This window comes from Labeo rohita, chromosome 12, assembly GCF_022985175.1.
Source record: "Labeo rohita strain BAU-BD-2019 chromosome 12, IGBB_LRoh.1.0, whole genome shotgun sequence".
Taxonomy (NCBI): Eukaryota; Metazoa; Chordata; class Actinopteri; order Cypriniformes; family Cyprinidae; genus Labeo; species Labeo rohita.
In genome coordinates, this window is record NC_066880.1 from 20,850,385 (window position 1) to 20,922,473 (window position 72,089).

General features: G+C 38.3%; 2 protein-coding genes across 5 annotated transcripts in view; one reads left to right on the forward strand and one right to left on the reverse strand.

Annotated features, from left to right (window-relative positions):
* Nucleotides 1-20,329: 20,329 nt before the first annotated feature.
* LOC127173935 (ADP-ribosylhydrolase ARH1) lies at nucleotides 20,330-59,125 on the reverse strand. 2 transcript variants are annotated; one of them, XM_051124038.1, is made up of 8 exons: nucleotides 59,030-59,125; nucleotides 40,477-40,585; nucleotides 33,189-33,297; nucleotides 32,976-33,074; nucleotides 30,249-30,354; nucleotides 29,899-30,165; nucleotides 28,746-28,960; nucleotides 20,330-23,978 (listed from the first exon to the last, which is right to left on the reverse strand). In XM_051124038.1, the coding sequence occupies exons 1-8, from the start codon at nucleotides 59,035-59,037 to the stop codon at nucleotides 23,830-23,832; spliced, it is 1,062 nt and encodes a 353-aa protein (XP_050979995.1). In that variant the 5' UTR covers nucleotides 59,038-59,125; the 3' UTR covers nucleotides 20,330-23,829. The 2 variants fall into 2 exon arrangements, with proteins under 2 accessions (XP_050979995.1, XP_050979996.1); XM_051124039.1 differs by lacking the exon at nucleotides 20,330-23,978 and having other exon boundaries at nucleotides 28,863-29,358.
* Nucleotides 59,126-71,921: 12,796 nt separating this feature from the next.
* becn1 (beclin 1, autophagy related) overlaps nucleotides 71,922-72,089 on the forward strand; it is a 62,770-nt gene continuing 62,602 nt past the window's right edge. Inside the window, exon 1 of one of the 3 annotated variants that reach the window (XM_051124030.1) lies at nucleotides 71,922-72,004. The gene's annotated coding sequence lies outside the window, so the exon portion shown is untranslated. The remainder of the gene's footprint in view (nucleotides 72,005-72,089) is intronic. The other 2 variants (XM_051124031.1, XM_051124032.1) reach the window with 2 other exon arrangements.

The following is a 72,089-nucleotide window of genomic DNA, read 5'->3' on the forward strand; positions in this document are numbered from 1 at the left end:
AGTTCCTCAATTGTCCTCAGTGTGAAAAGATGGATCTTAAAATCACAGTCACTGTTGGAAAGAGTTTGCAGAAGATGCAATGTGAAAGAATGTGAAGGACCTGAAGGATTTTTCTGAAGAACAGCAGGCAGTTGAACTGCTCAGGACAAACAAGGGACTCATGAACAAAACATAAAAACAGTCATGGATCACCAAGGAAACAACGTACAGTATTAAGATTCAAGGGCATGAAAACCTTTGAATGGGGTCATTTTTATGAATTCAATTATTGTTTTGTGGAGTATATATAAACATCTGTTATGTGAAATAGCTTATTCCGGACAGTACTAAATACAAAATAACATGATCTCTCGTTTTTTTGTTAAAATTCTTTACATTTTGCATATTTTGCAAGTGGTATGTAAACTTATGAGCACAACTGTATATATTGGTCCTCTATACTTATACACCTAAGTGTGATTAAAAGCAATTGAAAAGTAACTGAAGTGATTGCTAAATATTGTTATTTATGCTTTTTTTCAGGCAGCGGAAGAACAACTTGGGGCACCTCCTGAAAACGGAGACAGTGACTCACACATACGTAGACACACACTGAATATATAACTAGAAATCTATTCTGTATTGTGTATTCTTTCAATCTTTTTGATCTGCGATGCTGCCGCCACATTGCTTCCATAATCAATTGTAGATCTTATTAAAGAATGTATATTCTTCTTAATGTAATCCAGCTGGCTCCCCAATCTGTCCCAGCCAAGCATCGGAGTATATTAATTTCCTTCTTACATTTATTTACTATATTTTGAATATGCAATCCAAATGTTATCTTAGAACCCATTATTATTCCTAAGAACTTGATTTCTGTAACTTGTTCTAAGGGCTGTTTATACATTCTTAGATTTATTTTTGGTTTCTTTTTCTTTCTTGAGAAACATACTACATGAGTTTTACTAATCTAAATCCCCAACAATTTGCCCATTTCTCAACATCATTAATAGCCTTCTGTATTTTTTCTTCAACTTTCTTAACATTTCTTCCTCTTTTCTATAACGCCCCATCATCTGTGTACAAAGATTTACCTATTCCAATTTCGACATCAGAGAAAATATCATTAATAATAATATTAAACAGAATAGGGCTACAAACACTGCCTTGAGGAGTTCCGTTATTATTTGTATATACTCTGGAATATGTTGATCCCACCCTAACGTGAATAGTCCGATCCTTCAAAAAAGTCCATAATACAGTTAAACATCCTTTCTTTAATTCCCATTTTCTCCATTTTTATTAATAGACTCTCCTTCCACAACATATCATACGCCTACTCTATACACCAATTGAAACCTTATTTACTATTGCTTTTCTGATATCGCTTTCTAGACCATTGTATTGTATTTCTCCCTTTCTGGAATCCACTCTGATGAGGGCACATCGAGTTTTTACTTTCAATCTCATGCATTAGTCGTGAAACAACCATTTTTTCCATCATCTTGCAGAGATTAGACGTTAAGGCTATCGTTATTAGAGTTGGTCTGATCCTTACCAGGCTGTGCTACTGGTACAATAACTCCATGTTTTCAAGTGGATGGTAGCTTTCCTTCTGTCCATATCCTGTTAAAAAGTCTTAAAATAATTTTCAATGATATATCTGATAAATTTCTAATCATTTCATAGCATACGTCATCCTTACCTGGGGAAGTATGATTTAATCCCACTAACACTTGCCTCAATTCAAATAAAGTAAATACTGCATCCATATTAGATTCAAAATGGTAAATCATTACATCTGTGAATTCCACATATTTTCTTAATCATTTCCCATAAATCACTTATATCCACTTTTCTCCTATATTACCACAAAATTCTCTCCAATTTTTTAAGTGTCTTTTATCACTTTCCTTACCTTTGCCTGTGCTCTCTTATATTTAATAAAATCATTAAATACAAATGTTTTCCTTACTTTTTTAAATGCACGGTTTCTGTCCCTTATTGCTTTACCACATTCTTTTGTCCACCATGGGACTGCTTTCATCTTGTACTTTCCTGTATTTTTCCCAGTAATCTTTTCTGCAGTATTAATAATGACTCTACATATTTTTTCATTTAGTTCCTCAATACCTTTATTTACTTCCCTTAACTCAAGTAATTTTTCTTCACTTCTTTCCTTAAAAACATTCCAATCTGTTCTTTTGAAAGAACAGGTAAAAGGTAAAAAATACCCTATTTGCTATCGCTACTTCAACTCCTAATTTGTATATAATAATTCGAAACATACTGTAATAGTTAAGTCTAACACTGAATTATTCCCTGTTGCCAAGTCTGTTCCTGTAATTCCTGTATTAAGTTCTCTAAATCTAGAAATTTTTCCACAACTTTACCGTTTGGATCTGTATTCTACTTCCCCATAAAGTGCTATGAGCATTAAAGTCTCCACTCCATATAACCCTACTTACCGTACCTCCAATATTACTTAGTATTTCATTACTTAACTTTTTACATGGAATATAAAAGTTAATTACTCTTATTTTCTGTTCCCCAATCCACACCTCTACCACTATTGCTTCATGATGAGAATTTATTTCCACTATTCTGAAACCTACTCCTAATTTTATAAAAGTAATTACCCCTCCACCGTTTCCATTTATCCTATCCCTACGAATAGCTGTATAACCCTGAACTAAAAAACTCAAATGAGGTTTTAACCAAGACTGTGGTTTATATTCTAATTCATCTATATATTTTTTAAACTCTTGTCCATTAGCTATTACGCTTCTCACATTTCATTGTATTAGAGTCCTGTTTCCCGTGCTGCAGAGTGGTGTGCGTTTGTAGCTCCCTGGAGCTTCCTTTTTCTGTAGAAATCTATATCTTACTATTACTCTCTGTTGTTTAAAGTGATAAAATATAGCTTTATTCCCACAAGATTTCTCACCAGATGACACTCTCTTTTCTAGCACTCTAGATACGGTCGCTCCTCTGCGCCTAAGGAAGATTAAGGAAAACAGTCCGACCCCGTGGTATAATGAGCACACTCGTGCCCTAAAGAGAGCAGCCCGGAAAATGGAGTGCAGCTGGGGGAAAACAAAACTACAGGTTTTTCGTACCGCCTGGCGTGAATGTACCCTATCCTATAGAAAAGTGTTAAAAACTGCAAGATCTGATTACTTTTTGACTCTTTTAGAAGAGAACAAACATAACCCTAGGTATTTATTCAATACAGTGACTAAGTTAACAAAAAATAAAGAACCAACAGGCGTTGACTGTGCCCCTGTAATGGTGTGAGTGAGACGAGAAGTGGTACCCGCAGCCCCTTGGGAGACTCTGCAGCCAGCACTATCATCTCAGGGGGCACTGGCTCACGATCAGTCGAGGTCTCTGGAGCAGACTTGAGATCAGATGGGGCCTCTGGAGCAGACTTGTGATCAGACGGGGCCTCTGGAGCAGACTTGTGAACAGACGTGACCTCGGGCGATCAGGCAGGACATGACTTGACTTGTGGAGATCAGCTGTGGCCTGACTTGGTTCGCGGAGACCAGCCGTGACTTGACTTGGTTCGTGGAGACCAGCTAAGGCTTGACTTGGCTCATGGAGACCAACTGTGGCTTGACCTGGCTTGTGAAGATCTGTAGTGACTTGACTTGGCTCATGAAGATCAGCTGTGACTTGACCTGGCTTGTGAAGATCTGTAGTGACTTGACCTGACACATGAAGACCAGCGGTAACTTGACTTGGCTTGTGAAGATCAGCAGTGACTTTACTTGGTTTATGAGGATCAGCGATGACTTGACTTGGTTCGTAGAGACCAGCTGTGACTTTACTTTACTCAGGAACGACAGCTCTGACTTGGCTTGACTCAGGAACCACGGCTGTGACTTTGCTTGACTCAGGAACCACGGCTGTGACTTTGCTTGACTCAGGAACAACAGCAGTATCCTGACTGGACTTAGGAAGAGCGGCTCTGACTGGACTTGACACAGGAAACACAGCTTTAGCTTGACTTGGCGCTGGAACCACAGCTGTAACTTGACTTGACTCAGGAAACGCAGCTGCAACTTGGCTTAATTCGGGAAACACAGCTACAACTTGACTTGACTCAGGAAACACAGCTGCAACTTGGCTTAATTCGGGAAACACAGCTACAACTTGACTTGACTCAGGAAACGCAGCTGCAACTTTGCTTGGCTCTGTGGTAGCAGCTGTGACGTGACAGAGCTCCGTTTTCGCCGCCATTTTATGAACGGGCTCCTCCGTCGCCGCCATTTTGTGCACGGGCTCTGCTGTTGCCGCCATGGTATGAACGCGCTCCGGCGCGGTCGCCATTTTGCGAGCGGGATGCACGGCCGCCATTACCGCATTGTCGCGTTCCTCCTCCGCGACACCCACAGTAAACGGCGAGCCCACACACAACAGAGCAAAGTCCAGAAATGCAATCTTTGATAATTGTTGCATATGATCACATCACAACATGAAACAGACATCTGAGTGATGAATGTGTGCTGTTATAGTAAAATTCATTGTTCATATATGCATGTAATGTTAATAAACAAATCAACATAAAGTAACTAAACATGAGTTATCTATTTCATTTGTCCATTAGTACTGTTAATAAATTGAGGAGCATTTGTGTTGGATAAAGGTGAGTTAACACATCATGTAAATGCAGTATTAAGCATGTAAATCACAGGTAACTTGAATCTTGTCTGGATGTTACAGGGACAGACGAGACACGTGTGCAGAGTGACTGATGAAGGAATGCTGCCATCAAAGGCATTTAGTGAGTATGCATTGCATAAATGATGCATGAAGTTGTAGTTTATATTATTTTTTGTAATTTCAAACAGAGATAGATATTACAGCACTTTTTTGATTTGTAATTTCTGTGCATTTGCTGCAGAGCTTTTGTGGTGGAGCAGGTGATGGCAGCATCTGTGGAAAAAAAGGAAGACCTGAAACAAAAATATAAAGTAAGATCATTTTGTTACTTCTAATACAGAAACCAAAAATTATTACAATTATTGTTAAAAAAAAAAGTTCAAATTATTGCTTTTGTATTATATTTGTGCATCTTTGTGTGATCTGAAATGTCTGCAGACTGGTGTGAGCAGTGATGATGGAGAAATCCACAGAAGCATCCTGGAAATGGTCTGGTGCCATGGATAAGATCCTCCATCACTCCACCTGCCCTTGTTGCCTCATCTGGGCCGAATGTTGCAGGGGTCTCTTGATCCTCAGTGAGCCCAGACTCAGCGAGAGCATCTGGAAAAAGACCAAAAGACATTGAGGATGTGATTTTGTTGTGCCAGTTTCTGTTAATACAGTATCAGTCAATTGAGCTAGACCTTCAGAAGTTTCAAAAGCATAATTAAAAAATGTCATGAACCTTCTCTTATTATAGGGACCCTCAATTCCCTAGAGAAAAGGGCCTTGCTCAAGGACACACTGGTAGTTGCAAACCAGCAAGCCAGCGCATCCGCAACCCTGGTGCCATCAGAAAAACGGTGCCCGGCGGGCACATGCATTGACAGTAACCCCATGGCAATTTGGATTGAAGGGTTACAGCAATGAAAGGGTTAATGCTTTTAAATCATTCTAATAGACTGAGAATGACCTCAAAAAGATTCCTTATCCTATGAGGTCATCTTGTGTTCATCCTTGGTATTACAGTCTCCATCTGCCAATTTACATGTGTGATATTTTAAATGTTTTTGCTGTCTCTGAAAACGTGATAAAATATTTCCTAAGAATGACCTATGTTTTCCTATGTAAAAAGTTGTGAAGACTTAGAATAAGGCACTTTAAATGCACTCTGTCTCTCTGTCTCTCTCTCACACACAGACAGCCACCCTCCCCCACTCTCAACACTCACACTCACACTTACTCACACACTTAACACACAGAGAGAGAGAGTTAGAGTGAGAGAGTTAGAGTGAGATCAGATGTTTAATAGTTTTTTAATTTTCTATTTTTAGTAGACTATTTTATATCATTGGAACTAAGCATTTATTTCTCAGAATGACTATTTCTATGTATTTAAAAAGTTTTGAAGTGTTTGGATGCTGCATTTTAAAATTACGGTTATGTTTTTTACTGCTACTTTAATAAATCACCATAAATCAACCGTTCAAGATATCCCAAATCTGCTCGCAATTTAACATCTTCAGTATGTTGGCATCATGTTTACAAAGTTTGGTGTGAACTGCTTATTCCTGCTTGGAGGAGTATGAATTTGTTTATAGCCTGATTTTTCCAAAAATCCACATTCAAATCAAAATAGCAGACTTCCTGTTGGTCGCAGCTAATGGATGTAAATTAGAAAGTTGTCCGGCTTGATGAGAACAATATACATACCGAGTTTGGTGTCTGTAGCTCAAACTAACCCCCCAACTTTTGACAAAAGGTGGCGCTATAGAGCGCCTCCTCCACGCCCATTTATGAGCCTTTGCCAGTGTCTAACTATCATTAATACTGATGTGTGTGTTGAGTTTCATGAAAATCTAAGCTTATTAAGTGCCCCAAAACCACAGGAAACAAATGTTTGACATGTTGCCATGGCAACAGCATTTGCAACAAACCGTTCGAGATATCATAAATCACCTGGAAATTTTGCATCCCCAATGTCTTGAGATGATGTTGACCGAGTTTGGTGGCAATCTGAAAAAAACCCTAGTAGGAGTATCGCAAATTCCAGAGCATGCATTTTTCACAAAACCTTGAATAGCTGACTTCCTGTTAGGCGAAGCAGGTACTGTGAGCACGAAAATTGTTTGGCCTGATAAGGTCTATATGTGTATGAATTTTGGTAACTGTAGGTCAAACGGTGTGTGCTACAGAGCCACTCAAAAGTCGCGTTTTTTAACGTTAAGCCACGCCCCCCCCAGGTGACCCCCCCATATCAAACTCTGTCCAGCCCTGATGGCCGCAGATTCCAACATGTGTGCAAAATTTCAAGAGTTTTCGTGTATATTAAGAGCCTCAAAACCGCCCAAAACATTGAAAAAAAAAATAAATAAAATAAAATAATAATAAATATAGCTGCAAGCAGCGATGGGCGGGCCCTCGCCGCCAGCGCATCCGCAACCCTGGTGCCATCAGAAAAACGGTGCCCGGCGGGCACATGCATTGACAGTAACCCCATGGCAATTTGGATTGAAGGGTTACAGCAATGAAAGGGTTAATGCTTTTAAATCATTCTAATAGACTGAGAATGACCTCAAAAAGATTCCTTATCCTATGAGGTCATCTTGTGTTCATCCTTGGTATTACAGTCTCCATCTGCCAATTTACATGTGTGATATTTTAAATGTTTTTGCTGTCTCTGAAAACGTGATAAAATATTTCCTAAGAATGACCTATGTTTTCCTATGTAAAAAGTTGTGAAGACTTAGAATAAGGCACTTTAAATGCACTCTGTCTCTCTGTCTCTCTCTCACACACAGACAGCCACCCTCCCCCACTCTCAACACTCACACTCACACTTACTCACACACTTAACACACAGAGAGAGAGAGTTAGAGTGAGAGAGTTAGAGTGAGATCAGATGTTTAATAGTTTTTTAATTTTCTATTTTTTGTAGACTATTTTATATCAGATGGAAGTAAGCATTTATTTCTCAGAATGACTAGTTCTATGTATGTAAAAATTTTTGAAGTGTTTGGATGCTGCATTTTAAAATTATGGTTATGTTTTTTACTGCTACTTTAATAAATCACCATAAATCAACCATTCAAGATATCCCAAATCCGCTCACAATTTAACATCTTCAGTATGTTGGCATCATGTTGACAAAGTTTGGTGTAAATTCATTGTTTTTTGTAGGAGTAGTATTCATTCATTCACAGCTATATTTTTCCAAAAATCCACATTCAAATCAAAATAGCAGACTTCCTGTTGGTCGCAGCTAATGGATGTAAATTAGAAAGTTGTCCGGCTTGATGAGAACAATATACATACCGAGTTTGGTGTCTGTAGCTCAAACTAACCCCCCAACTTTTGACAAAAGGTGGCGCTATAGAGCGCCTCCTCCACGCCCATTTATGAGCCTTTGCCAGTGTCTAACTATCATTAATACTGATGTGTGTGTTGAGTTTCATGAAAATCTAAGCTTATTAAGTGCCCCAAAAACACAGGAAACAAATGTTAAAGTTTGACACGTTGCCATGGCAACAGCATTTAATGTATCAACGACCCCTTTACAGATTCTCATCGGCCGTGTTTTGACATTATTCTGATGAAGTTTGAAGCAAATCGGGTAAAAATAACCATGTGATATCAAAGCATTTTTAAAAGAGACACACTTCCTGTTGCCAGTTGGTGGCGCTATAACTTTGACTCCTAATAGTCACATCTATGTGATCGGCATCATACAACGAACAAACCTCTGAAGTTTCATCCGAATCAGACAATGTGTGCAATAGTTATTAGCCATTTCCTGTTTCTCATTTCTCGCCATAATTTCAACGCCTCGCCACGGCCAAACCGTTCGAGATATCAAAAATCCCCTCACAATTTTTCATCCCCAATGTCTTGAGATCAGGTTGACCGAGTTTGGTGGCAATTGGGTAAAAAACCTAGGACTAGTATATCAAATTCCAGAGCATGCGTTTTTGACAAAACCCAGAATAACCAACTTCCTGTTGGGATTAGCTAATGACATAGAGTGCGAAAGTTGTTCAGATTGATGAGTTCTATATGTGTACCGAGTTTCATATGTGTAAGTGCAAGTATGTGTGCTATATGACCCTCCAAATTCCAGGGGGCGCTGTAGAGTCCCCTTGCCACGCCCATGTACCAGTCTCTGCCCGGCCCTAATGGCCGCAGATTCCAAGGTGTGTGCCAATTTTCAAGAGTTTTTGAGCATGTTAAGGGCCCCAAAACCTTGACAAAAAATAAGAAGAAGAAATAAGAAGAAATATAGCTGCAAGCAGCGATGACGGGCCCTCACCGCCAGTGCATCCACAACCCTGGTGCCATCAGAAAAACGGTGCCCAGCGGGCACATGCATTAACAGTATCCCTGTACCAGTTTGGATTGAAGTGTCACAGCAATGAAAGGGTTAAAATGCTTTTAAGTCATTCTGACACAATGAGAATGAGATAGGATTAGAGTTGAAAAGATCCTTTATCCTATGAGGTCATCTTGTGTTCATCCTTGGTATTACAGTCTTCATCAGCTAGTTTACAAGTGTGATAACAAGCTAGTTTTTCAAATGTTTTTGCAGCCTCTGAAAACATGATAAACACATTTCCTTAGAATGACTTGTTTTTCATATGTAAAAAGTTGTGAAGAGTTAGGATAATGCACTTTAAATGCACTCTGTCTCTCTCAGTCTCTCTCTCTCTCTCACACACACACACACACACACACACACAGCCACTCAACTACCCCCAGTCACACTTACACACACACATACACAGACTTTAGCCCATCCCCCGACACAGAGTTAGAGTGAGAGAGTTAGAGCAGATGTTTAATAGTTTTTTAATTTTCTATTTTTTGTTGATTATTTTATATCGATGGAACTAAGCATTTATTTCTCAGAATGACTAGTTCTATGTATGAAATTTTTTTTAAAGTGTTTGGATGCTGCATTTTAATATTACGGTTATGTTTTTTCTGCTAATTTCAAAAAATCACTATAAATCAACCGTTCAAGATATCCCAAATCCGCTCAAAATTTAACATCTTCAGTATGTTGGCATCATGTTTACAAAGTTTGGTGTGAACTACTTATTCCTGCTTGGAGGAGTATGAATTTGTTTATAGCCTGATTTTTCCAAAAATCCACATTCAAATCAAAATAGCAGACTTCCTGTTGGTCGCAGCTAATGGGTGTAAATTAGAAAGTTGTCCGGCTTGATGAGACCAATATACATACCAATTTTGGTGTCTGTAGCTAAAACTAACCCCCCAACTTTTGACAAAAGGTGGCGCTATAGAGCGCCTCCTCCACGCCCATTTATGAGCCTTTGCCAGTGTCTAACTATCATTAATACTGATGTGTGTGTTGAGTTTCATGAAAATCTAAGCTTATTAAGTGCCCCAAAAACACAGGAAACAAATGTTAAAGTTTGACACGTTGCCATGACAACAGCATTTAATGTATCAACGACCCCTTTACAGATTCTCATCGGCCGTGTTTTGACATTATTCTGATGAAGTTTGAAGCAAATCGGGTAAAATTAACCATGTGATATCAAAGCATTTTTAAAAGAGACACACTTCCTGTTGCCAGTTGGTGGCGCTATGACTTTGACTACTAATAGTCACATCTATCTGATCGGCATCATACAACAAACAAACCGCTGAAGATTCATCAGAATCAGACAATGTGTGCAATAGTTATTAGCCATTTCCTGTTTCTCATTTCTCGCCATAAATTCAACGCCTCGCCACGGCCAAACCGTTCGAGATATCAAAAATCCCCTCACAATTTTTCATCCCCAATGTCTTGAGATCAGGTTGACCAAGTTTGGTGGCAATTGGGTAAAAAACCTAGGACTAGTATATCAAATTCCAGAGCATGCGTTTTTGACAAAACCCAGAATAACCAACTTCCTGTTGGGATTAGCTAATGACATAGAGTGCGAAAGTTGTTCAACTTGATGAGTTCTATATGTGTACCGAGTTTCATATGTGTAAGTGCAAGTATGTGTGATATATGACCCTCCAAATTCCAGGGGGCGCTGTAGAGTCCCCTTTGCCACGCCCGTGTACCAGTCTCTGCCCGGCCCTAATGGCCGCAGATTCCAAGGTGTGTGCCAATTTTCAAGAGTTTTTGAGCATATTAAGGGCCCCAAAACCCCCAAAACCTTGACAAAAAAATAAGAAGAATAAATATAGCTGCAAGCAGCGATGACGGGCCCTCGCCGCCAGCGCATCCGCAACCCTGGTGCCATCAGAAAAACGGTGCCCAGCGGGCACATGCATTAACAGTATCCCTGTACCAGTTTGGATTGAAGGGTTACAGCAATGAAAGGGTTAAAAGCAAAGTGCTTGTCAGTCATTCTGATACACTGAGAATGAGCTGAAAAAGATTCCTTATCCTATGAGGTCATCTTGTGTTCATCCTTGGTATTACAGTCTTCATCTGCTAGTTTACAAGTGTGATATTTTAAATGTTTCTGCAGTCTCTGAAAACATGATAAACATATTTCCTAAGAATGACTTGTTTTTCATATGTAAAAAGTTGTGAAGAGTTAGGATAATGCATTTTAAATGCACTCTCTCTCTCTCTCACACACACACACAGCCACTCAACTACCCCCAGTCACACTTACACACACACATACACAGACTTAAGCCCATCCCCCAACACAGAGTTAGAGTGAGAGAGTTAGAGTGAGAGCAGATGTTTAATAGTTTTTTAATTTTCTATTTTTTGTAGACTATTTTATATCGATGGAAGTAAGCATTTATTTCTCAGAATGACTAGTTCTATGTATGTAAAAATTTTTGAAGTGTTTGGATGCTGCATTTTAAAATTACGGTCATGTTTTTTTACTGCTACTTTAATAAATCACCATAAATCAACCGTTCAAGATATCCCAAATCCACTCACAATTTAACATCTTCAGTATGTTGACTTCATGTTGACAAAGTTTGGTGTAAATTCATTGGTTTTTGTAGGAGTAGTATTCATTCATTCACAGCTATATTTTTCCAAAAATCCACATTCAAATCAAAATAGCAGACTTCCTGTTGGTCGCAGCTAATGGATGTAAATTAGAAAGTTGTCCGGCTTGATGAGAACAATATACATACAGAGTTTGGTGTCTGTAGCTCAAACTAACCCTCCAACTTTTGACAAAAGGTGGCGCTATAGAGCGCCTCCTCCACGCCCATTTATGAGCCTTTGCCAGTGTCTAACTATCATTAATACTGATGTGTGTGTGGAGTTTCATGACAATCTAAGCTTATTAAGTGCCCCAAAAACACAGGAAACAAATGTTAAAGTTTGACACGTTGCCATGGCAACAGCATTTAATGTATCCACGATCCCTTCACAGATTCTCATCGGCCGTGTTTTGACATTATTCTGATGAAGTTTGAAGCAATCCAAAATGACACTAATGACAGCTAATGACATAGAATGTGAAAGTTGTTCAACTTGATGAGTTCTATATGTGTACTGAGTTTCATATGTGTACGTGCAAGTATGTGTGCTATATGACCCTCCAAATTCCAGGGGGCGCTGTAGAGTCCCCTTGCCACGCCCACGTACCAGTCTCTGCCCGGCCCTAATGGCCGCAGATTCCAAGGTGTGTGCCAATTTTCAAGAGTTTTTGAGCATATTAAGGGCCCCAAAACCCCCCAAAACCTTGATAAAAAATAATAATAAAGAAGAAGAATAATCCTAAGGAAAACAATAGGGCCTTCGCCCTTTTAGGGCTCGGGCCCTAAGAAGAAGAATAATCCTAAGGAAAACAATAGGGCTCTCGCCCTTTCAGGGCTCGGGCCCTAAAAATCCTAAGAAAAACAATAGGGCTCTTGCCCTTTCAGGGCTCATGCCCTAATAATCCTTCGAAAAACAATAGGGCCTTCGCCCTTTTAGGGCTCGGGCCCTAATAATCCTTAGAAAAACAATAGGGCCTTCGCCCTTTTAGGGCTCGGGCCCTAAATAGCATGTAAGTGTAAACATGAAATCAAATTTGGCAAGAAATTGAATGCTGACAACATGAATTGTAAAATGTTCTACTCTGTTTAAATGTTTACAGGTACTCACGCTCATGGAGAGCAGCCGCACTAATGTTTTGAGCAGACACAGCGATAGCCAGATTGTCCCACACATGTTCTCTTGCTCTTGCCTCAAGTTTGTGGGGTTCAGTGATGCACCTTCATGGTCTTTCTCATCCTCTGGCTCAACAACATCCCCATTGAGAAGAGGGAGATTGAAGCACAGCGCAGCAGCACAATTGGCACAGCTGTGTTGAGATGGCAGTAGGATGTGGGGTTCACCATCTGTAAATACATGATTGTTGGAACAATACGTTTGAATGCAGCAATGCAGTTCATTAGGTGTTATCTTAAGTTTTAAGTAGTAATACTTACATTTTTCAGATGTAAATTCAACAGTCTTCTCCAAATGCAAGGTCTTCGAGAACCTGCCTGATGTCTCCTTTGTGCAGACATGGAGGAAAACAGTACTTGGTAGGGTTGTTGAGTTACTGATGCTATCAGTGTGTTAGTGCACCTGTCACTCCTTTTATTATTATTATTATTATTGCTGAACTTATAATTACATATCCACCTTATTTTTCCCATAAGAGTGGGTGCAGCCATTTGTAAATTTTTTGTGTCTGGCTTCCGTTCTCATCGACTTCAAGCTATTTTTAGCTGCACAAAAAGCTCGTTTTGCTGCTTGATATTGCAAACTGGTGTGTCTTACCATATTATTTTAATGTATTATCTTAATTATGAACACACTGGTTTGTAGTGCAAACTGTTTTACCGTTTACTCCACTTTGATATTCTTCTCGTTATTTCCCTATGGCGGATTATGAACCTGACGTCTAACACATTACCAGAAAACAGCTTACTTCCTCATCGAAAAATAAGGTGGATAAGATCAGGACAATATAATTGTACCTAACAATGGACAACTGTAATGACAAAAAAACAGAAAACAAATATCATGCGTTCATCAATATGAGATTATATACACAGAAAAAAAGCATAATAACAAGGTTAAATATCTTTGAATAATTCACCACCGCGCTTTTTTTTTTAGAAGCCTGATGGATGAAACAAAAGTTAAATTGAACAAGAAACAAAAAAAAAAGAAAACATAAAGGAGATTTAAGGCATTTTTTTTTGTGGATGAAAAAATTGACACATAAAATGAAGAAAATTAACATAATAAAGAGATAACGATTGCATCTTTAGGTATAAAACTGTGGATCATGTTATTAAAAATATAAGAATTTGTTTATACTACAATCACAATAAAATGTTAAATGTTAAACTGTTTCCTTAACAAGACCACAAAATAAGCAAATTTCATCAGCATCAAAATATTTACGGTTAGATGAACCTGCCGCTCGTATCTTTTAAATTGTTGGACTTATTACAAGTTCGTACATCACTTGATAATGCAAACATGGCGGATGACGTCCGGATTACATTCATATTCAACGAGATTTGGCTGTAGAGTACGTATTCTTTTCTCCATATAAGAGCTTTTATTTATGGGACGAGACAAATACATGGTCAGACAGGCAGGGTCAGAACAATAGCAAACAGGTATAGCGGAGGGAGGCACAAGAGAAGTCCGTGAGGCTGGCGTGGGTCGATCAACGGCGAACATAATCCATAACGAGAGCCAGAAGAATAATCCTTAAAACGAGCGAGAGTCCAGAAAGGCAGGCGGCTAGACAGACGAAACGAGAAGGCCAGGCGAGAATACTAAACTCAGGAAACCAGGAACTCAGGATACAAGGAAACACAGGAAACTAGGAACTCGGGACTAGGAAACTTAGAAAACTAGGGAACACAGGAAATACAGATACTAGGAAACTAAGGAAACAGTGCTAGCACTAGGAGAGTACTAAACGCTACTGTCACAGTTCTCCACATTAACACTCCACAATACTCGGTGCTTGCAGAGTGAAAGTTCAGGGCTTTTATAGGGCTGCTGATTGGCCACAGGTGTCTGGCGCAATCAGCGTGGTGGATAGTGGGAGATGTAGTCCGGGGTGTAATGCAACAGTCTGTATGATTTGAAAGAGTGAGAGCGACATCTGGTGGTGAGCGGGCCGCAAGTCACCGACCAGATTCATAACACTCATTGAGTATGCGGTTTCAGACGCAGCCTTGATCTGCGTCCCAATGTCCATCCTAAATTCTTTGTGACAGTAGTAATTTTCAATACTATTTAGGGCAGATAGGGTGGATAGTATGCACATTGGGACGCAAGGATGGTCTCGTGCTGCTGTCTGTGTGTTGAGCTGTATTGGCTGTGACGCATAGCTTAGTTCTACCTACAGCGTTTGGTTTTCCTCTACTGGACAACCCTTGGATTACACTTTTCTTTGCAGGTTAATCAACAAGATTCAAAACAAAAGCTCAACTGTACCAATCACGTCAAATATATCATATTAAGTTTAACTCCTCTTTCTATTTATATTCCCGTTGAATCAAATTGATTCTGCAATATTGTTTTAATTATCGTATTGATCTTTTTAACCGCTACATACTCCTCAACAAAACTGTTATTTTCACAAGGAAATGACTTATCTTACGGTTACAAGTGGACAAAGATATGATTGTTTAAAAAAATGTATTAAATCAAGTGCTATTTGTAATACTGGCTTCAAACACATACTGATGTGATTTAATGTATTAATCTGTTCATTTATTCATGATTCTGTTCTGTTCTGTATTGTATAGCGTTTATCACTCTCCTAGTGGTAGCAATATTACAGAGCCATTTTGAGTTTTCTGATTCTAGTTTAGTCTCGTTCTTAGTCTGGTAACCCGAGTCTCCTATCCTCCCCTGGTTTATCTCGTCTTGTCTGTCTGCAGCCTGCCTTGTATTTATCACTTGTCTTAGATTAACCTTTTGTCTAGCCGTTTCGACTCTGTTCGCCCCTCGTTTGGACTATCATCTGTCAGTTTGGGTTACGTTTGCCATTGATTGACCCACTCCTGTCCCTGGATTACTCTTGTGTCTTGCCTGTACTGTATGTGTTTGCCGGTGTTCGACCCATGCCTGTGTTTCTGACCATGTCTTTAAATAAAGCTTTACACTTGGATCCACCCGCTTCACGGCTCTATCGCTTCGTAACACATTTATACATTTATATTCAATTAATTATTTTATTATTTTATTGGTAGGGTTGTTGAGTTACTGATGCTATCAATGTGTTAGTGCACCTGTCACTCCTTTTTTTTTATTATTATTATTGCTGAACTTATAATTACATATCCACCTTATTTTTCCCATAAGAGTGGGTGCAGCCATTTGTAAAAAATTTTGTGTCTGGCTTCCGGTCTCATCCACTTCCAGCTATTTTTAGCTGCACAAAAAGCTGCACAAAAAGACCCACTCCTGTCCATGGATTTCTCTTGTGTCTTGCCTGTACTGTATGTGTTTGCCGGTGTTCGACCCATGCCTGTGTTTCTGACCATGTCTTTAAATAAAGCTTTGCACTTGGATCCACCCGCTTCACGGCTCTGTCGCTCCGTAACACATTTATACATTTATAATCAATTAATTATTTTATTATTCCATTTAATCATATAATCATTTATAATAATCCTTATAGTCATTTATATATACATTTCACTGATTAATTAATTGATTAGTGATTTCTATTATATTATATTATATTATATTATATTATATTATTGTTGGTTTTATATTCTTTCCATTGTTATTTAATCTTATGACTGTGTGGTTTCGAGGGCTGTTTGTCTTTATGAAAAAGAGATACAAGGGAATGTTTATAGAAACTTAAGGTTTATGGGATGTTGTTGTGAAGCAGTTTGGTATAACAATACTTGTTGGGTTTGTGTTCTTCAGACAAAGTCTGGGCATTGAGACATACACAACTAGACTATTCAATAAACTCTGCTCCTTTTTACCATCATCACTCCGTCTCCTGCTTCTGCTATTCATTTTCACTGGCTTTTTCCTCAGTCAACTTCTTGGCTGACAGAAGACTGTTAGTAGTGTTTATTGGGTATTTTGTGTACCAGATAAAACCTCCTGTTAACAGGGTTTGGGTGTTAGACTATGCTGATGAGTTGTTCTGTTACCGGACAAACTGATATTTTCTGACAGAATCTGGCGTCCGGTGCTGGATCTTAATTGTCTAGACATGGAGACAGCGATCTAACAGGAGAAACTTACATTATTTTTTATTAACCTACATTAGGATCATGTTAAATGCAGTTTCCGTCGTATAAAAAAGAAAAAAAAAGTCATGACATGACACCCATTATCAGATATTTGTCTAAAAAGGGGGGTTTATGATATAAAGTTTTCATGATATAAAGTTTTCATATATATATATATATATATATATATATATATATATATATATATATATATATATATGGGTGTGCGAGAGAGGAGGGGCGCTGAAATAACCAGGTCTGGCAGCGTGTGATGAGGCACACCTGATGTGAATGAAGCCTCATCACCGCCGCTGTTAAAATGCCGAGCGCGCCTCTCCTCGGGAGACCGGTCTCTTCCCCGTGCATGCACGCTGGTGTCCTCGTGGGTCCAGGAAGGGAGCGTAGAGGGACGAGCGCCACCGAAAATGATGGACGAGCTGCCGGACCCGCGGTCCGGACGTGAAGCCGCACCCAGACGGCTGTGGGCTAGGATGCCGGGCCGATTTACCCGCCTCAGGAAGTGCCGTGATGAAAGGTGGATGAAGCCCCTATAGGAAGCCGTTACCCCTCGTGCAGCGGACCTCGGCGGGGAGCGAGTGCGGCCGCCGGACTCCGCCCCTTACCTGGGCTCTTCCCTTCTGAACACTGCCCCTCCTTCACGGAACCCCTGCACGTCGAGGACACCAGATCCCCCCTTTTGGACACTTTTGTTTATATTGTTTAATAAAAGCCTCTCCGAGGCCTGACGTCACACCCACGGTGTCTGTCGTTTTGCTCCTCCCGCCACTATATATGTATGTGTGTGTGTGTGTGTGTGTGTGTGTGTGTGTGTACTACCGCTTAAAAGTTTGGGGGATCAGTAAGACTTTAAGTCAGTAAGATAATACAGCAAAATGTTATTACAATATAAAATAATGGTTTACTTTAAAATACAATTTATTACTGTGATGGCAAGTGGAATTAAGTGACATCATGATCCTTCAGAAATCACTTTAATATGTTGAGTTATTATTGGAATTACCAATGTTGGAAATAGTTGCTGGCAATTTGTTTTTTTTTTTTGTTTTTGTTTTTTTTTTTGGAACCTGTGATTCTTTTTTTTTTTCCCGGGATTCTTTGATGAATAACATGTTTAAAAGAACAGCATTTATTCAAAATATAGATCTTTTCTAACAATGCAAATCTAGGCTATCACGTTTTATTAATTTAACACATCCTTGGTGAACAAAAGTATTAATTCCTTTAAAAAAAAAAAAAAAAAAAAAAAAAAGAAAGAAAGAAAAAAAGTAAAGAAAAGAAAAGAAAAAAGAAGAATTTACTGACCCCAAACTTTTGAACATTAGTATATATTGTTATAAAACCTTTCTTTTTTTAAATAAATGCTGTTTGTTTTAACTTTTTTTTTTTTTTTTTTTTTTTTTGTTATATAAATCCTGAAAAAAGTATTTAAGGTTCCAAAAAAATATTAATTAAGCACAACTGTTTCCAGCACTGATAATAAATCAGCATATTAGAATGATTTTTGAAGGATAATGTAACACTTAAGATGGGAGTAATGATTCTGAACATTAAATTTTAATTACAGATCTAAATTAAATGTTAATGTATATTAAAATAGAAAAAAAAAAACCATTCTTTTACATCATAATAATATTTCACAATATTATTTTTTTCTGTATTTTTGATCAAATGAGAACAGCCTTGATTAGTATAAGAAACGTCTTTAAAAATCATAAATCTTACTGTTCAAACTTTTGAGCGGCATTTAGGCCCGGCCCTATAGCACTTACAATAAGGTATCATTTGTCAACATTAGTGCATGTATTAACTAACTTGAACTAACAATAAACAATACATTTGTAACAGTATTTATTATTTTTGTTAATGTTAGTTATTGAAAATTAACTTTATTTTCAATTGTTTCCAGTGAAACTATAAAATATTGGTGCTGCCGAAGTCACATTACAATTTAAACACAAACAGCTATTACATCTGATATTTCAGCACAAAACTGTATTAATTTGAACACTTCTCTAGCATTCAGTAACGTTACTGTTTAATCTTCCAAATAAATTTGAAAAGTGTTCGACGTCCAGTAGATGGCAGCAATGTTTTACTAAACTAGCCCTTTCTAACGGTATCACCTCGAATAAAACTGAGAAAGGTACACCTTTAAAGTGAATTTTACATAAAATGTTGCTACTTTAATGAGCCCAGTTATATACAAACATTACTAAATTAGCCAATTCCATTAGCCAAATACCATAAATCCCCAAATACTACATACTAGCGTAAAAATATTATTAAAACGTGTTATCATGTGACACGAAAAATCACACGATTATGTTACAAAGTCTCGGATCTCTGGAACTTCATTGTTATTACCCTATTTTAAACTAGGCCAACATGAAATTTGTTCACAAACTTTTACCTCATGTAGTTTATTTATATGATCATCATTCATTGCATCATATTATCTCTGTCTGTTTCTTCTTCTTTCAGGCAGTGTATATTACATGTGTGTGTGTGTGTGTGTGTGAAGAGAGAGAGAGAGAGAGAGAGAGACCCATGCTGGCAAAAAATGACTGAGATACAGCCGTTTGAAGGCAATAGAGTCAGCAGTGTAAGATTCCAAAGCAAATCACTTAAAAAAAAAACCAAACAAACAAACAAACAAAAAAAAAACAAATGTATTATTATTTTTTTTATATATTTGTTATTAAAAATAAGAACAAAGATGCAAATGAACAGTTGTGTAATCAAGAGCGTGATTCTGTCTTTTCTTTTAAGATTTCTTTTAAGTTTGATTAACACTGAGACAGATCTATATTAAGATACTGTAATGCATGGATCTAGTTCTAGTATAATGTTACACATCAGATTTTTCCCCAACAGTTAACTAAACGTTCATGTAAGACATAACAGATTATGTTTGTATGAATCTCACCAAGACATATTTTGCAATAATGTACTTTCAGTGTTGGGAAGGTTACTTTGGAAATGTAATAGGTTACGGATTACAAGTTACTCTATTTAAAATGTAATAATAGTGTAACTTTTTAATTACTTTATTAAAGTAATGTAACTGATTAAATATGATTACTTTTTGATTACTTTTCTAAATTTCTAATATTTTCAACTGTTAATCATTTTGAAACATTTAAACCAGGCAGAGTTAACCTTACAGTAGCACTCAACACTGATCACTGTCAGACTTTCAGAATCCTTTATCACTTGAATTAAGATTATAATAAGTAAGGGATAATATACATCTTTATTTTGCAATAACAACTGGCTGGATGTACATTATCCCACTTATTATACAGCTGCTTGTCACAAAAGTAAATAATTAGACACGAAACACTGATCTGAGTTGAAATATTTGAATGCAAAGCTTCCATGAAGAAATCAGTTTGTAGCAAACGGCAAGCTGACAGAATTAAGAAATTGTACACATATGTCATGACTGACCAATCATAATAAAGCATTCCACAGAGACGTGTAATAATTTAATTTAAAGCACAGCCACCACAATTCAGACTTAACACCTCTTATTTACTTTCAGATCATTTTGAGGTTAAATACAGATTTAAAATCATAACAAGAAATAGTTTAATACCTATGATACTGGTTTTGAAATAAAATGTTCGCATAGTTATGACAGGAAACACTGGCATCTAACAATGCCTTGAAAAATAAAAAAACAATCTTAACAAATAAAGGATATGCATAAACCTAAATAGGAAATAAAACAGTTGTCCAATTCTTTGTCCTAAACTCCAGAAACATTGGTGTCTAATTTTAGAAAAGTCAATGCAATTTATGAAAGAAGTTAATTAAATCTGTATGTGGGTGTGTGAAAAAATTCAGATGTAACCCCCTCTGTAATCATTAACATTTTCGAAAGTAACTGTAATTTAATTACACATTTTTTTCTCAGTAATTGTAACTAATTACAATTAAATGTATTTTGTAATTAAATTACGTAATTCCGTTAAATGTAACTAGTTACTCCCTAACACTGTGTACTATAGGGAGATCGCGTGGGTCTAATGCACGCGCTTTGCAAATGTCAGTCAGCCTGATCGTTTTGTTTTCATCAGCATGGGTTTGAATCATATTTCACTTTTTTTAACTAATGTCATAGAGACAGCGTGTGTTGGAGAAATGTAATAGAATTCAGTGGTAAGAAACAAATGTACGGATATCCTAATTGAAAGTTTTTTTATTATTTTTTTTAGCCTGTGAATTTTAATTTATTTCATGTTAAAGACGTTATTTGGTGCTGAAAAAAAAAGTTACATCTGCATTACCCATGAAATCTAGTAAATTTTACATATTAAATCTTACAAATTAAATGTTATTTAATCTTCCATATGATGGATGATATACTCTGATTATTTGTATTAATTAAACAATAAATAAAACAAGGTATGGTTTGTGTAATACTGATTATAGGCATCCATCTAATCATTTAATGCTTCATAATCAAGACAGACCCTTTAAAAAAAAAAAGTTCATTTTATTTAGGATGTTAATAATGACTTTAATTAATGTATTACATTGCGTATGAATTGTGCCTCCTGTGTCAGCCTATTTGGCTTTTGTTCAGTAATGAGAGCCTGTGCATCATATAATTCTTTTAAAAATACTGAATCTGACATAAAACCTGTACAAGTCAAGATTAAATTTCATAAATGTAACTTTCTTAATCCTTACTGATACGTTTTGTTCAGGAATTAAGTCTAAATCAATGTAATCTACAGCACGCACATCTCAACATTATCCTGCTTTACATAACAGAATAATGTAGCCTCAGCTACATATTCATATTTTAAAACTACTTCTGCATAAACTTATGCACTCTGTATTTATTTTTAATTAATTTATTAAAAGTTTTAATGTCAAAAAAAAAAAAAAAAAAAAAAAAGTCAGTCAAAACAACTGCAAACACTCTTTGCCAGCTTTAACTGCTGAATTTCAGTAGCATGTGTTGTGTTACAGTTCCAGAGCCAATCCTCCCTATATGCAAAATACGCAAGCTGCATAGGGCCCCCAAAACACCAGGGGGCTCTTGCTCTCTACCATGACTTACTTTTAGTTTCGTTTTTAAAATTGGTAAGCAGTTATGAAAACATTAATTCCTTTCTTTTAACGCGGTGCGCTGTAGCCCTTTCTACGTAAAATCAGTAAAATCGTAAAACGTGAATGTCGTACAGTCTCTTGCTCCAGACTAAAAAACGAGTCACACCAAGCCACAGAAGAGGCACTGTTTCTCAAGTGCTTTCCATGACAGCAGTTCGAGACGGAGTGAAACAGGGACAAATATGTTGCACTCTTTCATTCACGTTTTGCGAGTAGGTTATGTAGGTAAATGTTGTAAGGCAACACAGTAAATGCTGTTCCACAAACTGTTATTATTTACACCCGTGGAGCATCTCAAACTCTATCTCTGGATATTGTTGTAAGTTTGACTTTATTGTAACGTTCATCTGGGAATGCAACATGCTCTATTTCATAAGGTAAATCGTTTATAAACCTACGCAGACACAGGAGAATACACCATTAATGTTCTAAATATGCTAACTGTTCATCGCGATGTCAAAATAAAAGTTTAAATCCTCACTCTGAGTTTACACGTTTTGATGTCCATATATTCAAGAAATGACAGTGGCTGTAGCTTTTCTATCATAAAGAAATGGCCCAATATTAAAGATTAGGTGGACACTTGAATTAAATGTTGTTGAGTCAATATTAAATATTGATTAGATCGTGCAGTAAAGTGTAAAAACAATATACAGGCTGTTGGCGCCCTCTGCAGGCATTTGTTAAAATGCGTAATGCACATTAGCTCTATTGTTTATAATACATTATGTATTTTAAGTTTTGTTCAATAGAACCATATGATTACTTGCTTTTGATACTTTATTTGAACTAATTATTATTGCCTAATTGCTATTATATATGTATTTTAAGTCATTTTAAAGGCTATTGTTCACTTAAATCTATTTTTATCACTGCCAAAAAAAAAAAAAAAAAAGATTATCCAATTGGATTACTCCATTACCAAAATAATCGTTAGTGACAGCCGTAATTATTAGTCAGGTAAATAAGTATTGTGCCAGTTACATAGCCCATTCAAAGTTATCAAATCAATACAAGACATTAAATTCTCAAAGATTAATCTAAGAGTAAAAGATGCTGTCACGACTCCTGTCCAGTCTGCCCGCCACCAGAGGTTGCCTTGCCATCATAGTGACACTCACACTACACAGACTGTTGCACTACACCCTGGACTACACTTCCCATGTTCAATTGCACGGATTGCACTTTTTTGTAATTTCAGAATAGGTGCCCTTTAGTTATAAGATACTTACAGTATAAATGCTTTAGAATTTTGCAGGTTATTACCCCCTTATTCCCCAAACGTTGCATATTGTTCCCTTTTATGTACGAGTAGGTACTGTGGAGGTACTCCATAGTTACAAATAAATTCTGTAAATGTAAATTCTGTTTAATTACGCGGTACATTTACAAGATTTATTTAAACATTTAGACTTATGGATTCAAAAATCAAGCTTGAATGAATTGTGGAAGTAAACAATAGGCTTTTTAACAGTAATAAAAATAACTTTAATAAATGATTATTATTAACCTTCCAGCTTCACCTTAAGGGGAAAAAAAACTAAAAAATAAAGTTTTAAATTTCAAGTTGCATGTTTCTTTGATTTCTGATTTTTTTTTTTTTTTTTTTTTACAAAGCTCAAAAGTGGGAAGTCAAACAAATGCATCCAAAATGTTCTTATTTATTTATTCTTATCATTTTAATATAGAATGTGCAGAGAACACCTACAAAGGACATTGGCAACCTCACGTCATATTAAAAAATATATATATAATTTCCACTGATCTATTTGCTAATTTATGGCATGCCATCTTTTTTCCTATGTGATTTATTTCTCTTTTTGTATTTCCTCTGTTCAGAGTTCTGCTTCATCAGTGAGAAAGAGCATACAGCTTTTGTGCAACACTCTCCAGTCGGTCCCTATACTCCAGGTTTATATAATTACACTGGGGGACTCCATCCATTCCATACAGCAGACCCCAGCAGCAGCAGGCAATCACTGCAGTGCTGTCACTGTCTCCTGTAAAGAGAGAAGTATGCACAGGCCTTTAGTCCAACAGACCTTAACAGAACTTTAACATGACTTTCTGATAACTGAATAGATACACTCATGCAACCTCTGTGTCATACAGAGTCAGTTTTGTTGTTATTTTAAGACAAAAACATAACAATTAGAATTAGAGTTAATATTAGGAATTTCACAGGTGTAGCTTTTGAGAGAAGCTTCTTATTTTACTATTTTTTATTATATAGAAAGTGTGTTTCTACATATGATACGCTAGATATAATAAATAGGAAACTAAATGAGTTAAAGGACACCTATTATGCCCCTTTTTATTAGATGCAGGATCAAAGTCATTCTAGATGCTGGCAGTGTGCAAAGCTACATCTATCTGCAGGATTTTTAAAATCAAATGTAATAATTTTTAAGACCTTTTTTTTAAAGGGGTCATCAGATGCAAAATTCATTTTACATGTTGTTTGAACTGAAATATGTCTTGGCAGTGACAGCCACCCTATAATGATAAAAATCCAAACAGTGTGTTTTTTTTTTTTTCTTTAATCCCAGTAAATCGTAAGTAGTGTCTCGGATCAAGCCTTTCTCAGTTTTTTGGCAGAGTGACGTCACACAGGCCAAGGCCCCTCCCACGACTGTTGGCTAACACTGGCATTAACCAAAGACCCACCCTGAGTGAGCTGTAAACAGTCCGCCATTGTTTGGATGCAGGAGCAGAATGTCGCCTAAGCGATTGAGGTGTTTTGTTGTTGGATGTAATAATGAACATGGTAGTCATTATTTACTCTCGACATCTGAGCTGCTGCAGATACAGTGGATTGCTTTTGTTTTTGAAGGGAATGCACCCTCCAATCTACATAAATGCGTTTACACAATTCATTTCATCAGATCGCTTTGTAAACGAGGGTCAGTACAAAGCAGGTTTTGCTAAAAAAAAAGTTGTTCTGGAAAGATGGATCGATACCAACTGTTCATGATCCAGCTTCAGTACAGAAGAAGTCAGTGTACGTTTTTTTTTTTTTTAATGATTCTTTGCAAATTGCCTTTCCTAATAATGTGCTAGTTAGCAAGTTCTACGCTGAATACGGCTAAAGTGAACAGTCTCACACACCGTGTCTACACCTGATGTGAGTGGCGCAGCATGACAATACTGTAGAACTCATTATAATCAGTGATGTTGTCTACAATGGACACAAGCAGTGCGGCACAACAATATACTGTAGAACTCATTATAATCAGTGATGTTGTCTACACTGGACGGCAACATCACGGCGCAACAAAATACAGTACAGCTCATTAAATTTAAGTGATGCTATCTACACTGGATGCGGCACGACATGACAAATCCCAGACAGTAAAAACTGCTGCCTCCTTCTATTCATGACATAATGACACAAGAGTTCAAATGATTTGCAATGGTTGCTTTGTCGCATCCACTACACTACATTAAGGTTGTCTTTGTAGATGGTTAATAAAGGCGTTTTTTTTTCTCTTTATTTTTATTTTCTCGTTTTTATTTTAAAAGGGACAATGCACAATAATTAACATAAGTAAACAAGTCTAATGTAAATATGACAGATTTAGCCACGAAATGACTAATAAGTCATTTACACATGCATTTTAAATAGTTTTTGAGCCGTTATAACTGCATGAATGAAAATGGTGACTTTAACCCAAGAATAGAAGAGAGGGGCGGGGGTGTAGCTCATTAGCATTTACAAGGACATGCACCAAAACAGGCTGCTGTGAACAGAGCTGTTTTTGATAAGGTAAAAAGGGTGTTGTTTTACACTACCAGAATTTTAACCAAAGTATGTTACAGACTTTAATGTAGACCCTAAAGAATCCTATCAACTTGTGGAAAATGAGCTTCCAATGACACCTTTAAGACCTGCAAAAATGTATTAAAAATAAACATTAATACCATATGACTGTAAAAACATGATTTACAGTTGAGATACAGATTTTCACAAAAACAAAAATCTAAAATGATAAACCTCACATTTCAGCCATTAAACCATTTTTTTTAAAGAAAAAAGATGAGTCAGAAGTATAAATTATTATATTAATTTAAAACAAGGTTATATGGTGGAGGGGCAGAAAATAGCAGACAGGCTTACTGAAAATCCAATTTGATTGTCTGCCAGTAGGAGGCGCTTTTGGAACGTCAGAAATACAGTAGTTTCCCCAGTAACTTCTGTAAACAAAGCAGCGCTGCACTTATGAAGGCTACTATTTTAGATAAAGTTTAAATGCAGTGAAAACTTTTCTGAAGACACCTGGTTCCTTTCAGAGATACATAAAAACACTTGCGTTGCATCATTGCTTGAATTAGTAAGAATGAGTAAAGTGTTTAAAACTATAGCCTATAATGTTGAAAATGTACGAGGAAAGTCTTCTGATGAGTTACCAGGAGCCTATGTGCCGGGGCTCAGCCCAATTTAACCCCTGATTGGATGTAATATAAGTCTCATGTGTCTTCAGAATGTGTCTGTGAAGTTTCAGCTTAAAATACCCCAAAGATAATTTATTATATAATTTTGAAAATGCCTATTTTGAGAGGAAAATGAAAGGAGCTGTTTTTGTGCTTATAGCTTTAAATGCAAATGAGTTGCAGCTCCCTTCCCCCTTTTCCAGAATAGGGCTGTACCTTTACAGCTCACACCTCAGATACCCTGCCAAAAACATCTGTTTGGAAAGTGACATCTGATTATCATGTCTATCACACTGAAATCATGTGTTTTACAGCCATATCAGTTTAAACTCCTGATATGCAGTTTTCGCACACATCAGGAGCATGTGCACAGAAAGCGGCTGTTACACAGCATAAGACTACTAACAATGTTCTCTTATATGTCTTATTTAAACTGTCAAATACACACAGGGTTATGTTAAAAATATGTCACAAAAACACAGTTTGTTATGTCTGTGAAGGTAAACAGCAGGGAAAGTAATCACATTTTTTTACATCTGTGTATTAAGTGACAGCAGTTAACATGACCCCAGCAATAAAATAAAAACAGGAAATCACTCACTGCTCTTGACCGAATAACTTCTATAGCTTTAATATGAAGACATTTCTTACTTGAATGCTGCTTTTAAATGCTCTAGAGCAGTGGTTCTCAATTCCAGTCATGGGGTACCACTGCTCTAAACATTTTGTATGTCTCTCTTTTTCATATTGTACTGTATGTCTCTCTGTCAGACACCCTTGGTTCAGTTCATAGATCTCCCTCCTAACAAGCTGATGATCTGATTCGGGTGTGCTAAATAAGGGGACATACAAAATGTGCAGAGTAGTGGTACTCCAGCACTGGAATTGAGAACCACTGCTCTAGAGTGAAGATAAACATGGTGGATTGTGTGCAGTTCACTCAGGTGCTAATAGGTCAGTGTCCATCAACAGTTGTGGGTGGAGCCTGTAAAATGTGTTCACGGATTCTGTGAATGGCTCGTTTTAAGACACTGCTTATGATTTATGGGGATTAAAAAAAGGAGCAGGTGGATTTTTATCCTTATAAGGTGGTTGTGTACACACACTGCCAACACACATTTATGTTCAAACAACATATAAAAGTGAATTTTGCATAATAGGTGGCCTTTAAATTAAACCATGCATTTGAATTGACATTCTCTTGATTTGTGTTTACATGAAAGTGCAGTAATTCTGATTAAATTAAATTCTGAGAAAAATATTTGTGACTATCAATTTACCATGATTGTGCAGCCCTAATAATTATAGATATAATTACAGAAATGAATTACAGATGTAATTGCAAGCAGGTCTTTTTTTAAAATATAAGCATATTGTTAATATGTGAAATACGTGAAAAAAAAAACAAAATAATAAATAAATAATAATAATAATAATTATATATATATATATATATATATATATATATATATACTTGTGCACTTAGAATAAAGTGGGTCCACGTTTTATGTGAGGACTGATCCTCTTGATACAGGGTCATTACTGCAAATATTCATACTCATTTCCGCACTTACACCTACATGTCTTAAAGGGGTCATCGGATGACCATTTTCCACAAGTTGATATGATTCTTTAGGGTCTTAATGAAAAGTCTATAATATACTTTGGTTAAAAATTCCCGCGTTTAGCCGCTAAACTTGCTAACTAGCAGATTATTAGGAAAGGCGATCGCAAAGATTCATAAAAAACCCTTATACTCACTTTTGCTGTAAGTGAAGCTGGATCACGAATGATTCATGCGAACATAGACGGATATACGTAGATTGGGAGGCGCATTCCCTTCACAAACAAACGTAATCCACTGCATCTTCAGCAGCTCAGATGTTGGGAGTAAATGACGACCATTACGTTCATTATTACATCCAGCAACACACCTCAATCACTCAATTCTTGTCTAACTTACATCCCTACTCCGGCATCAAAACATGGAGGTTGGACTGTTACAACTGATTGGAGGTAAGACGCTCATGTCAATCAACTATCGTGGGAACGGCCTCTGTGGGTGTGAGGCAATGACAGGCATCTGAGAATGGCTCGATTTAAAAAAGGGGATATTATTTTTACAGATTAATTAAAAACCACTGCATGTATTTTTACCATTACAGGGTAGATTTGTACATACACTGCCAACACACATTAATGTTCAAACAGCATGTAAAAGTGAACTTAGCATCCGATGAACCTTTAATGCATAGTTTATCCCAGCACTAGTTTTTACACAAAGTGGACTAAAATACAAAATTGATATAGTTCATTCTGAAATATAGTAAGATGACCTCCATGAAATGCTGCGCGACTCATGAGTTCTTCCCAGTCAGAGCCTGCTCCTAAGAGGGCATCCAGAGCAATCATTGGAGCATCATGACCACATCCACCACCCCAACCTGATAGACTGAAACTTGTATAGGCCTCATCTCGTTCTGCTGGCCCATATTGGTCAGGCCAAATAACTGGCTCAGTCCCCAAAGACAATCCTCTTAGATCCAGATACCTTAGAAGATAAGAAGAGAACGGAGAGATAAAAAATGGTGAGAAATGAAAAAATGAACAGCACTTTATTATAGTAAGGTTCCCTTTGTAAAGGGTTTATAAATGTGTTCATTAATGACTAATTAACTTTATAATAACAAATGCATTATAAATTATCCCATAGAGAATCAAAATGGTCCAAAATGGCACTGGAAAATCCTATAGCTGGCAGGTACATTTCACCATGGATTTGTTTATTTTATGGAAATGCTACTGATATGTCTGTTGTATAATAATTTAAAACAGTGTACTGCAGCAAAGTGACAGCAAACCTCATCATTCACCTTGAAGACCCTGTTTTCCCAAAAACCAACCGCAGAGAACTTCACAAAGCTAACATCCATGAAAGAGCTGCAACTGCTAAAACGTTAATCACAGATATTAATACTAAAAAAAAAAAAAAGATCTTGATCATAAATCCTGATCATAAATCCTGGACAGGAGGAGCACCAAGATGAACTAGAAAAATGTAAACTGTACCGAACTCTAAACTACTGAATGTGGACTTAAAGGCATTTAAATGTTATAAACATCAATATTATCAATTTCTGTATTGTGCTTTGAAACAATGTGTATTGTGAAAATGCTAATAATTATTAATAACTAATCATTTCTAAACTGTTTCCCTATTTTTATTTCAACAGTTTTAAAATAAATACAACAGACTGCAATTCAGATGCTTTGAGGTGGTTGGCAGATTCAAATTTTTTATATCACTGTATAAATACTTACTGACCTAACACCTAACATTACATGCGTCCAGAACAAAATTATCTAATAAAATCTCCCTGAGATATATCTATCTATCTATCTATCTATCTATCTATCTATCTATATATATATGTCATTATGTAATAGAACCATATCTTCATGCATTGTGCCTGAAATTCGGCTTCTTACGCTTTCCATTTTCCAGTAAAATAATCCCAGTCGCTCACAGTCTCCAGTACAGCATATCCTGCAGACTTAACAAAGGTTTTTGCGACAGGACAAGCCTCCTTCAATAAACCCAGACCCCAGGTTGTGATTGGTCTTCGCTGGACTGCATAAGAGGTGAACAAGGCTGCAGCCACAGCTCCAAGGAAACCGGTTGGATGAGGATGGGTCATTCTTCCAGTCTCCACAGCAACCTCAACCAGTGAGGACAGCTGATCAGGACGAGGATATCTTTGAAGTAAAGACAATTAGATATCCCCAACACTACTACCAAATATCTGTGAAAATACAAAAAAAAAAAAAATCACCATCACCTAAGGCCAATGCACATGGCCCTCATGGCTGCCCCACAACCTCTGGCTTCTGGGTTGTATAGCACCCTGTAACCCCCTTTATGGCCTGGGCGCAACTGTTTAACACCTTAAAGGAAAGAAGTAAAAACAGGATATAAAATATTTTCTGGCAGTATTCTCATTTATCTTAATGGCAGCTGTGTTGCTGGTGCCAGACCCCAGCATTTTGCAATCAGTCGTCTTTAGCCACTCAGAGATAGAAGTGCCACGTCTATAATTACAAGTTTAATTATTTTATTATCTCTTACTTTTAATTGGGTAAGAAATTACAATAGCCAGTAATCTGAATTCAATAATATTTTTTTTTCCTAGATTTTCCTAATGACAATTTATGGTTTATATACTACAAGCACTTTTTTTCCATTTTAAGGCAGAAGATATTTATTAGTTTCTATGCTATAATAAATTATGTCAATTGGCACTGCATCATTCATATTCTTGATTTATTTATTACCTGGAGATGACTTGAAAAACACACATAAACCATATCTGTTGCAACCGTGTGTTTATTGTTTTAATGTTTCATCAGTTAAAATATTTTTGCTTTTTATTCAGTTTAGGTACAGCGATAGCAGACTTTATCCATGTTGTCACAAATCCTGTCCATGGTCTTCGTTCTGCCTGCCACCAGAGGTCACCTTCCTATTATATTGACTCTCACACTACACTGACTATTTCATGTCACCCTGAACTACATTTCCCATGCGCTACTTCACTGATTATGCACACAGCTGCAGCCAATCACACACAGTATAAATACAAGGCCCTAACCATCATTCTGGGCTGATTATTGTTTGCGCATATTACTGTATTAGCGATAGCAACATTACATTACAACTCTGACTATTTCCTAGTTTCCCAGTCTAGTTAAGACCTGTTCATAGTCTTCATAGGTTTTCCCGTGTCTAGATCCTTGCCTGGCTTTTCTCGTTTTGTCTGTCGGCGGCCTGCCCTGGATTTATCACCTGTCTTGGATTTACCCATTGCACTGCATGAAAAGGCACGTTTCCAGACTGTTCATGTCAGCACATGAACCCGTAAACGGCACGTTTCCGGCAGTTTCCGTATATGTGCCCTGGTGTTTCTGATTTCTTGACACGGACAGAAACTGACTCCTTTGTTTTCCAGTCCACTCACTAACACGATAAACCCCCAGACACAGATGGAAATGTTGACGCACTCACCAGTAAATCCATGTATCATACTGTGCACGAGAAGTAGGGGTGCGCGGGGCACAAACTAACGCGGGGTTAGTTGTAACACGCCTGGTGTAAATATTTCCACACACGCTAGCATAACCAAATTTACCTTGTTTACTAGTTGCCATAGCAACACTATACAGAGAAAGAAGTGCGCCAAAATTCAAAAGCCTTTTAAAGATATCGCTGAATATTTATTTTACCAATGTAAAAGTAAATTTCTGGCTGAAGTAAATTTTTAATCCCAGTTTTTATTATTCATTTAAAATGAGACAAATCTGCTATTATTTTAATCTCCAATCTGTTATTTATCAGTTCAGATAATTTATTAATGCTTGGCAAACCAACAGAAGACACTAACCAGTTGTATATTCCAATTGCGCTAATGGGGAACGTTGTAACACTGCGTTACAATCTGCCCCGCTATTACTACGCTGTGCTATTCTGTGACATTAGCGATGTCATTTTCACTATTTACTTTTATGGATTTTAAAAAGAAACCACAAGAAACAGGTGAATAAAGACTGACAATCAATGTTTAATGTTGAGAAATTATTATTTCAAGAAATGTAAAGCATTTTGGCTCGTTTATGTGTCTCGTGTTCTATGAGAGCTGTGTGTGGAGGGAGGGAAGTGTTTTTCTGAATGTCTGTATGTGTTTCATCTATATTTGCGCACATTGTTTTGAACTATACTGTATAGTTGTTTTGAGATCATAGCCGTCCCACGCATGGTTGCGATGTGTTCATTTTGAACCTCAAAAATTAGACTTTTAATTCTTAAAAAACGCCATTATTTCATTTGAAAAAGTTAATCATTTTATTTTATTGACTAAATATTTTAGTTTGTCGTGTATATTTTTTTATTAAATCAGATAACATTTTAAGCTGTCACAACGTGCCCCTATGTACAATGTACCCCAGATACGGGGCATGTTGTCACTTTTCACTTCCTTTCTTTTGAGGTAAATAACGAAAAACATACATACTGCAATTATGAAACAAAGCTACATATTTGTACTAGACAAGTGTGAAATTAACGTGGATAAAAAAATTATACTCTGAAACCTACGTGGATTTACACAAACTGAGAGATTCAAAAAGTGTGTCATATGCACTCATAAAAACTGAAGAAACTGAAGAAAGCCACAAATACAGGGGTACCTCTGGGCTCAGTTCTTGTACAATATCTAACGGGCTATCATTGGTCTCATTAATCTGTTATTTCAGCACAAATAGATTTGGCTGAGGGCAAAGTTTCATAACTTTATATTTTTATATAACTTTATCAGAGTGCTATATTTGTACTCTTGAATGAATTGCTTAGTAACTTTGTAATGGCTGCTGTTGTTTAATAAATGCTATTGTTTGAAAAATATATATAAATAATAGTATAATTTAATAGTCTTTGGTCATGAGTGTGTTATTGATTTTGATTTTGGTTAGATGGTTACTCATGTCATCAAAAGTTACAACATGTTGTTGCTTACCTTGAATAGTTGATACTCCTGGCATCCTCCCTTTCATGTCCTTCATTCCCTCCACATATTGGAAAGCAACCTCATGCAGTAGCTCCTCACCTGCTTTTCCTGCAAGGTAATGACAGCTCAAAATATTTGTTGCATTTTAGTAAAATCAGCATCATAATTCAGTAACTGAAATTAAGTGTTACCCAATCCAAACCCCCGACTGGATGGACCAACCTGTTGCTAAAGCCTCAGCAGTTGCCAAGTGAAGCACTGTGTCATCACTAATTGGCCAGTCAGGAAGCTCCACAGAGATGTTTTTCAGGCCCCCAAGCGCTTGCAGTTCCTAGTATATTATAATAGATTAGGGTGATTTTACACCAACTCAGCTTAAAATGGGGGTTTACAGTTTACTGCTGCTAATACCTAAGGTTTTAGTCTGTTTTTAGACGGACATAAAAATTCCTTAGGACCTCCTTATGCAAATTCATTTATAACTATGTTTTCAAACTTTACAATCAATATAAACTTATTTAGAGAAATAAGTATCCTTATTGTGTAGTGCAACATGTTAAACAAATTCAGCTGTGATTAAACCTTTAAAATCTTTAAAAATACTGGTTAAAAAAACAATCCAAAATCACCATTGCAGGATCTTAGAGAAAATTAACCTTTTGAGTTATGATCAATTTTAAATTTTTCTCAGATGTATGTCTTGTAGATCAATTATTAAATAATTTTGCTTCTCCTGTACTCCTGTGATTTTGTTTATTTTAAACCTAAGCACTCTGTAAAAGCTACAAAAGTGACTGTCGTCTATAAGAGATTGTGTTGTACCCTTTTGCTGTTGTTGTATCAGTGACTTCAGATGACATTTAGTGGTGCACATTTATTAGTCTTTTTAAAACAAAACAAAACTACAACCCATTAGATGGAAACATTTATTGTTAAAAATTGTACACTGTTCCTTTTCAAATACATAAATAATCCCCATTTGCTCTGATGGAAACAGCACCAATCACAGCACTAGAAGAGAAGCATCAAACTGCAATCTCCTCCTTATCAGACAGGGATATAGGTGCTTTTTCAAACAACACATTTTCTGTGTCTCAGTTCTGTAAGGGGATAGACAGAAACCAACAAAGGTCTGAGTCACCGGCACGTCCAGTGTGACACTAACAGACACAACCAAGTTCTGAGTCTCCAGGCCATGAGGGTAGAGATGTAAATGGATACAACACTCAAACTGTCCAGCTTTTGAGACAGCAATGGATACGATCACGTTCTGAGCCTCAAGCTTGTGAGGAAAGAGGCATTAACAGATACCCTATGTTAAAAGTCTTCATCCAGCGAGACAATGACAAATGCAGCATGTCCTGAGTCTCCATTCCAGAGAGGCAAAAGTGGATTCTCAATTTCTGCCACAGAGGGGCAGAAGATATACTACAGTACAGACAATTACAACAAGGTGAAGTTTTGGCCAAATAGCAAAGCTATTGAAACGGGTTCTAACTCAACAGTTACAAGATACCATATTTAATTTAATTCAATTGTTGTATTTATAAATCACATTTAAAGGGCACCTATTATGCCCCTTGTTGCAAGATGTAATATTACTCTTATGGCTCTCCTAAATGTGCCTGTGAAGTTTCAGATCTAAATACTATAAAGATTGTTTATTATAACGTGTTAAAAAGTGTCATTTTTGGGGCAGGTCTAAAAGTGCTGTTTCAGGGGTGTGTTCCTTTACATGAAAATGAGCTACAACTTCTCGCCCATCTCTAGATGGGGGCAGAGCCTAGACATCTCTGTTTTGCGTATGACAATAAACATAGAGGAAAAGCAACATGATTGATCATGAAAGGGCCGGTATTTTTACTGTACTTAAATGGAACAAATACACGATTTCTTACCAAGAGTTGCTGAACAATGAATCAAACCATGCAATCTGTGATCGCGTGCAGTTGCTGACAATCGCAAAAGCGTGCAGTCGCTTTCTTATGCTGATCTTAGTGCTGCGTTCGACACTACAGATCATGACATACTGTACTAATAGACTGACTACAAAACTATGCAGGTATCCAAGGGCAGGCTTTAAGATGGTTTAGATACTACCTGTCTGATCGCTACCACTTTGTTTATCTAACCGGGGAGTTATCTCAGTTATCACCAGTAAAGCATGGAGTGCCACAAGGATCTGTCCTAGGTCCTGCTATTTTCAATATACATGCTGCCCCTTGGTAATATTATTAGAAAATACAGGATTAGTTTCCATTGTTATGCTGATGATACTCAACTATATATCTCAACACAACCAGATGAAACTTTTAAATGATCAAAGTTAACAAAGTGTTAAAAATGTTAAAGACTGGATGACCAATAATTTTCTCCTATTAAATTCAGATAAGACAGAGATACTACTCATTGGACCAAAAAACAGCACACAGAATCTCTTGCTTACAATCTACAACTAGACAGATGTACAGTTACTTCCACTACAGTTTAAAGTCTGGGTGTTATATTAGACTGCAACTTGTCTTTTGAAAATCATATTTCTCATGTTACAAAAACAGCATTCTTCCATCTTAGAAACATTGCCAAGCTACGAAACATGTTACCTGTTTCTGACACAGAAAACTAGTTCATGCATTCATGACTTCTAGACTGGACTATTGTAATGCACTACTAGGTGGTTGTCCTACATCTTCAATAAGCAAGCTAGATAGTCCAAAATGCAGCTGCTAGTCAATACCAGGTCAAGAAAATATTACCCCATATATATATATATATATATATATATATATATATATATAAATATAACATATTACCTAAATTTTAAAGTCTCTACACTGGCTACTGATTAGGTTCCGCATCAGCTACAAAATATTACTACGAGTTTAGCTCCTGCGTACCTAACTAGTCTTCTAACTGCTACAATCCATCGCGGTCCCTAAGGTCCCAAAACTCTGGACTTTTGGTAGTTCCTAGGATAGCAAAGTCCACTAAAAGAGGTAGAGCTTTTTCACATTTGGCTCCCAAACTCTGGAATAGCCTTCCTGATAACGTTCGGAGATCAGACACACAGAGACTGTCTGTAAATCTAAATTAAAGACTCATCTTTTTAGCCAAGCATTCAAATAATGCATCTCATAAACTTTTACTGCAGTTACATCTGATCAAATGCACATTATTAATCTTTTAGCTCTGGTTTGAACAAATCTTTCTTTGCTTGGTTTGAACAGCAGCTACGCTAATTATGTTCCTATTTGTTCTCTGTTTCTGCCATGGGATTGACATCCCGTGGTAACTAGGAATTCACAAGCTTCAAGCTTGGAATTCAAGCTAGGAATTCACAAGCTTCTGGATCCAGACCACTTAAGAAGAGATGATGTCAACCCTGAAACAACATACAGCACGACCGAATTTTGTTGCTAATTTATAGTGTTCTTTGTCTGTTTAATTAGGTCATTAATTGATCTTTACCATACATCTCTGCCATATGTACATCAGCTTGACATAGTCACCACTAGTAAGCTACTACTAAATATATTGTAAAAACGTTAATTTGCTGTAAAGTTGCTTTGCAACGATATGTATCATGAAAGGTGCTATACAAATAAATTTGAATTGAATTGAATTGAATTAAGCGTGCCGTTTTACCAGTTTCACTTTCAAAATCTATCACGTTTAGCAAGGAAGGGAGAGGATGGATAGGGGGGCGTGGCCCGCGAATGCCCCCCACTTTGGCGCGACACCTTCATTTCATTCGGTTTGAGCATTCTTATTCCGATTAAGGTGTTTATATGGAGCATTTTCATTCCAACTGGACTTTGAGGAAGAACCTCCTCTCTCAAGCATGATCTGGCATCCTTGTCCTGAGCTGTAGAGCCTTCATGTTTGGCCTCTCAACGGGAGTCTTTGCAGCTGCCTGTGAGGGTGACTAACACCATTTTGGAGGCTAGAGCCCTGATTACAAGACGCATCTACGCCCTTAAACAGTCAGTCTTTTCTGACTTGTGTGCAGCACGGAACAAGAATCCGTGCTCTTGTGACATGCCATTCAGCGATATGTAATTTATTGGCTCAGATTATAGGCTAATAATTACCACCAGAACATAGTCTAATCTTTATCCAAATTTCAGTAAGTAATAGTACTGTTTATTTATTTTACTAAAAATAAAACTGAAAATCAGTTGGAAAAATTAAAAACAATAGTATAATAACACGGCTCTAAAGTCCAGTATTTTGAGGCTTGGGTACCACAATACTATATTGTACTATAATACTATAATAGGTACTATAATACTATATATATTGCTATAACAGTGCAACACTACATGACACTTGGAAGACAGACAGACCAACTGACACATATAAATGATTTCCAGTGGTAGCAAGTGAGAGCATGCCAAAGATTCTGCACATATAGCTGTTAAGTTAAAATATTTCTTCAAGAAATGTGCCAATATTTTTTTAAACAATAACCATATTCCTCTATAATACAGATATACAGGTGCATCTCAATAAATTAGAATGTCGTGGAAAAGTTCATTTATTTCAGTAATTCAACTCAAATTGTGAAACTCGTGTATTAAATAAATTCAATGCACACAGAAGTCTTTGGTTCTGTTAACTGTGATGATTTTGGCTCACATTTAACAAAAACCCACCAATTCACTATCTCAACAAATTAGAATATGGTGACATGCCAATCAACTAATTAACTCAAAACACCTACAAAAGTTTCCTGAGCCTTCAAAATGGTCTCTCAGTTTGGTTCACTAGGCTACACATTCATGGGGAAGGATGCTGATCTGACAGTTGTCCAAAAGACAATAATTGACACCCTTCACAAGGAAGGTAAGCCACAAACATTCATTGCCAAAGAAGCTGACTGTTCACAGAGTGCTGTATCCAGCACTTTAGAGCACTTCATGCTTCCTTCTGCTGACCAGCTTTTTAAAGATGCTGATTTCATTTTCCAGCAGGATTTGGCACCTGCCTACACTGCCAGAATCACCAAAAGTTGGTTAAATGGCCAGCAAACTCACCAGACCTGAACTCCATACAGAATTTTTGGGGTATTGTCAAGAGGAAAATGAGAACGAGAGACTAAAAAATGCAGATGAGCTGAAGGCCACTGTCAAAGAAACCTGGGGTGCTTCTCATTCCTTATTTGTGCATCCTCGTTTCCTTTCCTTCCTTCCTTTCCTCGATGAACTTTGGAATATTCTTGACCACTCAAGCGTCACTTTAAAGCGTCACTTTAAAGCGTCACCAGCTGCGCTAATTGGATCTGCCCATATGTTGTTAAAGTTCATTATTTAAGGCATTCATAATAAATATGAATAAAGCAAGATGCCCTGTTTAAATATATTACATTATTTAAACTGGAAAGATAAAATATAAATGTAAATTATTACGATAGATGTGAAGGGCGAGAAGAATTTATATGTGTCATGTTTAGTTGATAAAACACTTCCGCAAAGGATACACCTGTGTATTCTCGCTCATGACTCCTCAGGAAGCCTCCTCACTCCTTGATCCTCGCCTCCTCACGGTGCAATTAGAGAACTGAGATGTCCTACAAGATGGCTGAGCTTGATTGGTTTCCGGGTCACAGGATGGAGGACGGAGGAGTAAGGAGACGAGGAGGGATATTGAGAAGCACCCCTGGGCTGCCATACCACCTCAGCAGTGCCACAGACTGATCACCTCCATGCCACGCCAAATTGAGGCAGTAATTAAAGTGCCCCTATTATGCCTTTACAAATATGATCTTTCATGTAGTGTTTCACGTAGCTGTATGTGAACATAAACTATCTGCAAAGTTGTGAAGCCGACAGTGCACGATACATAAAGTTATTGTCTATCAAAAAGGCTCACATTTGCCTGAACAAGTCGTCAGGATTTTGAATCTTTTTCTGTTACGGCCACAGGTCACGAAGTAACATATTTGCATAATGTCCACCCACATTCTACATCGCGAACAACTTGCCCGCCCATAAATTTCCATGTGGTTTAGGTCACATGGAAATTTACACGTACATTATACGGAAGACGCTGTACCCTACGCTGTGAGTAAAATTGTTTTATATTCACTTCCAAAAGATGAATCTACAAAGATTGTATTTTCTAGCGATCGTTCAAAATAAGTAGTTGTGTATGTTATGTTGTGTAACAACCCTGCCCATGTCATGCTAACCAGCTAAATCACGCTTCTGTAGTTCTGCTGTTCAGCTGTGGACCCATTGTAGTCTGACAATTTGTGATTGATGCAGCTTGACTGTCTGTCTCATTAGTTGGAGTAATGATAAAGGATGGCGCACGAAGCGGCTTTCACACGGCGGAACGCGGAAAGGGCTGTGCTATGAAACCCATTCGTTTTAATTGCTTCCGCCCTGCTTGTTTCTGCCTCGACCAAAACGCACGCGCAGCGGAGCACGCACGCCGCAGACAAAGTTCAAATGAGTTGTTCAAATTAACTTTTGCCGCTGCGCTCTGAAAGGGCTGCACTGAACCCAGCGGCCAGCGCAGCGCTTTCTGCGTTCGGTGTGAAAGCCGCCTTCATGCACTATACATTGTTGATGTTTACAACATAGAGGTGTGCCCGGTTCGCTTATATAAGCAAATTGCGAGCACTTTCCACGGTAGACCGTGCTAACTTGTCGATCAGCCACTTCAGCCGTTTCATCATCAGACTCTGGCTGGAATTGTTATGGTAAAATCGATGCCATCTTTTCTATGTATTGACAATTATCCAGGGCTGTCAGTCAGTTATGGCAATGGGCATTTCGTTTTCCGACGCGCCGTACGCGGTGGACCAATCATAAAGGACTGCGCCATCTGACCAATCACAGCAGTGAGGGCTCAGGGAAAGGAGGGGATTAGAGAGACTAATTCTTGGAACTGCTTCGCACGAGTCGTTTATGAATCATTTAGAAATGGGGTAAAATTAAATCTGTTTTTGGAGAAAACTGAAGTGTTTTTTTGACCTTGCATACATGTAAACCTGTTTTGGGAGTCTATTAAAACAATATTAGCAACCTTTAAAATGGCATAATAGGGGCACTTTAAAGCAAATGGAGCCCCTACCAAGTATTGAGTGCATATACAATAAATGAACATACTTTCCAGAAGGCCAACAATTAACTAAAATTTTTTTTATTGGTCTTATGAAGTATTCTAATTTGTTGAGATAGTGAATTGGTGGGTTTTGTTAAATGTAAGCCAAACTTCAAACTTCAACTACTTCAACTTCATCTACTTCAGTCTGTGTGCATTGAATTTATTTAATACACAAGTTTCACAATTTGAGTTGAATTACTGAAATAAATGATCTTTTCCATGACATTCTAATTTATTGAGATGCACACCTGTATGTCTAACAATAAACGGAATATTAAAACATTAATAATAAACATGTAATATATATATATATATATATATATATATACACATATTAAAATATTAATACAAAGATTCTTCTTAACAGTAAGAATTGTTGTGTTGTTGTATGTCTGACCTTGTGGATGGCAGGGCCGGATTGGTTGAATTCCCACAGCTGATTCCTGTAACCCAGAGCATCTCCTACACCACTGAGCAGCATGCCTGCTATGTAATGATCCACAGTACTGCAAGAACATTCATTCATAATATAGTACATATAATATATACACACATTCTAAACATATATGGACACATTCTAAATATTACAACTTATGGTACAATGCTAGACTGAACAATATGCTTACTTGACTTTACCTTTAACTTTAATAATACTGGTAACATTAATGGAAGGGCGGGCTTTGTGGTATTACAGAGGTGCCCAGTCCTGCTCCTGGATGGGGACTGCTGTTCAGCAGAGAGGACCCAGCATCAGTGCTGAGACCATAGACAATGGTGGGAAAAGTAGGGTGGCAATAGAGCTAGACTAAAGCTAAATCCACATCAACTCTCTCTCACAAGCTTCTTTCTTCCAAATGTACTGTCTTTGCTGAACAAAATAGATAAACCGTGGCTTTGGATGACACCACACAAATACATTATAGAATGTAACATCATGATTATTAATGGAAACATGGCTTAACAGCAACATTCTCAGCACCGCCAATATCACAAAAAAAAACTAGCCTAAATAAAAACAAGCTTACTAAAGACAAGTAAACAGTCATTACTTACAACAGCAAAAAATACTAAATTCTTTGATTCTTTCAAGGACAGTGAGTGATTTCTTTCTAATTTTTGATAGTAAGGAGATTTTTGAATTATTTATTAATAAACTAGTGTTTTCTGAGCGTCACAAGGATGAAGCTGCTGATCCTGACTCGCCATCTCCTCTTTGGATGTGCCTTTACAGACAAATGCATCTTTGCAGATTACGTAATGAAACAGTTTTTGTTTTCGATTTGTTTTATTTCATTAAGTAATAATTTAAAGCTTTCTATAGCTAGATATATTTATCATGTCTGTGATGCATGTATTCGCATTCGATTCATTTTGTGAAGCGCTCCTGTTGAGACGACAGAAAGTGCATCATGTTTGTTTTCTTTATTTTATAAAAGCACCGTTAATGTTTTGTTGACATTGTGAGTGCACACAAATAAAAGTAGACCGTTTATAGTTCCGAATGATGTATTACTCTTACCTTTATGAGCAAAAATTATGTAATATTTTAAATTGATTCCACCGAAAAAATGCAAGTGATTGCGTTGGCACCTCCATGTCCTGCACAGCACACTTCAGCTACCACTCTCCGCACAAATGATTGGAGATGCGCCTAATAGCACACATTTATCTAGGCTTAACGTGTATAACATTGTCTTATATCTATTGATTTTATTTTAGTCAAGTCGTGATGGTTTGAGAAAGCAAAATTGATCAAACAGACTATGATCAGTCTTCCACTGGCCGCTTGGTCGTTACTTTAAAAAACAAAAACTTTTTAATAAACAAAAAATTCTTTAAACATTTTTCTAAATTAACTCAATAAAAAAACAAAACAAATATAATCACGTTGCCATTACAACTAAACCATTTTAATAGCTGAAAGAATAGTATAAGAGTAGTATAAGCTATTTTGGGAGAAAAGGGGAGGCTCAGGTAGGACTCGGGCCGAGAATTCTGATAAGCTGTCAGACAAGGGCCGGGCTAGGGCCTAAGCATCTCGGGGGCCAGGGCCGGGCTAGGGCCTATATTTTAGGCCCATGAATGGCTCTACCTTAATTATGTTCATTTAAGACACAAATTATTGTGTTGACGAAGAGACAGGCATTTTGACATGTAACTATGTGTATTTGAACGTTTAAGCGCAAGGCGTGAAAAAGAACTCAAGCTTAGTCAGGTGCTGTACAAGCAGGTGCACGCTACACATATCACACTGAAACTGTCTTAACACACACATTTGCTAAAATGAATTTTGCCTTGCTGTCCCTAAACAGTTACATTTCTTTTTAAACCGCAATGCTTAAATCCCACAATCCTTGTCCACTGTGTTTCCACAACTTCCACTGCATCATTGGCTTTACTAGAATAACCTAGCTGGGGATTTGACTAACTAACTCAGCCCCCTTTACAATGGTGTTTTTTTTTTTTTTTTTTTAAGTTAAAAATTTTTCTTATCGAAGATTGTTCTATTGCGTAGGCTAGCATTTCCAGATTATGCCAGAACAAAGTGAAGAGAGGTGAATGGCATTAGGTGCAGCGATCACCTGGTAGATTTGTGCAAGGTTCTTCAAAAGTAAAATATAGAAGAAATGCATTTGATTGGTAAACCAAATTCAATCATGAAGTTTTAATCTCTAATGATAATATGGGATTTATCGAAAAATCCCTAATAGCGCTAATATGTGGAGGACGTGGTGAGGCTTTGGCGAACGCCGCTATCCATGCCTGTCAATCTACTCCACAGCCAATCACAGGCCCCCTCTTTGCTCAGGCCCCGGGGGCTTCAGCCCCGCCTAGCCCAACGGTTAATACGGTCCTGCATGCAGATGGAATCTGGACTTCCTTGCCAAAGGACCTTAGTCAGTGAAGTTGGGTCCTTTTTTTTTTTTTTTTTAAATCAGTTTTAAAAAAATTAATCAATAATTTCCCTGCTAAAAAACACAGCTAAAACCAGCCAGCCAGGCTGGTTGTTCCAGCTGGTCTCCCAGCCTGACCAGCTAAGACCAGCCTGGAACCATTTTTGGTTCCCCCAAAAACCTAAAACAGTTCCTAAAAGAACCATTTTGAAGAACTTTTTAAAAATCTAAAGAACCTTTTTCGACTATAAAGAACCTTTTCTGCATTTGAAAGGTTCCATTAATGTTGAAGGTTCTTCATAGAACCACTGATCCCAATAAAGAACCTTTATTTTTAAGAGTGTATGACCAGCTAAAAACCAGCCAACCGGGGGTGGGTTTCTCGTACAATGACGTAACTCGCTGATTAACCTCCATAGTACGATGCATTGTTGTGGAAACGAACTAGCTAGTCAAGACTGTTTCCCGAACACGGGAACTCTGACGTTTGAACCACATTAGTTCAACAATGTAGGGCCATTGTTAATGATGTCACATGCTGTGGTGAAGTAATAACTTCTGCTATTTAACCGATTAGAGATCTCTAAAATGCAGCTATATTGAACATGGCACATGATGACTAATTTGCTATTTTTTTGTTCCCTGTCATTTCGCTTTATTTGATGTTTGATTCATCACAGGTTCCCTTTTACGTTATACTCCGGGGTTTAACGTTGATGCACGTGTGCACTATTCAAAAACGGCGCTTATAGAGGATATGCAAAAATGCATTTGATTAAAATGCATTTATATTTAGATAGAACTGAAGATTGTACTGCATGTTATCTTGCTTATTGTGCCAAAGAGCATAATTTATTGATCCCATATGTCTTACTAACAAGGAACTTTCCTTCTAACCACAGGTCAAGAGCTGTAGTTCCAACCACATAACTTTGCAATGCTGTTTGCGAATGTTAGTTAGAACTGTGGTTTCGAGACACACCCAATCGCTGAATGATGCTGGTAACAACGGAATTTGCGACCATAGTTGGCTAACGATGCTTTTGGGAAACGCACCCCAGCTTAGGCTGGTTTTAGCTGTTTTTTTTTTTTTTTTAGCAGGGTTACCCTTAAAAACACTACTGTGTCTGTAGTTGGCGCTATATGGACGTGTATGACCGTTGTGCTTTTATTTTTACAGCGTCTCGCACATGAGTGGTGCGTTAAAAGAAATTAAACTTTTAAATGCAGCACCGCTCATCAATGTCAGATCCAAAACAGTGGACCAATCTGAAGACCCTGGAGGCAGGGCAAGAGTTGCCAGCTTTTGTTCACAGTAGCAGGTTGGCATGGCAACTTTTGTATTCGACGGCAACATGGCGGAGCAGGCATTATGTGCTGCGCTTTTTTAAAATTTCTTTATGTATTTTTTAACATTCCTGAGCACTGCGTCTCGCATTTTAAAAGGCGGTCGCACAGTGGACCGCGTCTAGAACACCTTGTACTACAAGTACAACACGGCGTGGCTGGGCACCGCGGACAGATGGCGAATGGCGCCACCGGTGGGGTTTTCTTATAGAAAATAAGCATTTTAAAGACATCGCACGATGGTGTGCGACCACCTTTAGACTCAAAGACGTGTTCTGTGTGAATGGCCAGTAAGAACCTAGAGTAAATACTTGCGGATATAGAGTAATAGGACAAGATCACTGAGATGGTGCCATGCTCTTTCTCTTAATCAGCAGTGTTTTATTTACATTCATTATTTTAATTTTTATTATTTGTTTACAGGAGATATAAGTTATTATTTTCTACTTTTCACATTGCATTACTTAAAATAATATTCATTTACAAGAGATACAAGTTATTTTTTACTTTTCACATGACAATATAGAAAATGTATTTTGTTTGCAGAGCAGGGGGACGTGAGGAACAGGATTAAGGATATAACCGCTGCTTTAGAACATTGATTTTGAAACTTGTGAATCCATTTGTGAGTCGTTAGAAGACGGAATCCAGATTCATATATGAATAGATTTTTTGTGCAACCCTAGTTTTGACATGGCAACAACTCTTCCTCTTTTCTAAAGCAGCACAACATGGCCTCGCCCCCTTTGTTGCATGTTCCCAGAGGCAGGTTTTATGTAAATTTCCAGGCTCGTTGTAGTCCATACGAGCCATTTTTGTAGGCATTAAACTACCATAAATTTAAAAGACAATGCCCTTATTTGCATTAAACTTTCAGATATAACTTTGCAGATATTATTGATGTACAAACAGCAACATCACACACTCACTAAAGTTAAAAAAAAAAGTAAAATTACAATCAACCACCCCTTTGAGTCCCCATGAAATCAAAATGAAAGTTTTTTTGTATAAATATGTTAGCCTTAAGGTTACTTATAAGCTAGTGTGCAAAACAACGACACAAAACTTGTGTTTACAAGATATAAGCATTCAAAATTTACAGGCCTGGTAATTTTTATAAACATCTCTCAGAAAAAAGAAAATTGGTGGTGTGCATCTTGAGACAAAACAAAGACACTGATGTATTTTAAGATAAGTCAGCGCAAGTTTCTGTCAGTTGAAACAGCTCAGATTTACATTTTAGTCTGGGACTAGGCTTAAGCCTTGTCTGTGAACCTGGGGGCCAGTTATGAATCAACGATTTTAATTACATCACCCTGCACTTCAGCTTCTCATCAAACTTTGTGTCCAATCAAATGCTTTCTAGAATCTGAAGCATTCCGCCCCCTACACTACAAATAGACGTTGAAGCTGCGGCTAAGATTGGTCACTTGTTCATTGTGTTTAACAATGCCGGCAGAGGCAGCAAATGGAGGGAACAGGCTACCAAAAGGGATAAAGTGGCCGCCACACCACAAGAGCTTATAAATTATATGAATTATCTGAGTTAATACATAAAATACACACACACACACACACACACACACACATCAGGCCCACTGACAAGAACATCATTCAACATTAATTTATGTGACATTTCATTTCCTTTCTATAAACATTTAACAAAATGACTCTGTGACGAGGTGTAACTGATGTGACAGGGTGGTATGGACAAGTCATGTACACCATATGTAAAAACAGCTACCCATCAATGATAGGCCTGCTTCTTATTCTCTACATGTGTCCATTTATTTATAATCCTAACTACGCACTTGTCAGGATTGTGTTCAGTTTTGTATTGTTTTTCCTAGTGTTTTTCCCTTCTGTTTTCTAGTGTATTTGGTTTAGTCCGTGTTTCCCCCCCTTAGGTTTTGTTTCATTTGGTTTAGTCTTGCCCATATTTGTACTTCCCCTCGTTTGCTTGTTTGTGACCACTCCCCTGTTTCTGTATATTTAAGGTTTGTTTGTTGCACTAGTCATTGTCGGTGATTATATTGTCTTCACGTTTATTGGTCGTCGTGGTTGCTGGTTCCCTGTGTTTCCCTAAGTTTGTTCTCTGTGGATTATATAAATAAACTGCACTTATTGGACCTCCGCTCTCCTCCTGCGTTATTCCCCGCACACAACGACATACCCGTGACAGAATCACCGACCAAAAACAGAAGATGTTCCGGGCTGAGGAGAGGATCAGAAGCCTTCGACAGGCGGAGAGGCCAGTGGAACAGTATGTGGAGGAATTTTTGAGCTTTTACCATCTGGTGAGCTGGACCGATGCGATGATTAACACGTGTTTCTTAATGGGGCTAAAGGATGATTCTCTGGTCTGTTCGATCACTTATGAGGAACGCTGCAAGCCGGTTGCAGAGTTTATCAACCATGTCCTTGCTCTTTGTAATTCCAATTTCTGTGTCGAAGTGGAAGACTCCGATCTTCCCCCCATTAACAAACACGTGGCCGCTCCAACTCACCACCAGCCAGCTTCCTCCACGTGCGGTTCCAGCGGGCTCGTTCCTTCCTGTCTTCCCTCGTTCACCCCCAGTTCCTCCCTCATCCTCAGCCCGGAGTCCGCGGCCAGCTTCCGGAAGCCGCCGTCCGTGGTAAGGATGGCTCATGTACTGGACCCACCACGGGCACGGGCAGCTAATATCCGAGTGGCAGCTCCTGTGCGCACCCCAGTTCCCGCGGCCAGTGCTCGGACTCCCGCCGCGGCCACTAAGCGCAAGAAGCACCGTAAAGTTGCAGCTGCCTCTCCAGGGTCTAGTCAAGTTTCAGCTGTGTTTCCCGAGTCAAGTCAAGTTACAGCTGCATCTCCGGTGTCAAGTAAGACTGCAGCTGCTTCCGCTGAGTCAAGTCAAGCGGCTGAGTCAAGTCAAGTTTCCGAGTCAAGTCAAGTTGCAGCTGCAGTTTCTGAGTTAAGTCAAGTTCCCGAGTCAAGTCAAGTTGCAGCTACGCTTCCCGAGTCTGCACGCAAGATGGCTGCCACGCCAGAGTCTGCACGCAAGATGGCTGCCACGCCAGAGTCTGCGGCTTCTGAGTCAAGTCAAGTTGCAACTGCGGTTCCTGTGTCAAGTCAAGCTGCTGCTGTCATTCCAGAGTCTAGTATGATGCCGGCTGTTGTAAGTGACTCATGTCAAGTTGCAAATGCGTTTCCTGTGTCAAGCCAAGTTAAAGCTGCATCTTCTAAGTTAAGTCAAGCGGCTGAGTCAAGTCAAGTCACGGCTGTTGTTCCTCAGTCAAGTCGAGATGCCGCTGCGTGTACGGAGTCCAGTCAAGTTGCAGCTGTATTTCCGGAGTCTAGTCAAGATCCCGAGTCACGTCAAATGACAGCTGCATTTCCTGTGTCAAGTCAAGTGGCAGCTGCGTTTCCGGTGTCAAGTCAAGTTGCAGCTACGTTGCAAGAGTCAAGTCAGGCTGCAGCGGGGTTTTCTGAAGCAAGTCCAGTCACAGCTGACTCCCATGAGTCAAGTCAAGCTATAGCGGACGTTCCAGAGTCAAGTCACATTACTGCTGTGGTTCCTCAGTTAAGTCATGTTGCAGCTGAGTTTACTGAGTCGAGTCTAGTTTTGGCGGCGCTTCGTGGGTCAAGTAACGTCACGGCCGAGTCAAGTCAAGTTCCTGGTGCGTCTCCTGAATCCAGTCAAGTGGTGGCTGCGCCTACTGAGTCCAGTCAAGTTTCTAAGTCCAGTCAAGTTGCAGCTGTATCTCCTGAGCCAAGTCAGGTTCCAGCGCACACACTAGAGGCCGAGCTGGCTCCAGCGCACACACCTGAGCCCGAGTTGCCACCAGCACGCACACCAGAGCCCAAGTCGCCACCAGCACGCACACCAGAGACCGAGCTCTCTCCAGCACGCCCTCCAGTGACGGAACTTTCTCCAACGTGCTCTCTAGAGGCAGTGCTCTCGTCTGGTCTCAAGTTCGCTCCAAAAACCTTGCTCGCCGGAGAAGCCGCGCCAACGCCTCCTGAGGTGTCAGCCCAGGCTGTAGAGCCTCATAGGGAGGCGGCGTTAACTGTAGAACTCTCTGCTTCTCCCCTTTCTCTGTCCACCTCCTCTATCCCTGCTCTCCCCAGGTCCCTGTCCTTGACGCAGTGGCACGCTCAACCCGGGAGGGCTCCAGCTCGCCCTCCAGAGCCGGAGCTCTGTCCAGCTCGCCCTCCAGAGCCGGAGCTCTGTCCAGCTCGCCCTCCAGAGCCGGAGCCCTGTCCAGCTCACCTTCCAGAGCCGGGGCCCTGTCCAGCTCGCCCTCTAGAGCCGGAGCCCTGTCCCGCGCGCCCTCCAGAGTCAGCTCCTCCTTCAGCGCGCCCTCCAGAGTCGGCTCCTCCTTCAGCGCGCCCTCCTGCGCGCCCTCCAGAGTCTGCTCCTCCTTCAGCGCGCCATCCGGCGCGTCCTCCAGAGTCAGCTCCTCCTTCAGCGCGCCCTCCGGCGCATCCTCCAGAGTATGCTCCTCCTTCTGTGCGCCCTCCAGAGTCGGCCCCCCCAGCGCGCCCCCCTGAGCCGGCACTTCATCCGGCGCTCGCCAGGGCTGGCAGAACCCTAAGTTCCCCCAAGAAAATTTTGGGGGGGGGGGGCTACTCCCCTGTTCAGCCATGGCCAAATGGACTGTGTGCTTGGCCATGGCTCCCTGAACTCCCCGATCCACCATGGCCAAATGGACTGTGTGCTCGGCCATGGCTCCCTGAACTCCCCGATCCACCATGGCTAAATGGACTGTGTGCTCGGCCATGGCTCCCTGATCCGCCCTGGAGGTACGCCCCTTATGTACCCTGTGTTTGCCCAGCACGGACTTCCAGGGCGCCCACCCTCCCACCCCAGTGTATGTGTTACGGCGCGAGTCGCGCCTTATAAGAGGGGGGGGGGGTAATGTCAGGATTGTGTTCAGTTTTGTATTGTTTTTCCTAGTGTTTTTCCCTTCTGTTTTCTAGTGTATTTGGTTTAGTCCGTGTTTCCCCCCCTTAGGTTTTGTTTCATTTGGTTTAGTCTTGCCCATATTTGTACTTCCCCTCGTTTGCTTGTTTGTGACCACTCCCCTGTTTCTGTATATTTAAGGTTTGTTTGTTCCACTAGTCATTGTCGGTGATTATATTGTCTTCACGTTTATTGGTCGTCGTGGTTGCTGGTTCCCTGTGTTTCCCTAAGTTTGTTCTCTGTGGATTATATAAATAAACTGCACTTATTGGACCTCCGCTCTCCTCCTGCGTTATTCCCCGCACACGACGACATACCCGTGACAGCACTACCTTGACTGCCTTTTTCTTTTCTCTTATTGTTCTACTTCATCCACTTTTATGCAGCTGACAATAGTGAGTGATGAGTGACTAATAGAGATAGTGAGTAATAAGTGTGTAAGTGATATAGTCAGTGAGTGATATAGTAAGTGAGTGGTATAGTGAGTGAGTGAGTGAGTGAACAGGGTAGGGTTAACAGAAAATAAATTGATTAGTCTATATTAGAATCCTTGATTTCACACATCCTTACATTCAAACAGGAAGCAGAACCTATTACATCCCTTTCCATCATGTCACAATAAAATGTGACGGGGAGGTAAATTTCATGCCAAAATGGCCGCAAATTTCCCATGTGATCATGTTCCACACCTAGCATACATGCATTCAATCTGAAAAATAAGTTTCTTTGCATTATTAATGTAAAAAATGTAATAAAAACGTCTCAGGTTACGAATGTAACCATGGTTCCCTGAGAAGAGAACGAGACACTGTGTCCTGTAGTGGTCACTATGGGGAACGTCTCCAGCATGACCTTTGTCTGAAGCATACATTCAAAAGTACAACGTGTTGGCCGGCAACAGCCTATGACGTCACTACTGGCGCAATCATAGTAAAAAAGGGCGCCGGGAGAATACGTCATCCGTTTCTTCATCTGAAGCTTGTGTCCGAAGCATTGCGAGGATTCTAGAGGGCGCAGTGTCTCATTCCTTTCTCAGGGAACCATGGTTACATATGTAACCTGAGACGTTCCCTTTTGAGGGAACATCGAACTGCGTCCTCTAACGGTCGCTATGGGGACCATTATACCCACGCTGCCATGCTGAGGGGAGTGCATGCTAAGCGCAAAGGCGAGCACTAATTACCAACTTTACTAAAGCTTAAGGGAGTTGCCCCAGGGACGGTTCAACGGCTTGAGCTGCATACCCAAAGACTTACCTGTACGGGGTCAGAATGCTAGACCCGGGGAATTCCTTTAGGGAATACAGCTAAGAGCCTAGGGTAGTAACTAGGCCTAGCCTGCCACCCGGGGCTACTGCTGCTTTTGCATGGGTCGCTCAGGAACCATGTCACAGAACACAGGTAGCAACAGCCTGTCCAGATCGGTATCACCGAGGATACATAGGTAGAGTGGGGCCCAAGGTGGCTCCAGGAGGTAGGCAGTGAGGGAAAAACTTCATATGCCCAGTAGGGGGAAATGCTCAGGGCCAACCCTCAAGGTGAGGGAAGCATCGCAACGCCCAACCAGAACAGACAACTCAGCAAGCAGCTAGTTGTCTGATAACGCTGCCATGGAGCTAATCTACTTGACCAAAATAAGTGGTCAGTGCTCAGGGACAGGTTTCTAACTCCTGAAAAGTAAACAGGAAAACCTGATCCGCCCAGGGGATCAGACATTTCAGCAGAGATGAATCCAGCAACTTAGTATGGCTGCACAGTATGCAGCAGCGCCCCCTGCCCTCAGGCTATAGTGGGTATTTTACGAGGAATGACAAGGGCCCAATCATGCATGGAGAGCTGTTGCTCCTCAGAGCCAGAGCATTCAGAAGAGTTTCCACAGAAACACTTTTCATTCACACCTCGGTGGAAAAACAGTGTACTCAGTGACTCACCCAGTCCACCGAAAGACAGTGTGAGGCTTGGGGAGAAAGCCGCTCTGTTCCTACATGAGATGTGGCCCCCACTTAGATGAAAGCACAATGATTGGGTGGAAAGCCTGAAACAGGGAGCCCCTCAGGGCGAGACATAGGTAGAGTGTCTCAGAATTAAGAAGGGAAAGATAAGGGCAGATGTTTAACCCCCCGAGGGAAGCGAGCAGATGTTCAGGTTTTACTCTGATCCAGGTGAGAACGTTGCCTCGTCTGGATCACACCCCCCTGGTCTTGTCTGCCTCCCCCTCATCTCAGCGGGGGAGGGACATGAGTCGCAACACTAGTCTTCTGTGCTCATCTTTGCTTCTCAGAACGGGATGGCCAGGACCCCTGTGTTGTTCGGGCTCAGGCCTGGACCTTCGAGGAATGAAGGTTTTAAAAGCCACTGAGCATGCCTTTTCCTCCCTAAACTTCTCAACCACCGTCTCGACGGAGGTACTGAAAAGCTCGGAAGGCGAATCCGGTGCATTGAGAAGAAAGCCCCACTCTTTCCTCCCGATATTAGCCAGGTTCACCCACAAATGTCTCTCTGTAATCACCATGGCCACCATATATCTGCCCATGGCGGTGGAGGCCTGCTTAATGGCACGGAGAGTGAGATCCGTGGTGCAGCGCAGCTCAGCTCAGCAACCTCATCAGGGGAAAGACCCTGACCTTTATCCAGGTCTTTCAGCAGCTCAGCCTGGTAAGCTTGAAGCACCACCATAGTGTGCAGTGAACCCACAGCCTGACCTGCTTCTGTGTACGCATTTCCATTTAAGCGAGATGTATCCTGAAAGGGCTTAGATGGCAAGGATGGCGTCTTGAGAGAAGATGTCTCACCCATAGAGAGATAGTTAGCCAGCGTCTCTTCTACAGGGGGCATCTTCTCATGGCCGTACTCACGCATCCATTCAGTGTTTGCACAATTAGCATGTTGGAAATTATGGATATGGGAAGAATACAGCTTTTTCCATACCTTCTCAAACTCAGACTCACTTAAGCTGGGGGCCTATGGTCAGAAAGATAGCGTTTGTCGAGACGACCCCCCTTCTTAGCCTGCTTCCACAGCAGGTCAAGTCTTGGTTGGTCCATAACCTTCAACAACTCATTGTACGCAGGGCAGGAAGATTGAGAGGGCTCAGCCTCGGCTTCTTCGCCCTTCTCTGACATCTCCTGCTATCCCTGGGTAGAACCCAACAGAGCACTAGCTGCTGGATCAGATGATGTCAGGGAAACCACATCATCATCATCTAGCAGCACGCCCTCCTCCTGGGCCGATGTGCACGAGAGGAAAAGCCCCTTCTTTAAGTCATTGGCTAAATCCACCTGGGAGCTCATTCTCCTCCATGCCTCGGCAGAGGAAGGGAGCAGACGGCTGTCCTTCCTTTCTCGAAAAGAGAGACAGATGAGAGCAGAGCTTCTTCATAGAGAAACGCTCGCAGTGCATGCAGATTGCCCCCTCGAGGACATCGGGTGCGTGCCCTTCCCCCAAACAAAAGACGCAAAGATTGTGTGTGTCATCAGGTATCAAATAGCAAGGACACAGATCCACACAACTCTTAAACGTCTTACTAGTGCTCGCCATGATGAATAAGGGAAGAAAATAGTTCTTTCCACCAGTAAGAATGCATGCTAGAGAAAACAGTCACTAAAGACGAAGAAGAGGATGACGTATTCTCCTGGCGCCATTTTATACTGTGGTCGCGTTGGTAGTGATGTCATAGGCTGTTGCCGGCCAACATGTTGTAGTTTTGAATGTATGCTTCAGACATGGGTCACGCTGGAGACGTTCCCCATAGCGACCGCTAGAGGACACAGTTCAATGTTCCCTTGAAAGGGAACTGTTTTCCCTATCTATTTTGTGTGACGGGGTTGTTGGTTTAAGCTTGACGTACCCTGCCTAACATGAAAAAGCAATAAATAAACAAAGTAAAAGAATGTCAGTACTAGCCTACTTTAGTTCTTGGTGGCTACAAGGCTTAAATTATGTAACTTCCGCATTGTGATGTCATTTAAATCAACTGAAAATTATTTACAGCCAAAACAAGTCAGTGTGATGGGGTGGTAAGTCAAAATGAGGGACGCAGACAAATCATAAAATATTTACAAAAAAATAAGGACTATTTTTAATAAATATGTGTTACATAAACAGGGCCACACATATAATCCTCAAAATAATAAATGTTTGGGAAAAAAAAAAAAAAAAAACCTTATTTGGTGATATTTTAGATGCAAATATCATATTGGTCAGCAGGGACTGTGCTAATCTAAATGAGCATGACAGAGGTTGCCTATAAAACATGGAATGAACCAAGAAAGCTTAAAATTGTTGGAACTGAGAGGAAAATCCAAGCAAAACAATGGCAGCAGAAAAAGGCAATCCAAACAAAAAAACAAAAAAAACAAAAAACATAACAACAAAAATCAAGCAAACAAAAAAATGTTACTAAATAAGAGAACTTTTTTAAAGCAAGCAAAATAAAGTGAACACATCAGTTGTTGAATAATAAAAGGAAGAAATCTCTTTGTAACAAATTATTTTTTAAATCATTGCAATTAGTCTTTTTTGTCATTGTCAGAATCATATTGGTACCCTAAAAGATATGATCAAAGAGGATTGTAAAAATAAATCTGTATTGTTTATTCTTCTGATTTTTCATTTAAAAAAGTAAATACAACTAAAAAAAAAAAAAAATCACAAAAAATCACTTTAAAAAAAAAAATCACATGAAAATATTTTTTTCTCTAATACACAATGGCCACAATTATGTGTAGTCGTATAAATATTATGAGTAAAATCATAACCAGGGTGACTAGGAACATGGAATTATCCAGCCATAACTTCCTGTTTCAGAGAATATAAACATGAGGAACACAGAGACCAAATTCACTTTATTATCCATAACAATGGGGAACAAAAAAATATATAGTTGTTGTGCAGCAACAGACTGTTGAGCTTTACAAAATATGAAGTTAAGAAAATAGCACAAAACAGTCAAAAAAAAAGAAAAAAAAAAAAAGAAAGAAAAGAGCTAAAGCATTGAACGTTTTCATTCCCACCACTAGGACAGTAATCAAGGAGTTACAATAAACAGGAAATGTTACAAATGTTACAAATTAAGAGGATAGCTTGAGTTGCCAAAGACTCTTCATGGACGACAGCTGGAGAAATTATAAAAAATAAGTCTTGGGGTTAGAAAGCCTTGTAAAGGGCCGTGGTTGGGGCTTCTAACAGAAAAATTATCCAAAAGGACCATGAATATATTTTTTTCTCTAATACACACTGGCCACAATTATTTCTAGTCATAGAAATTATTATGAGTAAAATCTGAAGCTCTATATTCCATTCACATTTACATTTTTTAGAACACCAGGGTGACTAGGAACACAGAATTATCCAGCCATAACTTCCTGTTTCAGAGAAATATATAAATATGAGGAACACAAAGACCAAATTCCCTTTATCAATGGGGAACAAAAAAGAATACAGTCTGTTGTGCAGCAACCGATTGTTGAGCGTTACAAAATATTAAGTCAAGAAATTAGCACAAAACAGTCAAAAAAAAAAAAAGAGAGAGAACGAAAAGAACTAAAACACTGAACGTTTTTCTTCCCACCACTAGGACAATAATCAAGGAGTTACAATCAACAGGAAATGTTACAAATCTGCCTACTTCTGGAGAAATTGTAAAAAAAAGTAGTAAAGTCTTGGGGTCAGAAAGCCTTATAATGGGCCGTGGTTGGAGCTGCTAACAGAACAATGATCCAAAAGGACCATCAAAATCAACACAAAAATGGGTCACTGAGCACAAAATTAAGGTTCTACCATGGCTATCCCAGTTCTGAGAGCATCAGCATGGATCTGGCAATCTTAAGGGTTTGAAGTGAATCTGGATAAAGGAATGATCTCTGATCTCTTGTCAAGTGTTCTCCAAAGTCATAAAGAATTATAGGAGAGACCCATAGATGTTAAATTAGCAAAAGGAGGTTGCAAAAAGTATTGAATAAAAGGGTGCCATTAATTGTGGCCAATGTGTAATTAAAAACCATGACAGAGAAAGCAGATTAGTCTGTTAGTCTGGTTTAAGGACCATTTTATTCTAGGACTAGGCTTAATCTCTGTCTAGGAAACCGTCCCTAAATTCATCTATAAGTAATTGTTGAACAATACAGTATATTAAATAATATTCATGCTACATTCTTCTATTGTAAAGGCAGGTTGTGTTAATATATCATTAGACTTAATTAGGCTATCAGCTCACCAGCTAGATTTATTCAGTATTTTATGATTAGAGTAGAGGGCTGAAAGTTGTATTAAATCCGAATAACTGGTTTTGTGTTTCTGGTGTATGTTTTTCTTGAATGATATGTTCTCTTAACAGATGTAGCCATTGTGTTATTGATATTTGGCATTTATTTATCCAGTTAAGTACTACTGTTTTCTTGACGATAGCTAGAGGCATGAGTAAAGGTATTGACTATTTAAAAGATTTAAAGATTTATTGACTAATTTGACAGATATCACCCAGGAGGCACAGGACAGGGAGCGCTGGGATTCTAGTTTTGAAAAACTCTGTTAATTTGTTTGTGACATCTGTCCAGAATTAAAGAACTGGTGGACATAACCAAATGCATAAAGGTGTTAGGGAGTCTTGTGTATTTAAATTGCAGTTGGTACATCTGTCAGAAATTCCTAGGCCCATTAAAAGCTAATTTGTAATTTATGTTCTATGTACAATTTTATACTAAATTAATTGAATATTTGTGTTTGTGCAAAAATTAAAAGTATTTCTGCAAACTGTTTTCCAAAATTCCTCATCTGTGTTGATATTGAAGTCTTTCTAACTGGTGCTGCAGTGTTGATATTAAAGTGTATAGTTTCGTAAGTGTCTTTACTGAATTACTAATTGTGCTAATATGTTTAAAAACTGGGGGAGGTTGTGCAATATCATTGATGGCAGTTGTGGTTTTAATAGAATTTCTGATTTGTAGATAGTAATAATAATAGTGTTCTTTTCCTAAATTAAATTTCTGCATTAATTCTGTAAATGTAATGATGGTGTTACTGGAAAACAAGTGATGTAAATGTGTGATGGCTTAACTAAGAACCTTAACTATGCTAAGTTCTAATATAAACCTTTTACCTCAACAAAGGTTATAAAAATAACTGTCAAATACCTAGTGGATCATTATCGAACCTCTAAGTTAAACTTTAAACCTTTTTGACAGTTAGAAGTTCATATATAAACTTTAAAGTTCTTTACTGAACTCTAAAGGTTCAGTCTCTTCTAAGAGTGTAGCTAGTTTCACTGGTGTCAATTAACGGTCACAACGTTCACAATTTATATGTTAGCTATTTGCTTTCAAGATAACTTAGTCTAACTTAGTCTACTTGGGCCCAGTTTCACAGACAGGGCTTAGACTAAGCCAGGATTAGGCCACAGTTCAATTACAAAATTTAACCATTTAACTTATTCACCATGACACCTCACTCTTTTTTTTCTATTTTATGCAGCAACAAAAACACTAAGAATAGTCAGCTTATGACATAGTTTGAAGTTAAAGATATTAATATTAATAAAATGAGTCTGACAGTCTTATGTTTATTTGACTGATTTCACATTTCTTGTTTGTATGAAGGCAAATAATGCAAATAATACAAATACAAATACAAATAAAAGGTGAATGTTAATATATTTGTGGCATTGTGACAAGGGTCCATAACAACATAAGTTACAGTAAACGGCAAAACTGTTTGGACTACAAAACAGACCGTAAACAGACCGTTTTTAGAAGAACGGAAAAGTGGTGTAGAAAAAAGGTAAAATATGTGAAAAATAATGTGATTTTTTAAAAACAAAGCATAAACACACTACAGTGCATCCCGTTTACACTAATGCATTTTTGTTTTAAAATAAAAACTTCCCTTGTCTACACTGGCGTTTTACACAATCTCTGTCCACGCTACACAAACGAAAACGCATGTCACATGACCATTCATAATGAGCATGATGTTATTGTTTACATGGTCATTAAGGATACGCAAAGCGAATGTGTGGGCAGCACTGCTCTATCCACAAGTTTCATATGCCCCATGAGGCCTTGCGTCAAAAGTGGGAGCATCTTCCGGTTCAAAGTAAACAAGCAGGACATGACACTCATTCATTCAACAGATTTAAAATGCAAAATTTAAATGCAAAAATCCGGTGCATTTTGAGAGCAGAATCATGTGACTAGATCAAATGAAGAAATATGTGCTCTTGTAAACAATGTGCTCTAGTAGTAATTTATTTATTGGTTGCATAGATGTGAATGTGATGGTAGGACACAATTTTCACTACATACATTCTTATAAAAAGCTACAAATGCTATTCTGTCAAAAGCAGGGAGTGACTTTCTCCTTATCTTTTGTTGTCTGATTATCATTACCGCTGACATTTAATTCAAGAAACAAGATGAGACACGAGTTCTCAAGATCGAGATGAGGTTGAGATTCTTACACATTTTTAAAAACTTTTTAACTTATCTTTTAATAAATGTCATTTCAGTTTTACTTTCTGAGTATGAATTATCATATGCAGTAAAAGACAACAACACTCAAGCACTGTAAAAGGTTTTGCCACAAACTCAACTGACTGGCTTCTCTCCTGTTTGATTTCATGTCTCTAAAAATTCTATCTAAAGTCTCTAAAGACCTTAGAAATGTACATGAATTATGAGCTTCTAGAATGTCTGACCTCCTAACTGAAGATCTTTTCACAAATTGAACATATAAATAAAAACAGTATAAATAAAAAATAAAAACCACAGTTCTTTCTTAGTCCTATTAAGTGCAAACAATAAGTGCAGCCATAATCAAAATAGTTTAGGCTACACTCTAAATATTTAAAGTGCAAATAGAGACAAAAATTTTCAAGCATGATACAGAGCTATAGACAACTACACAACTTATTATAGCCTACATACAAACAACAGCCTATAGGGAGAGTTATAAACGCCAGGATAGTGTTTTGACGACTTTCAATCAAAGGGAAAAAAAATTGAGAGACTGATATCAGCAGTCAGAAGAGAGAACGATATCAAATTTACCGTCCCTCCCATAGACGCTGCATTAGAAACACCCTCGATAGGCCTTAACTCGGTTTTTGTAACTTGATGAAAAGGTGATATAATACAAAGTATAGTGTTATAAATGTTCATATAATGAACATCAAAATATAAAAAAATGTCAAGGATTTATGATGATGATGACTGTTGAAAACGCGTCTTGTGACAGGTCCATAACAACGTAAGTTACAGTAAACGGCAGAACTGTTTGGACTACAAGCCAGTGTGCTCATAATTAAGATAATACATTACGATAATATGGTAAGACAGACAAATTTGACCTGATAAGACTGAAGCCAGACCCACATAAAATTTACAAATGACCGCGCCCACTCTTACCGGAAAGAAAAAAAAAGTGGATGGAGCAGTGGTGGGCAGCCACGCCATCGTTTTCAAAAGTCTCCGTTTTGGTCCGTTTACACTAAAACGCAACCGCGGAGTTGCAGCGTTTTTGAAAGACTAGTGTAGTAGTGTAAACGACAGGCGTAACCGTAGCAAAAGTTATGCGTTTTAAAACGAAAACACACCAGTGTAAACGTAGCCTACGAATGAACATAGGCTAAAGTAGTTTTGCTGGTTGTAGATGACAGCCTCGTCTTGACTAATTTTGAAAGAGTGGTTACTGGTCTAAATATTGCACAGCAACGTATTACGTTATTATAGGTCCTCATATTAAAGTTTAATGAGAATGCAGCTCATGTGACTCACCAGTCCATGTTTAAATATCAGAGGATGTATCAATTCCGACTGACAGGGCACCTATGCAGTATCCTACTTCCCTACTCACTCAGCACGGGTTATCTGTTGAAGTTTGACGGAAATGTATGGCAAGCCGGCTTAGCATTTAATACACCTGGCTCTACTACTAGTCCTAGTGTAGGTAAAATACAAATTACAGATAACTGTTCTGCAACTTTTACTTGTCATAATGAATATTGAATTAACAGTTGTATCTTTATGAGTCATAATTAAAATTTGAATAGTCAAAATGATAATTCTTAATAATAATTATCATTCTGACTATTCAAATTATGTACTGTATATACATTTCGTTAGAACATTATAGAATGTAGAACATAGAACGTTGCAGGGTGGTATTTTTTAAAATTATTACTTTGCAAGCATAAAACATTGTTTCCAGAATGTTGCAAGGTAGTTAAATAACCTAAAAATAACGTATACAGAACATTCTCTAATTGTTATTTTTAGGCTATTATTCCCATTAAACTAACCTTCCAACTAAAATGTTGCAGATGTTTTTGTGTAATGACCTACCAAAGGTGTGTAGTAACGAAGTACATTTACTGTTACATTTACTTTTAATTTGTACTTTTAAGAGTAGATTTAAAGATGGGTACTTTTACTTTAACTTAAGTACATTTCTAATGAAAAAACTGTACTTTTACTTCACTACACTGGGCGATGTTCCTCTCATTACTTAATTTTCATGCAATACATGTTAAAAAAAAAACACATAATTTATTCCAAGCAGACTTTTTATCTGGAAAAGATGCCCCATTTGCAAATAAATTACTCTTTTGAGTCATTTCTGTTCAAGGCCTTGAAAAAAAAAAAACAAGCCTGCAAAATAGACTGAATTGAATCAATTTGATCAGTTCCCTGCACGCACTAAATCGTCTGAAGCAGTTTCTCATTTGTACTGGAAAATTTAAGAACACAGAGAATATAAAAACCTACAGTCAACTGAAGCTAATGCTGGGTACACACCACAAGGTAATCAGGCTGATTTTGGGCCGTTTTCTCCCATTCCAACAATCCTAAATAATGTCCCAATTATCTTAGTGGTTCTACAGATTATCAGATTTTGCTGTGGTGTGAGGTGTGTTAAGAGTGACTGAATCTGCTCAGAAGAACGCTGAAGGCGCTTGGTTTTTGAATCGTAAATATTCAACATGTTGAATATTTACAGTCAGAAATCCTGATGTGGGTGGAACCCTGAGAACAAACGTGCATATGATCTGGAGATTATCACATGAAACAAAACAATATCCAAACATAAAGCAAGCTGACAAACGCAGTCATTGCAATTTCTTCCTGCCTATCGTCCACCATGTTTTTCTCAAGTTTTAAGAGATTTTGCGAGATTTCCTGTTTTCCTGTTTTTCACAGTCGGGACTCTGGTTGAAAATCTGTTGGTGTGTGGTGTTTTTGTTTTTTGTTTCTTTTTTTGCTGCATTTCCTTTCCTTTTATTTTTTCTCATGTTCCCTTATTATTAATTATTTTGTATAGCAAACAATATGACCTCCCTACCTGCAGTCCTAGCCCAGAATTCAAAAGACTTTATATGTGTTTGACTTGAAGTGGCATCAAAGTACCCCTTTGTTTGCATTCACGTAATGATTGCTAATGATCACAGAGCTAACTGGCCATACAATGCTTTATTTATTTGTTAAATAGATGAAATACAAAAATGCCATGGTACACAAAAACAACATTACATACAATTCACAGTTGCTATAAAAACTTTAAAAGGTATGAAATTATTTTTTTTTTTTCTGTGCAGTTGCTATTGTTATTTTAAATATATCTTTATAATCTGCAGTCCTAGTCTAGAATTCATTAATGATACTTTGTTTGCATTAACTGATCTACTAATTAACCATTTTTAAACATTCAGAATTAACTAATTAACAAATTAACACACACACACCCCAAACCCACCCACGCCATACAAATATTTGTACCTTTTTAAGCTTGATGTGAGTAATTCATTGCCACAGATTCTGTCAATTTGTGGCGAACCCTGACAGCCCTTTTTCCTGCATATCTGCTGTAGTCATGTTCTGAACCAGAACTACTTTTTCTTGGGTGTGCAGCTGTCAAACACCACCACCTAGAACACCTAATTTCTTTTCCCAAACCAGTTAAATGCAAACCACACCCCATATGTGAAAACCCCACCCCGCAGCCATGACTCATGTCTCTGGCTCGATTTCATTAGTCAACTATATCACAGCACTGATTTGCTACACAGCGTTGAAACAAACATACTGATTTTTATACAATACCCAAAAGGGATACACAAGTGTATAAGAAATGAACAATGTATTCACAATTTACAACTTAAATAAAATGGTGCACAAAATGAATAAAAATAGTGCTTAAAACTACATATAGACTATAAAACAGGCACACAAACTGAGTAGTTTTAACACTTGAGTAAACTACGATTATGTACTGTACAGAACAAAAACTGGCAAACACAAAAAGATTAAAAAAATAAATGAATAAATATATATATATATATATATATGTGTGTGTGTGTATATATATATATATATATATATATATATATATATATATATATATATATATAATATCAACCTTAATATATATACATATCAAAACCTTTCATCAAAGTTTCATCCTAAAACCGAAAACAATACCCATTCTTGTTTTAGGACAATTTTGATTAACTTTTTTGATCCACTTCAAATGTTGACTACTGTATGTATGTATATATATATATATATATATATATATATATATATATACACACCCTATATAACACTGACAGCCCTTTTTCCTGTATATCTTCTGTAGTCATGCTCTGAACCAGAACTACTTTTTCTGCAGTGTCTAACTGTCAAACTGCGCCTAAATCAGTCTTAGCTGTTCTTCCCTTTACCAAAACAGTAAAATGCAGAGATCAGCTGGGTTGGGTTGTGCACAGTAGCGTAGCCAGAAAAGAGACTTTGGGTGTGCATCAGAAAAAACGGATGTGCCACATTTATTGTCAGATTGATGTGCAAAAAATATCGACTGGTATTACAAAAATTACAGATAGTTACATATTAAAATGACCAGAGATGCGGCCGTAGCCTATTTTTCTTGCGCAGCGCGTCCCTACAACTCCCCCTTCACTGACAGAATTCAATGTGAAATGTTCACGCCTACTGTTATTTTAGATTCTGACTTGTAAAAAGCATTCACGTCCTTGTCTTTTTAATGAGCCATTCTCCAAAGCTTTCTTGCTCCTCAAGATGGCCACTGACAATCAAAAAATTTAATGCAGCAATAGACACGACTTTTCATTTAATTTTAACTTTATTCACTTAATTATTAAATCATAAGTTTACGTACAATTTGCACAATCTGCAAGATAATAGCCGACAAAAAATAAAATAAATAAAAGAGAAAAAGAAAGAAAGAAAATAGAAAAAATAGGATGTTGCATTTATACCAGCCAGAATAAGCTTTTTCACATAATAGGCTTTTACACACAAATTAAGCAGTTTAAACGTTCACATACCCTTGATATTTAAACGGTAAAATATGTTGTATTAAGAACTGTATTTAACAAAATTAAAGGCAATTATATAAGTTTTATCTGTAAGTAGGCCTACTTGTTCATGTATGAAGTAAAAAGGCTAGTATTGTGTAAACAATCAAACAATAAAGAAAGAAAGAAAGAAAGAAAGAAAGAAAGAAAGAAAGAATAAAGAGAGAGAATTCACCATTGTACCACATTCCCAGTCCTGTGTCAGACATCCCCACAGCTGCTTCTTTTAGATGAATATATAGAAAACAATAAAAATAAATTAAATAACAACAAACTAAGGGTTGTCAACTGAAACTGACAATCTTAGTGTTCTCATTGACTCCACTCTTTCATTTAACGATCACGTTGGTAAAGTAGTTAAGGCTTTTTTTCCACCTACATAATATCTCTCTTAATAAGCAGGATGCTGAAACTGTTATTCATGCCTTTGTCACATCTCAGATAGATTACTATAATTCACTTCTTTATGGCCTGTCAGCTAATAATATCAAAAGACTACAATATGTTCAAAATTCTGCAGCTCGCTTGATTACCCACACAAGTAAGAATGATCACATTACCCCAATCCTCTTATCACCTTCACTGGTTTCTGGTTTCCTTGCGCATTAACTTCAAGATAATAATTCTCACCTATAAAGCTCTCCATAACCTTGGTCCTACATATTTATCTAAATTACTTCTACTCTATGTTCCTGCCCGCTCCTTACAATCTTCTAATGAAGGATTGTTAGTCACCCCTAAGTTTCGTCTGGTGACTATGGGAGCTAGTGTTGTGGCTCCCAGATTGTAGAAGGCTCTTTCCCTAAACACCAAGCATCCTCTCTTCTCTCCTTCAAAAACCTCTTAAAACCTCTCTGAGTATTATTCTTCATTTCTCAGTCTGTAAATTGTACCCTGTCATGGACGTTCATCTTCATTCTCTCTGTACCTCTTAATCTAACTTTGTAAGTAGTCTCTGTATATTACTTTCAGCTCTTGGTATGTGTTCTGTCCTCTGGTATTGATGTTATTTGTTTCTGTTTCTTAAGCTTGACTTGTAAAGCAACCTTGAGTGTGGAAAGGCACTATATAAATAAAAATTATTATTATTATTATTATTATTATACTACCTGTGCATACGAAAATCCATCCATCCATATCACTTGTTGTAGAGTTGTACGAATACTTGAGTCTACAGTTGGCCAGTCCATCACAGGGATAAAAATCTCAAATGACTTTCACAATTAATGGTAAAAGTCAGTGTTAATATTTTTTTTTACAGTTGATATTTCTTACTGTCACACTAAAGTAAAATATATAAATAATTGTCTTAAAATTTGGATGAAGAATCTAATGTGCCTTTTGCACAGTACAGTACTGTATGTTAATGTAAAGTCATTTTCAGTCTAACTAATTGCCCTACACTTACATAGTGTAAAGATGAATTAACTGATTTGACATTACCTTATAAAGCACGTTGTCCCTTATTTGGTTTTGTCACTGCCACTCCCCAAGTCACTCCAGATCAGTGGTTCCCAACCACGGTCCTGGAGGCCCACAGTCGTGCACGTTTTGTATCTCTCCTTTGTCTGACACACCCATTTCAGGTCTTGGAATCGCTACTAATGAGCTGATGATCTGAATCGGGTGTGTAGGTTGGGAACTACTGCTCCAGATGACTCACTAAGCCAGGGGTCACCACACTCGGTCCTACAGAGTTTAGCTCCAACCTTAATCAAACACATCTGAACCAGCTAATCAAGGTCTTAATAGGTATACTTGAAACTTCCAGGCAGGTGTGTTGAGGCAAGTTGGAGCTAAACTCTGCAGGACACCGGCCCTCCAGGATCAAGTTTGGTGACCCCTGCACTAAGCTTTTTCACCCATTTCTTTCCTTCAGAAATCTCTGTCAGCGCAATTCTTAGCGATGCCTCAAAACTTGTGTGGTCCAGGTGTGATTCTTGTGTAGTGCACAAACGAGACATGCAGAAGTGATAATTATAGCCGAGAGATGGCCCAAGTTCATATACTGTATATTTACTGGCATTCAAAAATTTGGGATCAATAGGATTTGTAAAGTTATTTATTTTTTTGCTTTCTATTCAAAAGCAATTTTTGTATTGCTTTTGAATAGAAAGGGTCATATGCAATTGTATACAATTGCTTCTTCACAATAAACAGATCAAACTGACCCTCTGAACCCCTCTAAACAGATGTTAGTGTAATGCCACACCAGCAGAGGGAGCCCTCAACCATGGACTGACTGTCACCACTCCCTCTGCTGCTTCTTTGGTTACTTCCTGTTTGGTGGCCATTTAAGGAGGGCCATGCCAAACAGGCCTTGCGAAGTATTGTTTTGCCTGTGTGGACTCTACCAAGCGTTTTCCCTGTTTCATGCCTTGTTATTTTTCCATGGTTTTTGCCTCGTTTCATTGCCATAGTTTTTGCCTTGTTCCATTGCCTTGTTTGTTTGTTACTTTGGACTGCTCTCTTGGATTTTGACATTTTGCATGTTTTTTGGATTACGCTTTTGTCTTGCCCTGGATGTTACTGTTTACTGGTGTCTGACACTGCCTGTCTTGACTACGATCTGTATAATAAAGCTCGCACTTGGATCTATTCACGCTTCAGACAAGTCCTGTTACAGTTAGTCCTGCCAATCAATCTTTCTTTGTAGTTCTGTAAAACCTAAACTAAATTAATCATTAATCAAGGAGCACAACTGGTTGCACTGGTATATCTTTTCCTATCATATCAGACATTTTTGATGAGATCTTTTCCCAAAACTCATAAACCTTCTCACATTCCCACACCATATATATGAATGTTCCCACTTGTTGGTAGGGACAAAAATTACAGTGGGGACATGGAGATACTTTAATGAGTAAATGTTTCTTTGGTGTCCAGTACAATCTATGACAAACTTTAAAATGAATTAATTGGTGGTTTGGATTTTTTGATGAACAGAATATATTTGTCCATACCATCTCCCATTCAATCTGGTCCATAGATAGCTCCCTTACCCAAATCATGTGCCGTGGTAATTGTTTTATTTAAACTATTTTAAGAAGACGAGGATAGACAGCTGACACTACCTTTTGTTGAAAAGAATTAGAGAACCAACTGTGAACTGGATGTGCTTCGAGAGCTGACCCCCAAGGGACTCCATATGCTCTGAGGGCTGAACGCAATTGCAAATTCAAAAAAAGGATGATGCAGGTACATTAAATTACTACTGTTCTGATGTGAATGATTCAGAACCACATTTAATGTTCCTATTACGTCATAAGGGAGTCTGTAGGTGCCATTTGTTATCATAACTTCTCCACTGCTCTGAAAGTGTTAATTGTGTTTGCTACGATGGGTCCGAATGATTGTTTGCAGTACATCTTCATAGAGAAAAATACATCTTCAAGTCTAATTGGTCTGACAATTGCTTCTTCTCTTTCTCTACAAGGTGTGAAATTCATAGAGTCAAACCATGTCTTGACTGCACGCAGTTGGAATTCTTTATGATATAGCTTAAAATTAAGAAGGGAGAGACCTCCCTCCATTTTAGTACGTTACAATGTAGACAATTTTAACTTCGGTTGTTTGCCATTCCAGAGAAAAGTGCGAATTAAAGAGTCAAGTCCTTTCATCCATTTTAAAAGAGGTGGCAACGGAATCATGGCACTAAGAAAATTAACCCTAGGTAATATATTCATCTTCACAGTTGAGACTCTAGATTGCAGTGATGCAGGAAGTATCCTTCATCTGTCAATATCTCTTTTAAGCTTTTGAAAGACTCATAATTTATATGTACAATTTCTTTTAGAGAAGACTGTATAAAAATCCCTAGGTAAATTATCTGATTCGTGATTGGGATAGCTGTTATCAGGATACTCTGAGCTTTAATGGTAGAAGAGATTATTTGAACCAATTGAGCATGTCAGGGGAGGCGCACAGAGTGGGTAACATGATAATTAATTGTTGATTACTAATTTGAATCAGTACATTATAACGAAAACAATACCTTAAATAAATTAAGAGTATACCCACTTCTCCAGACATCACTACAGCACTGTGCACACAGTAAAGTGTAACGCACTTCTTGTTCTGTGCGTTTTTTGAAAAAAAAAAAATTAATAAAAATGCTTTGAGCTGGAATAATGAATAGATAGGTTCTTTCACTAGGCAAGAGAGAGGAACAGTCTAACATGGACGGAAATGTTAGTGTTAGGAGGATTGATTGCAGACAGGGCTACTAACAGTAGGTAAGCCAAAAAGTTTTTTTTCACAACTTGTTTATTGACTTGTTAATAGCAGTTTGCTGTGCAATATGTTCCGACCGGGTGCAGTCAGGTCTGTGTCTTCCCAGCCGGGTTTGGGTCCATGTAGTAAATTTAAGGCATTTCTCGGGTCTACACAGGTGCGGGTCCCACTTTCAAATTAAATTCAGATTTATGGGTCTCTTCGAGTTCGGATACAAATTTTTGGACCCGTGAAGACCTCTAATGAGAAGGTCTGTATTAGGTACTATTGGAGAAAGTGTAACGGCTAAGTTGGATCACGTGTCCCTTAATAACCATCAGTTATTCACATTACAGCATTGACGTCATTGAATTTCAGTCAGAGTTGTGTGACACTCAATCGCTGTTTATGGATACAATAAGAATGAGTAAGAATTGCCGTAAACTGAATCCCACCTGTCGCAAAATGTCAGTGACTTCTCTTATAAAATGCATATTTTTCATGGTAAACTCATAATTCAGTCCAAAAGTATTGTTAAGTGTAAAACATGTTAAAGATTAGCAGATAGGTTGTCGATTCATTAAATGATAAGGTTTTTCCTCTAAAAAGCTGTTTATTCAGCGTAGTGAAGCCATTCCATTGACATTCATTTAAAGAAAACGGCCTCTGGTCCTTTCCCACGTACTGCCAGACCGGAAGCGTTAGCTTTAGCCGTTAAGCTTTTTCAGGGGATTAGAGGATTGCTCTGGGAATTACCTTTTAGGGGCTTTCTCTACCGCTGCCACCTCTGACCTACGGGTCAGCATGTACCCACCCTTTCAATAAAAGAGCAATTTTCTCTATGTCCTTGGGTTTCTTAAAACATGTTGGGTTTGTCTGTGATTGACGCGTCACTTCCTCGCACTCTAGTTGCGACGACGCAGGATCGTGGATCAGGTAAGCGCTGCCTTAGCAGCCTGGCGTTACTTTGGGACACTTGCTTTCCGGGTTGAGCCACCCTCAAAATAAAAAAAATCTGCTTCAGGGGTCAGACGAATCAGTACAGGTCTCCCCTCGGTTTCCCTGCTTTTCGGAGTGATCTGTTTCCCTGCTTTTTACAAACTCGCGGGGGTGCCCTGGCCCCACTTGGGAGAGGGACACCTGGATCCTCAACTATCTCTATGACTGAAGTATGAATACCTCACTCATGAGATCTGTTGGACGAATACAGAAACTTGGTGCCTTTACACCTCAACCATGGGGACTACAGGTCAACTGGGAGAAGGGTGAGCTCTTAAAAAGAGAAACTGAGCTCTTTTCTCGGTATGGAGTTGGATCTGGTCAAGACATGTCAGCTGAAAGAGTTGGTGGTGAACTGCCTGATTCTTTTCAGGCACAGGACAGCAGTCCCTCTAAACTTTTCAGAAGCTCCTGAGGCATATGGCAGCCTCAACTGTTTCATGTGAGATCGCTTCAGCACTGGCTACAAGACCGGATCCTGAGATGGGCATGGTACCACGGCACACTTTGGGTTGGCGTAACCCCTCACTGTAACCTTCTCAGCCACTGGTCAAACCCTGTGTTCCTACGGGCAGCTGTGCCCTCAGGCCAGGTGTTGAGGCACAAGGCAGTCATCTCAGAAGCCTCCGACATGAGCTGAGGTGCTGTTTGCAACGGGCAGGCAGCCTCGGACTCCTGGAAAGGACCTCAAATGCAGCAACATTAGTCATTTTGAGTTGCTAGCAGTGCTTGCCCACCGCTGGTTCCTACTGATTCTGTGGAACAAGCGCATGCTAGTCCATAGGACATCATTCCTTACGGATCTGTGCGCTTTCTCTCTGTTGTTCCCCTCAGTGAACTCCATTGCCCCACAGTCCGGATTAGGGCGGAATAGTCCGTGACTGTGCTCCAACAAGGGGTGTTCTCCGCCCCTTGAAGGATGTGGCATAATGTCTCAGCATTTTCTCCACGGTTTATTCCACCATGTTTCCCCCTAATATCTTTTCAGATATTTTATTTGAGCAGTCTCCACATGGCTTTTAAATTCGTCATTGTGCTCCACCCCCAACAGTTGCTTCAGATACCTGGCACCCCTGGTGGGCCCGTTATCTGGCTTACAGGGCGTTGGAAAGGTTACGTGTTGAGCTTCATTTGTCCTGACACGCTTGCCTGTCAGTATTTGTTCCTCAACCACGTAATACAGTTCAGGATTGTGGCGTTTACCAGAGGGACCCCAAATACGTCAGTTATGACGTAACATCGTAGAGTACGACTGAAGGGGAACGTCTCAGTTACATCTGTACCTTTTTTCTCTATTTTATTACTATTGCTATTTATAATTTATTGTCTATTCTCTTTTTAATTTGCTTTTTTTATTACCCTAAATCAGGGATAGGCAATGTCGGTCTTGGAGTGCCGATGTCCTGCAGAGTTTAGCTCCAACCCTAATCAAACATGCCTGAACAAGCTAATCATGATCTTTAGAATTACTAGGGCAGGTGAAGTTTTTTTCAGGGTTGGAGCTAAACTCCGCAGGACGCCGACACTCCAGGACCACCGTTGCCTTAAAGGATTACTCCACTTCCAAAATAAAAATTTCCTGATAATTTACTCACCCTCATATCATCCAAGATGTTCATGTCTTTCTTTCTTCAATCACAAAGAAATTAAGCTTTTTTTTGAGGAAAACATTCCAGAATTTTTCTCCATATAGTGAACTTTAATGGTGCTCAACAGATTGAAGGTTAAAAATGCAGTTTCAAAGGACTCTAAACAATCCCAGCCAAAGAATAAGGGTCTTATTTAGTGAAACAATCTGTCATTTTATGAAAAATCTTGCTAATTGTTCATAGTAGTCTGCTTTTGCTGACTTCAGGAATGATTAAATAATGCAAAAGGTCTCAGCATGCCATGTATGTAACGTGGTGATTTTAAATGACTCATGTTGCAAAACAGACCAACTGGAGTGTAATGTACAGTACTACAAACTGCTTGTCTGATTTTATTTTTTATACATTTACAAAGACAAGAGTGAAGAACAATGGAATTATACATCAATTTAATACTACAACACACATGCGTGACGGACAAGTTTAATGTTTCATAATCAAGACAGACCCTGTCAAAAAAGTTAATTTTATTTAAGATGTTAATAATGACATTGATTAATGTATTACATTGTATATGGATTGTGCCTCCTGTGTCAGTGCAGGTTTACTCATGGCAATAAGGTAATAGCCTAAGTGGGAGTATAGAAACCAATCTGTGAGCCAGTTTGCCGCCTTCTTTTTTTTTTTTCAGTGATAAGAGCCTGTGCATTGAATAATTCTTTTAAATTATTGAATCAGACATGAGACCTGTACAAATCAAGATGTTAGTTACATTTCGTAAATGTAACATCCTAACTGGTATGTTTTCATTTTGGAATGAAGTCTATCGCAATCCACGGCATGAACATCTGAACATCATCCTACTTTAAAAAATAGAATAATGTAGCCCCAGCTACATTTTTATTTGTAATATTTTTAAAAATTACTTATGAATAAAACAGTTTAATATGACCTGTACGACATTCGTTATACAATTCTTAGACAACATTGCGGATGGCAACAGTTTCCAGGGTAGGACTGGTTAATAAAATGTTTAAGGTGGGGCTTTGTGTATTTACATGCAAGTTTCGGCTAACCATAAAGTAATTTTCAAAAAAAAAAGAAAATGTAATAAAAATGTGCTTCATGACCTGTATGTTCAAAATACTTTAAATAGTAATAAAACCTTCATGTTCTGATCAACCTTAAGTAAAAATAAAATGGATATGTAATATAGTGCATAATAGCAAATCTCTAGAGTTTTTGAAACACTTAAGTTGAAACACTTACTGAAATATTTCAATGTTTCTTTGAACATTTCTTTAACATTTATTCTATGTATTTTATGATAAAATTGACTTTGTAAATATGTACACTTTCACATTCAATTTTGTGTTTATTGTGTTGCATTTGTGCTAAATATAATGCTGAAGTTCATAAACAGAAAACATTGTATTTTAATATTGTAATTAATATTGTTAATCCAGCCTCCACACAGCTGACATGTTTATCTGTTTTAGTTATCCACAATATGTACAGGAAATAGACACTGAAACAGTCAAAAGGCTCATTAAACATCACTGTTTTGATCAATTATTTTTGCCTTTATATCAGCAAAACTGAAAATTGCTACAAACTGTGTAGACCAAATATTTATTCGGTAGAATTAGTTTTGAAGCCATCATTTATGCCTTTCTAAATTACATGTTTGACTTTGGGCACTTCCCTAGTAGATATCTTCAGTTTGTTATTGCTAATGCCATAACTATGTCTGTAATGTCAAAATTATGTCTGGAATTTGTATTTTGACTAGTCAAAGCTAGTAGAGCCAGGTGTATTAAATGTTAAAACGGCTTGCCATACCTTGAGTAAGCAACTTTTTACTGCGTATTTTGGCATGCTTTGCTATTTTCTCCTCTTTCTTTACGCTGATCTGGACTTCCAAATGCACTGCTCGAGTTTTCATTTACGTTCTCTAAGTTTTTGTTTGCCATTCTAGCACAAATCCTTCGTGGGGGCAGGGCTAGCAGTGTGGGTTCCCATTAGCTTGTGGGTTTGGACTGACAGCTTCTTGACCTGGAAGTGAAGACGTCAGTTTTATGTTGACATAAAATACATACTATTAACATTAAAGAATGGAGAAAAGCTTGCAAAGCCTTCCAAAGAGTGTCGAGTAACAGACACTTGTTACAGATCCCTAGACCAACATTTTGCAGTTTGAGTCAAAAGCGATACAGAAGACATGCTATTGGCATTCAAACCACTCTTTAGAAGGCTTTGTGAGCTTTTTCTAAATTTTCTAAACACTCCACGACGTACGTACGAATAAATGTTTGAGTTATCCATATAAGTAAACGTGTCACTTCGGATTTATTACATGATCGAAATGATCCATAAAGAGCAAATAAAATTTCTATTCCATTTGTTTGTTAGTAGTTCAAAATCCACGCCCGCCTGGGAGAGGATTTATAAATATTCATATATCCATAGCAGTTTCTTACAGGACTTTCACAACAGCGTCACTACGCAACATACGTCATTTCCCCTACTAGCAGTAAACAGGAAGTGCACGGATCCCGTAAGGAGACGGCAATTGCAAGGTACTTTTTAATATAATAAGATCGAATAATAGTTTCGTTTAGAAATATAACTGAGATGTATAACTGTGTTTGCATGGGGCCGGAA

What these genes read in the sequence shown, in the direction of transcription:
- LOC127173935 (XM_051124038.1), bottom strand. An exon ending in TGCTGAGGCTTTAGCAACAG is followed by an intron (nt 33,075 to 33,188) that starts GTTGGTCCATCC and finishes ATTACCTTGCAG; the next exon opens with GAAAAGCAGGTGAGGAGCTA. An exon ending in TCGCGCAGCATTTCATGGAG is followed by an intron (nt 23,979 to 28,745) that starts GTCATCTTACTA and finishes CTCTCTTTACAG; the next exon opens with GAGACAGTGACAGCACTGCA.